General features: G+C 44.8%; 2 protein-coding genes, 1 long non-coding RNA gene and 1 pseudogene across 4 annotated transcripts; 1 reads left to right on the top strand and 3 right to left on the bottom strand.

Moving 5' to 3' along the window:
• Positions 1-13,594: 13,594 nt before the first annotated feature.
• On the top strand, positions 13,595-28,805 carry pcolcea (procollagen C-endopeptidase enhancer a). Its single transcript, XM_084140224.1, has 9 exons — positions 13,595-13,805; positions 25,420-25,528; positions 25,628-25,886; positions 26,042-26,166; positions 26,349-26,485; positions 26,954-27,333; positions 27,429-27,506; positions 28,027-28,197; positions 28,335-28,805. The coding sequence occupies exons 1-9, from the start codon at positions 13,702-13,704 to the stop codon at positions 28,463-28,465; spliced, it is 1,494 nt and encodes a 497-aa protein (XP_083996350.1). The 5' UTR covers positions 13,595-13,701; the 3' UTR covers positions 28,466-28,805.
• Positions 28,806-32,662: 3,857 nt separating this feature from the next.
• LOC311099544 lies at positions 32,663-38,108 on the bottom strand. Its single transcript, XR_014609731.1, has 3 exons — positions 37,906-38,108; positions 33,791-33,900; positions 32,663-33,542 (listed from the first exon to the last, which is right to left on the bottom strand). It is a non-coding gene; the product is annotated as an uncharacterized lncRNA (long non-coding RNA).
• A 2,751-nt stretch (positions 38,109-40,859) lies between these two features.
• LOC311099828 (transmembrane protein 88-like) lies at positions 40,860-45,130 on the bottom strand (annotated as a pseudogene). The gene is made up of 2 exons: positions 44,756-45,130; positions 40,860-41,131 (listed from the first exon to the last, which is right to left on the bottom strand). The product of its transcript is annotated as a transmembrane protein 88-like (transcript).
• Positions 45,131-54,838: 9,708 nt separating this feature from the next.
• Positions 54,839-67,031, bottom strand: kdm6bb (lysine (K)-specific demethylase 6B, b). The gene is made up of 19 exons (XM_084141086.1): positions 67,019-67,031; positions 66,429-66,552; positions 66,271-66,324; positions 65,940-66,162; positions 65,562-65,828; positions 64,748-64,903; positions 61,465-64,652; positions 59,591-59,717; positions 59,217-59,322; positions 58,870-59,075; positions 58,537-58,748; positions 58,352-58,420; positions 58,103-58,251; positions 57,895-58,009; positions 57,554-57,741; positions 57,239-57,380; positions 56,975-57,101; positions 56,653-56,829; positions 54,839-56,540 (listed from the first exon to the last, which is right to left on the bottom strand). Exons 2-19 carry the CDS (start codon positions 66,545-66,547, stop codon positions 56,517-56,519), a joined length of 5,649 nt encoding a protein of 1,882 aa, XP_083997212.1. The 5' UTR covers positions 66,548-66,552; positions 67,019-67,031; the 3' UTR covers positions 54,839-56,516.
• Positions 67,032-71,686: the final 4,655 nt, after the last annotated feature.

The following is a 71,686-nucleotide window of genomic DNA, read 5'->3' as shown; positions in this document are numbered from 1 at the left end:
GTGATTTTCTGGATTTTTTTTCCTCAATTTGTCTGTCATAGTTCACATGTACCTATGATGAAAATTACAGGCCTCTCTCATCTTTTTAAGTGGGAGAACTTGCACAATTGGTGGCTGACTAAATACTTTTTTCCCCCACTGTATGTACTTGAAAATGTATCAATTGACCAATTTGGCATATTTGGGCGGACTCAATCTGAAACTTTGCACACACACTATTGCAACCTAGTGGCCAAAATCTAAATTGCGGCTAAACTGCAATATTATATTATGGCCTTTCTCTTGCATTTCAAAGATGATGGATCAAAAAAATAAATAGAAAATGCATGTTTTTTTGTTTGTATTATATTTCACCAGATCTAATGTGTTATATTATCCTACATTAATTTCACATTTCCACAAACTTCAAAGTGTTTCCTTTCAAATGGTATCAAGCATATGCATATCCTTGCTTCAGGTCCTGAGCTACAGGCAGTTAGATTTTGGTTTCATTTTAGGCGAAAATTGAAAAAAAGGGTCCGATCCTTAAGAGGTTAAGGCACTGTATATTGTCCCATATAATAATCTCACCTCTTAATTTTTTGTTCCTATACAGTTCATTCGGAAAGTATTCAGACCCCTTCCCCTTTCCACATTTTGTTATGTTACAAGCTTCACACAATACCCCATAACGACAAAGTCGAAAACAGGTTTTTAGACATTTTTGCAATTGTAACAAAAAAATGATTTAAAAAATGTATTTACATAAGTATTCAGACCCTTTGCTATGAGACTCGAAATTGAGCTCAGGTGCATCCTGTTTCCATTGATCATCCTTGAGATGTTTCTACAACTGTCGTAAATTCAATTGATTGGACATGATTTGGAAAGGCACACACCTGTCTATAATAAGGTCCCTCAGTTGACAGTGCATGTCAGAGCAAAAACCAAGCCATGAGGTCAAAGGAATTGTCCGTATAGCTCAGAGACAGGATTGTGTCGAGGCACAGATCTGGGGAAGGGTACCAAAACATTTATGCAGCATTGAAGGTCCACAAGAACACAGTGGCCTCCATCATTCTTAAATGGAAGAAGCTTAGAACCACCAAGACTCTTCTTAGAGCTGGCCGCCCGGCCAAACTGAGCAATTGGGGGAGAAGGTCTTCCAGAAGGACAACCATCTCTGCAGCACTCCACCAATCAGGCTTTTATGGTAGAGTGGCCAGACGGAAGCCACTCCTTAGTAAAAGGCACATGACAGCCCGCTTGGAGTTTGCCAAAAGGCACCTAAAAGGCTCTCAGACGATGAGAAACAAGATTCTCTGGTCTGATGAAACCAAGATTGAACTCTTTGGCCTGAATGCCAAGCGTCACGTCTGGAGGAAACCTGGCATCATCCCTACGGTAAAGCATGGTGGTGGCAGCATCATGCTGTGGGGATGTTTTTTAGCGGCTGGGACTGGGAGACTAGTCAAGATCGAGAGAAAGATGAACGGAGCAAAGTACAGCGAGATCCTCGATAAAAACCTGCTCCAGAGCGGGGCGAAGATTCACCTTCCAACAGGACAATGACACTAAGCACACAGCCAAGGCAACACAGGAGTGGCTTCAGGACAAGTCTCTGAATGTCCTTGAGTGTCCCAGCCAGAGTCCGGACTTGAACCCCATCGAACATCTCTGGAGAGACCTGATAATAGCTGTGCAGCGACGCTCCCAATCCAACCTGACAGAGCTTGAGAGGATCTGCAGAGAAGAATGGGAGAAACTCCCCAAATACAGGTGTGCCAAGGTTGTAGCGTCATACCCAAGAAGACTCAAAGCTGTAATCGCTGCCAAAGGTGCTTCAACAACGTACATTTACATTTACATTTACGTCTTATAGCAGACGCTCTTATCCAGAGCGACTTACAAATAGGTGCATTCACCTTATAGCCAGTGGGATAACCACTTTACAATGTTTATTTTTATTTATTTTTTATTTTATTTATTTTTTTGGGTGGGTTGGGTTGGGGTAAGGGGGGGGTAGAAGGATTACTTTATATTATCCCAGGTATTCCTTAAAGAGGTGGGGTTTCAAATGTCTCCGGAAGGTGGTGAGTGACTCCGCTGTCCTGGCGTCGTGAGGGAGCTTGTTCCACCATTGGGGTGCCAGAGCAGCAAACAGTTTTGACTGGGCTGAGCGGGAACTATGCTTCCGCAGAGGCAGGGGAGCCAGCAGGCCAGAGGTGGATGAACGCAATGCCCTCGTTTGGGTGTAGGGACTGATCAGAGCCTGAAGGCGGAGGTGCCGTTCCCCTCACAGCTCCGTAGGCAAGCACCATGGTCTTGTAGCAGATGCGAGCTTCAACTGGAAGCCAGTGGAGTGTGCGGAGGAGTGGGGTGATGTGAGAGAACTTGGGAAGGTTGAACACCAGACGGGCTGCGGCATTCTGGATGAGTTGTAGGGGTTTAATGGCACAGGCAGGGAGCCCAGCCAACAGCGAGTTGCAGTAATCCAGACGGGAGATGACAAGTGCCTGGATTAGGACCTGTGCCGCTTCCTGTGTAAGGCAGGGTCGTACTCTCCGAATGTTGTAGAGCATGAACCTACAGGATCGGGTCCCCGCCTTGATGTTAGCGGAGAACGACAGGGTGTTGTCCAGGGTCACGCCAAGGCTCTTCGCACTCTGGGAGGAGGACACAACGGAGTTGTCAACCGTGAATAGCGAGATCATGGAACAGGCAATCCTTCCCCGGGAGGAAGAGCAGCTCCGTCTTGCCAAGGTTCAGCTTGAGGTGGTGATCCGTCATCCATACTGATATGTCTGCCAGACATGCAGAGATGCGATTCGCCACCTGGTTATCAGAAGGGGGAAAGGAGAAGATTAGTTGTGTGTCGTCTGCGTAGCAATGATAGGAGAGGCCATGTGAGGATATGACAGAGCCAAGTGACTTGGTGTATAGCGAGAATAGGAGAGGGCCTAGAACTGAGCCCTGGGGGACACCAGTGGTGAGAGCACGTGGTGCGGAGACAGCTTCTCGCCACACCACTTAGTAGGAGCGACCGGTCAGGTAGGACGCAATCCAAGAGTGAGCTGCGCCGGAGATGCCCAGCTCGGAGAGGGTGGAGAGGAGGATCTGATGGTTCACAGTATCAAAGGCAGCAGACAGGTCTAGAAGGACAAGAGCAGAGGAGAGAGAGTTAGCTTTAGCAGTGCGGAGAGCCTCCGTGACACAGAGAAGAGCAGTCTCAGTTGAATGACCAGTCTTGAAACCTGACTGGTTTGGATCAAGAAGGTCATTCTGAGAGAGATAGCAAGAGAGTTGGCTAAAGACGGCACGCTCAATAGTTTTGGAGAGAAAAGAAAGAAGGGATACTGGTCTGTAGTTGTTGACATCAGAGGGATCGAGTGTTGGTTTTTTGAGAAGGGGTGCAACTCTCGCTCTCTTGAAGACGGAAGGGACATAGCCAGCAGTCAAGGATGAGTTGATCAGCGAGGTGAGGTAAGGGAGAAGGTCACCGGAGATGGTCTGGAGAAGAGAGGAGGGGATAGGGTCAAGCGGGCAGGTTGTTGGGCGGCCTGCCGTCACAAGTCGCAAGATTTTATCTGGAGAGAGAGGGGAGAAAGAAGTCAAAGCATAGGGTAGGGCAGTGTGAGCAGGACCAGCAGTGTCATTTGACTTAACAAACGAGGATCGGATGTCGTCAACCTTCTTTTCAAAATGGTTGACGAAGTCATCCACAGAGAGGGGGGAGGGGGGGGGGGGAGCTTCCTAGGTTTAGAGGCAGATGCTTGGAATTTAGAGTGGTAGAAAGTGGCCTTAGCAGCAGAAACAGATGAAGAAAATGTAGAGAGGAGGGAGTGAAAAGATGCCAGGTCCGCAGGGAGTCTAGTTTTCTTCCATTTCCGCTCAGCTGCCCGGAGCTCTGTTCTGTGAGCTCGCAATGAGTCATCAAGCCACGGAGCTGGAGGGGAGGACCGAGCCGGCCGGGAGGATAGGGGACATAGAGAGTCAAAGGATGCAGAAAGGGAGGAGAGGAGGGTTGAGGAGGCAGAATCAGGAGATTGGAGGGAGAAGGATTGAGCAGAGGGAAGAGATGATAGGATGGAAGAGGAGAGAGTAGCGGGAGAGAGAGAGCAAAGGTTGCGACGGCGCATTACCATCTGTGTAGGGGCAGAGTGAGTAGTGTTGGAGGAGAGGGAGAGAGAAAAGGATACAAAGTAGTGGTCGGAGACATGGAGGGGAGTTGCAGTGAGATTAGTAGAAGAACAGCATCTAGTAAAGATGAGGTCAAGCGTATTGCCTGCCTTGTGAGTAGGGGGGGACGGTGAGAGGGTGAGGTCAAAAGAGGAGAGGAGTGGAAAGAAGGAGGCAGAGAGAAATTAGTCAAATGTAGACATAGGGAGGTTGAAATCCCCCAGAACTGTGAGGGGTGAGCCATCCTCAGGAAAGGAACTTATCAAGGCGTCAAGCTCATTGATGAACTCTCCAAGGGAACCTGGAGGGCGATAGATGACAAGGATATTAAGCTTAAATGGGCTAGTGACTGTGACAGCATGGAATTCAAATGAGGAGATAGACAGATGGGTCAGGGGAAAAATTGAGAATGTCCACTTGGGAGAGATGCGTCTGATAAATGGCATATTATTATTATTATTATTAAAATGTGGGAAAAGTCAAGGAATCTGAATACTTTCCGAATGCAATGTAAAAAAAAAAGACATATATATTTTACATTTTGAGGGTCGCCACCCCGGCTTTGAATACCACTGCAGTAGAGTATGGATTTCCCCAAGAGACCTGAGTTGGCTGGAAACAAAATAATGTGGTGAAGAATGTTGGGCCGAATGGTTGCTGGTTTGAATCCCCCCAACAACTAGGTGAAAAATCTGTCAATGTGCCCTTGAGCAAGGCACTTAACCCTAATTGCTTCTGGATACGCGTGTCTGCTAATATGTAAATGTTATCTAACCATTTTGGAGAAAGAAAATTCTGTGTCTCAAGTTCATACCTCCCTCAGTGTCTATGATCCAAATCTAAACACAATACTTCCCAGAGGACGTGTGGTGACCTGGCCTATTGGCTGTTTATATCCATAATGTTCATCCTCATTCTCATAATTATGGACACCACACTGTCTACTTCAGTGTCTGTTTACTGTTTCTCTGTGCCTTGGACATTTCTCTGAATAACCTGACGCACCCATTACTCCATATGCTTTGGATATTTTTATGTCTTTATCGCAAGAGTAAATATTTGTGAGGGAGTTTATATTCTTTGTGTGTGTGTGCATGTGGTGGACACTGGTATTTTTTAAGCAGGAATGAATGCTTTTGAGTGAAAACACAATGAGAGAGACGAGATTATATTGTAGTTCACTCTATGCGGAGTCGTCGGGTGAGGTTGTGTCTCTTTCTGGCGGGAGGTAAGCTTGGCTTATATGGCTTATATGGTGTCGAGTAAAGCTTAAACCATGTATTTAGATTGTAGTTAGGTATTGTAGGTAGTTATCGTAGGTTATTGTAGTTATTGTAGGTAATTATTGTAGGTAAGTATTGTATTCGGCTGAGCCCCGTGAAGCACGAGGCTAGCTAACCCACTACCTGGACTAGCTAGCGGGTAGCTACTGGTAACTATTAGCAACTGTGGATAGTTGTTTCACGCTTGAGAGTACCTGTAATTATGCCAGCTAGCTGCCTACCATTCAGCTGTTTTTCTAACCTCATTGTCTGAAGCGTTGGCGTTAGGTAGTTAGTAGCTACTGTGCTCGAAATGTAGCTAGCTTGTTGCTACCTGGATAGCTAACTAAACAATAGCTGGAATGACCTAGCGAACAGATGCGAACTGGCTGAGTCGATTCAGTGGCTAGCTTTGCACTTGGCTGGCTAACAGTAGCTGCTAGGGGTAAGTTATAACCTACATTTGTGTTTTGTTTTTACATACGGGTAACCAGAGTCGTTCAAGGGAATTCGGGACATGGGTGACTAGTTAATGTTAGCTTGCTCTCTCTGTGTGTTCGTGCCGTGGGAGGAGTTTTTTTTTTAGTTGGCAGAGAGCAATGGCTAGCTAGTATGCAAACTATTCTAGCTAACTAACTGGCTGAATAAGTTGACGACGGACTCGCTCAAGCTGTCGAGACTAACCCAGAACTTTACACAACATTAGACACGGACACGAATGATCTGCTTGGCGTGTTGACACACTGGTGGTTTGTTGTGGCCGAGTATTGGTGCTAAACCGTGTTGTTGGAAGCTGGCATGCTAATTGGCTGTGGCGTCATAGGATTCGGTGCCCTGGACGGTTTTCACGGAAGAATACTGTACCAAGTTAGCTAGCTGAATAAACTAAGTTAGTCTATTCCTAGAAAAACATTGAACCGCTGTAATTTACAACAATTATAGTTTCTGAGGTGGAAGTTGGGAGAGTTATATTTGGGTGTTTCAGTGAAACGTAAGTGAGGGAGGCCCCACTCTCTCGCTTTCCCAGATATTTAGTTCATTTAATTCCGATCTCCTTTGCATTATTGTAGCCATTTTCTGTAGCCTGTCAACTATATGTCTGTCTATCCCTGTTCTCTCCTCTCCGCACAGGCTATACAAACGCCTCACACCGCGTGGCTGCTGTCACTCTAACCTGGTGGTCCCTGCACGCACGACCCACGTGGAGTTCCAGGTCTCCGGCAGCCTCTGGAACTGCCGTTCTGCGGCCAACAAGGCAGAGTTCAACTTCTTGGTGCTGACGGAAACATGGATTACCACAGAAAACACTGCTACTCCTACTGCTCTCTCCTCGTCTGACCATGTGTTCTCGCATACCCCGAGAGCATCTGGTCAGCGGGGTGGTGGCACAGGAATCCTCATCTCTCCCAAGTGGACATTCTCTCTTTCTCCTCTGACCCATCTGTCTATCTCCTCATTTGAATTCCATGCTGTCACAGTCACTAGCCCATTCAAGCTTAACATCCTTATCATTTATCGCCCTCCAGGTTCCCTTGGAGAGTTCATCAATGAGCTTGACGCCTTGATAAGTTCCATTCCTGAGGATGGCTCACCCCTCACAGTTCTGGGTGACTTTAACCTCCCTACGTCTACCTTTGACTCATTTCTCTCTGCCTCCTTCTTTCCACTCCTCTCCTCTTTTGACCTAACCCTCTCACTGTCCCCCCCCTACTCACAAGGCAGGCAATACGCTTGACCTCATCTTTACTAGATGCTGTTCTTCTACTAATCTCACTGCAACTCCCCTCCAAGTCTCCGAACACTACTTTGTATCCTTTTCTCTCTCGCTCTCCTCCAACACTACTCACTCTGCCCCTACTCAGATGGTAATGCGCCGTCGCAACCGTCACTCTCTCTCTCCCGCTACTCTCTCCTCTTCCATCCTATCATCTCTTCCCTCTGCTCAATCCTTCTCCCTCCAATCTCCTGATTCTGCCTCCTCAACCCTCCTCTCCTCCCTTTCTGCATCCTTTGACTCTCTATGTCCCCTATCCTCCCGGCCGGCTCGGTCCTCCCCTCCTGCTCCGTGGCTTGACGACTCATTGCGAGCTCACAGAACAGGGCTCCGGGCAGCTGAGCGGAAATGGAGGAAAACTAGACTCCCTGCGGACCTGGCATCTTTTCACTCCCTCCTCTCTACATTTTCTTCCTCTGTTTCTGCTGCTAAAGCCACTTTCTACCACTCTAAATTCCAAGCATCTGCCTCAAACCCTAGGAAGCTCTTTGCCACCGGTTGACGACATCCGATCCTCGTTTGTTAAGTCAAATGACACCGCTGGTCCTGCTCACACTGCCCTACCCTATGCTTTGACTTCTTTCTCCCCTCTCTCTCCAGATTAAATCTTGCGACTTGTGACAGCCGGCCGCCCAACAACCTGCCCGCTTGACCCTATCCCCTCCTCTCTTCTCCAGACCATTTCAAGAGAGCGAGAGTTGCACCCCTCATCAAAAAACCTACACTCGATCCCTCCGATGTCAACAACTACAGACCAGTATCCCTTCTTTCTTTTCTCTCCAAAACTCTTGAGCATGCCGTCTTTAGCCAACTCTCTTGCTATCTCTCTCAAAATGACCTTCTTGATCCAAACCAGTCAGGTTTCAAGACTGGTCATTCAACTGAGACTGCTCTTCTCTGTGTCACGGAGGCTCTCCGCACTGCTAAAGCTAACTCTCTCTCCTCTGCTCTCGTACTTCTATACCTATCTGCTGCCTTTGATACTGTGAACCATCAGATCCTCCTCTCCACCCTCTCCGAGTTGGGCATCTCCGGCGCGGCTCACTCTTGGATTGCGTCCTACCTGACAGGTCGCTCCTACCAGGTGGCGTGGCGAGAATCTGTCTCCGCATCACGTGCTCTCACCACTGGTGTCCCCCAGGGCTCAGTTCTAGGCCCGCTCCTATTCTCGCTATACACCAAGTCACTTGGCTCTGTCATCATTGCTACGCAGACGACACACAACTAATCTTCTCCTTTCCCCCTTCTGATAACCAGGTGGCGAATCGCATCTCTGCATGTCTGGCAGACATATTAGTGTGGATGACGGATCACCACCTCAAGCTGAACCTCGGCAAGACGGAGCTGCTCTTCCTCCCGGGGAAGGACTGCCCGTTCCATGATCTCGCCATCACGGTTGACAACTCCGTTGTGTCCTCCTCCCAGAGTGCAAAGAGCCTTGGCGTGACCCTGGACAACACCCTGTCGTTCTCCGCTAACATCAAGGCGGTGACCCGATCCTGTAGGTTCATGCTCTACAACATTCGCAGAGTACGACCCTGCTTTACACAGGAAGTGGCACAGGTCCTAATCCAGGCATTTGTCATCTCCCGTCTGGATTACTGCAACTCGCTGTTGGCTGGGCTCCCTGCCTGTGCCATTAAACCCCTACAACTCATCCAGAACGCTGCAGCCCGTCTGGTGTTCAACCTTCTCAAGTTCTCTCACGTCACCCCGCTCCTCTGCACACTCCACTGGCTTCCAGTTGAAGCTCGCATCTGCTACAAGACCATGGTGCTTGCCTACGGAGCTGTGAGGGGAATGGCACCTCCGTACCTTCAGGCTCTGATCAGTCCCTACACCCAAACGAGGGCATTGCGTTCATCCACCTCTGGCCTGCTGGCCCCCCTACCTCTGCGGAAGCATAGTTCCCGCTCAGCCCAGTCAAAACTGTTCGCTGCTCTGGCACCCCAATGGTGGAACAAGCTCCCTCACGACGCCAGGACAGCGGAGTCACTCACCACCTTCCGGAGACACTTGAAACCCCACCTCTTTAAGGAATACCTGGGATAGGATAAAGTAATCCTTCTACCCCCCCTTACCCCAACCCCCCACCCAAAAAAAGAAAAAAAAAATGGTAAAGTGGTTGTCCCACTGGCTATCATAAGGTGAATGTACCAATTTGTAAGTCGCTCTGGATAAGAGCGTCTGCTAAATGACGAAAATGTAAATGAAAATGAGATTATGATTTCTTAATTTCTTGCTTTTTGTACTTCTTGGATTATGTGTGCATTGTTATTGTATTGCTAGATATTACTGCACTGTTAGAGCTAGAAACACAAGCATTTCGCTGCACTTGCGATAACATCTGTATATCTGTGAACGTGACCAGTAAACTTTGATTTGATGGTTTATGATTCTTCTGGGAACAGCAGTTGCAGCTTGTCACCCTCCACACACATTCTTTGAGGAAGGCTGTCACTCCATTTCATTCCTCTCTCTCTATCAATCCTGGACACATCTCTTATTGAATACCTTTTTTCCCCAAATACAGTGGGGAAAAAAAGTATTTAGTCAGCCACCAATTGTGCAAGTTCTCCCACTTAAAAAGATGAGAGAGGCCTGTAATTTTCATCATAGGTACACGTCAACTATGACAGACAAAAGGATTTAAAAAAATCCAGAAAATCACATTATAGGATTTTTTATGAATTTATTTGCAAATTATGGTGGAAAATAAGTATTTGGTCAATAACAACAGTTTCTCAATACTTTGTTATATACCCTTTGTTGGCAATGACACAGGTCAAACGTTTTTTGTAAGTCTTCACAAGGTTTTCACACACTGTTGCTGGTATTTTGGCCCATTCCTCCATGCAGATCTCCTCTAGAGCAGTGATGTTTTGGGGCTGTCGCTGGGCAACACGGACTTTCAACTCCCTCCAAAGATTTTCTATGGGGTTGAGATCTGGAGACTGGCTAGGCCACTCCAGGACTTCTTACGAAGCCACTCCTTCATTGCCCGGGCGGTGTGTTTGGGATCATTGTCATGCTGAAAGACCCAGCCACGTTTCATCTTCAATGCCCTTGCTGATGGAAGGAGGTTTTCACTCAAAATCTCACGATACATGGCCCCATTCATTCTTTCCTTTACACGGATCAGTCGTCCTGGTCCCTTTGCAGAAAAACAGCCCCAAAGCATGATGTTTCCACCCCCATGCTTCACAGTAGGTATGGATGCAACTCAGCATTATTTGTCCTCCAAACACGACGAGTTGAGTTTTTACCAAAAAGTTCTATTTTGGTTTCATCTGACCATATGACTTTCTCCCAATCCTCTTCTGGATCATCCAAATGCACTCTAGCAAACTTCAGACGGGCCTGGACATGTACTGGCTTAAGCAGGGGGACACGTCTCGCACTGCAGGATTTGAGTCCCTGGCGGCGTAGTGTGTTACTGATGGTAGGCTTTGTTACTTTGGTCCCAGCTCTCTGCAGGTCATTCACTAGGTCCCCCTGTGTGGTTCTGGGATTTTTGCTCACCGTTCTTGTGATCATTTTGACCCCACGGGTGAGATCTTGCGTGGAGCCCCAGATCGAGGGAGATTATCAGTGGTCTTGTATGTCTTCCATTTCCTAATAATTGCTCCCACAGTTGATTTCTTCAAACCAAGCTGCTTACCTATTGCAGATTCAGTCTTCCCAGCCTGGTGCAGGTCTACAATTTTGTTTCTGGTGTCCTTTGACAGCTCTTTGGTCTTGGCCATAGTGGAGTTTGGAGTGTGACTGTTTGAGGTTGTGGACAGGTGTCTTTTATACAGATAACAAGTTCAAACAGGTGCCATTAATACAGGTAATGAGTGGAGGACAGAGGAGCCTCTTAAAGAAGAAGTTACAGGTCTGTGAGAGCCAGAAATCTTGCTTGTTTGTAGGTGACCAAATACTTATTTTCCACCATAATTTGCAAATAAATTCATAAAAAATCCTACAATGTGATTTTCTGGATTTTTTTCCCTCAATTTGTCTGTCATAGTTGACGTGTACCTATGATGAAAATTACAGGCCTCTCTCATCTTTTTAAGTGGGAGAACTTGCACAATTGGTGGCTGACTAAATACTTTTTTTCCCCACTGTAGTTCCAGAGATGTTTTGCATATGTGAGTGTGAGTGTGCAGGGGGGATTGAAATAAACATGACTCAAGCTACATCATAAATACTTGCCACTGTTGAGTAACCGTTGTTTGCAGTGGCACTTAAACTATCTCATTCTCCCACCCCCTTTGTTCCATCGCCTCAGTTCATTTCTTGTTCTCTGCTCCTAGAACCTTCCTTTCCATCCATCCACCCCCCCCCCCCCCACTGACCCATACTACCACATTGCAGGGATGTGTCTATCGTGATGGATTGTTCTGGATTCCTGGCAGAAACAGAGGTCTACACCCTTGGACTCCAGCCAGGTGTTAGGGTTACTCATACTCTCACAGTCCAGCATCCCTTACAGACAGACGTCATCCGCCCCCCAAGCAGACTCACTCTGCAAGGCACCACATTCCTGCGCTCTCTGCCTCTCAGAGGAGGCTGGTGGGAGGAACTATAGGAGGACAGGCTCATTATAATGGCTTAAATTGAATGGAGTTTGAGACTGTTCCATTTATTTCATTACAGCCACTTGCCTCCACTGCTGCCTCACATGCAGTTGTAGTATCTTAATTTGAGCCAGTTTGCTACAGCAGGAAAATAATCCTGCGGCAACAGGAAATGTGAATTTTTATGTGGATTACAATGAATGGACATTTTTTGTAGTGGTTGATACATTTTTCAGTATGGCAAATGAAGTCTGACATTTTAAAGTGGATATTACAAACTTTAAAAGCCTTTTTAAACCTTGAATACACTACACATTTGCATTTCCTGCCGTGCAGGAAAATTCTCAGCAACAAAAGAGTGATCAAATTAAGCTCCTACATATGTACAGCAGTCAGCAGACACTGACTGGGGAGTCCAAGGCAAGCTAATGAGCAGCCGTTCCATAGCATTGTTGATAAGAGGGCAAATCATAACATTATCATTACAGAACCATAACAACATTTCAAGCAGACCCCTGGCTCTAGCTAGCTTATATAAATCAATCAGTAAGTCATGAATCCATGTTAAAGTGAGAGACCATCTGTCTATGACTAGGTGATGTGAATATATAGACATATGTCAATGCCCCTCCTCTGGGCTCCCCTGGGCTTTGATCATGGTACTACTGCTCTGTCCCCCTGAATGAGGCTGTTTCTATGGTCTGTATGAAACGGCATTCCCTCTACAGGCCCCAGCCCAGAGATGTGGGTTAAAGGCCCATCATGGAAAACACTCCCCCAGCCCTCTCTGGAGTGTTGTGCCCTATCTCATTGCATTGTGGGGGCAGATAAAGCCCCTATGACTGGGAGTCTGTCTGTCTGTGGAGCTCTAGGGGGCTGGGGGAATATGGTCAAAACAAATAGAGGGCTCCAGATACTGGGTATACCTATATATTCTTCCGACTTTGGAATGTTGCTTAGATAAAGCCGTTCTAATAGTCCACGAAAATGTCATGAATTTGGTCCTCTGTAGCTCAGCTGGTAGAGCACGGCGCTTGTAACGCCAAGGTAGTGGGTTCGATCCCCGGGACCACCCATACACAAAAATGTATGCACGCATGACTGTAAGTCGCTTTGGATAAAAGCGTCTGCTAAATGGCATAAAAAAAAAAAATAATTTTTTTTTTGATAAAGAACCATTGATCTAAATACATCAGTCAAGATACACCATAACAAGAACCTAAAAGGGTTATTTGGCTGTCCCCATAGGAGAACCCTTTGAAGAACCCTTTTTGGTTCCAGATAGAACCCTTTTGGTTCCAGGTAGAACCCTTTCCACAGAGGGTGCTACATGGAATCCAAAATGGTTCTACCTGGAACCAAAAAGGCTTCTACCTGGAACCGAAAAGGGTTCTCCTATGGGGACAGCCGAAGAACCCTTTTGCAACCCTTTTTTCTAAGAGTGTAGTGGTCACTGGTCAGACGGCCGTACTGGAATGTAAAGAGAAGCGACCTTGGTTGTAAATGTCCAGTTCTTTATGCCTTTGAATCAGTCTATTGCACAACGTTTTGTCCAGCCATTGTGGGAAGTTAGTCTCTGTTGCTCTCTTTTTGTTCTCTCTTTTCCTTTGTTCCCCCCTCTGTTTCATTGAGGCAAATGTTAACATTGAGACAGCATCTGGTTCTAATTAAACACTCCCCTCCCACTCGCGTCGTCTCCCCTGTCATGACTCCTTCTAGCTCCTTCTACCCTCTTAGCATCTCTCTCTCTCTCTCTCTCTCTCTCTCTCTCTCTCTCTCTCTCTCTCTCTCTCTCTCTCTCTCTCTCTCTCTCTCTCTCTCTCTCCCTCTCTCTGCCTGTGGCTCCCTCCACCCGTCCTCCACCCGTCCTCCACCTCTTCCCACTCTTTGCTCCTGTCTCTCTCTTCTGGTTCACCCTCTTACTGTGTCTGCTTTCTGCATCATGAAGTGTGAGGATTGTATCTGGGGTCTTTCTGTGCTCCTGGCTCTCTGTTTAGGATCGGCACAGGGCCAGAGCCAGAGCCAACCAGGGACTAACTACACCAGGTAGGAAATAGGGGTGTTTGGGGCTTGTTGGTGTGTATGTAATGTATGTTTGCAAGAGGCTTTACGGTGATGGCTCCATTTGGGTGAATGCACAGTTTATTCACTTGTGGCAATATCCACAAGGATGCACTTTACATTATTTATATGGTTCACAATATACCATAACCGTTTATAGAGTGTGTATGCTTTTGAGAGTGTGCCATGTTCAGATTTCACGCAGTGTGCTCGGAACTCCCTATCTGAGCTTCCTGCATGTGTATATTCGCTTGGGGGTATGGCAGTGATGTTGTGGTTGTGACTGACTGGTCCATCATTTTGATGTGGTTGAGCTCCCCCAGATGTTAATGCTTTGAGGGTCTGTCTGTATGTGCCTGTGTGGGGTTGGATCAGGACGGATCTGACTGGACATCTTGGCTCTCATCAGCTGGCCTCTCTCTCTGCTGGGGTTCTGCATGTCTGAGCTCCTATAATGTGAACTTTCTCAATGAGTTCAAGATTTGAACTCGATGGTATTGGCTAGAGTACTGTAAAAGTTATTTTGTCCTCAGGTTGGAATAATGGTAATTGACTGGTTTTCTAAACAAGCGGCCAATGAGAACAATGTTTATTTCGTTTCTTGTTGTCTTTGTTTAGCTTTTTTGACACTCCATAAAGGGGATGAGTTATTTTGCCTCAGCCCAGTTGACAAGACCCAGCTGTTAGAAGTGCACTCAGCAGCTCTGTCTCCTGTACAGACAGTCTCCAATGTGTCTGTGTAACCAACTTCACATATCCCCCCAGAAGAAATGCACACGGACACCCACACTTCAGGTTGACTCGGTTTTTATCTGCAGTAAAATATATCAAACAGTGATGACAGGCATTGACAGGACGGTCACAGCCACACGTTCACTGCTCTCAGAATATCTCTCTTAGACTGAATCCACAAAGTGATCGTATAGTATACATGCGTTGTGTTTAGAAAATAAAAAAAATACAGAAAAGCATACCTGCAGTAAAAGATATCAAACAGTGATGACAGGCATTGACAGGACGGTCACAGCCACACGTTCACTGGTTAGGTAGGACACAATATATATTTTAGATAGGAGCAACAGTAGTGATACATACCCTCAATGTGAAGTAATATTAATCCATAAATACAGAGCACAAGTACAACCCTTTTATATAAACCTTTTAAGGTAGTATGAAAATAAACATTCACTTAATTTCAATAAGTCACCTGCTAGCAAATCACATGCTGGAAATAGCTAGCGTGACGTTGTAGTGCAGTGACCATCGGTGCTAGTTAGCTCATCATTAACATGGCTAGCTAAGCCAGCAAAAACTTGGTTAACTTGCTGAAATAGGTCTTCAATACATTAACGGCAAAATAAATACATACATAGCCACATTTGCTATTGACTTTAGGATATATGAACCAGTTTTCCAAAAACACTTATGTTATACAGTTTTAAACAGTTTTTATATACAGAGGAAGTAGACACGAACCTGCTCTCTCAGACTGAGGAGCAGGCAGACCAACTTCCCAAATAGGGAAGTAGTTGTTCTTTCAAAAGAAAATAGTACAAAAAATGGTAAGCCCGAAGACCTCTCGTATTACCAAATATATTTATGAATTCAGTAACACAAAATTAAAGGAAACTTTATTTATATCACCCCCTTTCCTGAAGTGAATGGTTTCACCCTACCGTGAACTGCGGCGTACTTTGATGTCTACATTGCGCACGAGGTTGATGGAAACTCTACATTTTCACTTTGTTACACTCACCCCTGCAGAATTCCATCAACCCATACAGACCTTAGACACATTACTAGGGCAGGCACTTTAAACCTGTTAAAGAAATACCTGAAGGGTAAACCTTAGCCATGGGCTATCCATAGGACAGTACAAAACATTGTACAATGTAATAACGTGTCTTTTACACATCACATTCACCCTTTCTGTCCCGTAACCTAAACTGTCACTTGCACTCAACACTGAATACATATAGCCTACTTAATACTCTGCATCACTGATATCCAAGACATTCAACAGGACATTTAGGAGTGTTGTTATGGTCTCTGACATGTTAGGTTCTCTGACAAGCATTGTCATGGCTTCAACAAGTCTCTTTACTGGTCTAACAACCCTTCTGTACCTTGTACGTGTCACACTACCCTCCTCTAAATTATTGTTAGAGCTTTGTGAAATGACTGTATCGTGGGACTTGTCCTCAACAATGTCTTTTAGGGGAGATAGTCTGCTGCTTTGGGCCTGCTCACTTGGGCCAACTTCACTGACCCTGATACTATTCCGGGTGGCCGATTTGCTTGTTTGAATTTGATCATTTGGTGCAAAGTCACTGACCCTTATACTGCTTTTGGAGGACGTTTCTAATTCATCAGCCAAGGGTTGCAAGCTATCATCCTCAGAGTGGTAAGGGTCTCCTTCTGGGTCTCTGTCACTATTGCTTTGAAATTCGGAATGCTCCATGTGACCAGAGTTACTAGTTCTAGATTCCTGCTTGCTTTCAGAATCTCCCATTGACTCGGTTTCTCCATTACACTCTTATCCCATCAACGAGGACTCGGAGGCATCCATAGCCTCATCAACTACTTTTGGACTTAGACTACGGAGGATCCAGATTGCAGTTCTCTGGCCATCACTGCCCCCATCCACATCTGGTAGTGGATTTCGTTTCATAGCTCTGTCATCTGCAAAACTCTCATCTGAAAGGATGGAGGGAACATTTGTATCATCAGCCTCTCCAATTGGAAGAAAGTTCACAGGAAGTAAGAAGTTGCGGTGTACAACCTTGCTCTTGTCTGTGGAAGGGTTGACTACTCTGTAGATGTGCAGATCTGGGTTGCTCCAGCTGATGACAGACGGTAGATTCCCACACATCTGCCAATTTCCGTTTGCCCTGTTCTTTCTTGTTGGCTAAGATAACTTTGTCACCGACCTCCAGGGTACATCCTTTCACCTTCTTGTCATATTCTCTTGCCTGCTTTTTCTGTGCCTTTGATGTGTTCTTCTGTGTGATACGCACGGCCTCCTGAAGATCTCTTTGAAAGGAGCCTACAAATTCATTTTAACCCAAAACGGTCTCATCTCTCAGAACACTTCCAAACATGGCGTCGACCGGTAGCTGTGGGGTCCGCCCAAACATTAAGTAAAAAGGGGCGAACCCTGTCGTCTCATGCACGGTACAGTTATATGCAAACGTGAGAGTTTGTAACATCTGAGGCCATTTCTCTTTCGTCCGTGGAGGCAAGGCTCGGATCATATTCCCCAAAGTACGATTAAACTTTCGGTTTGCCCATTGCACATTGGGTGATATGGAGTTGTGTGAGATTTCTTCACTCCTGCCAGGTCCATTAGCTCTGATATCAGCTTGCTCTCAAAGTTGGCCCCTTGGTCACTTAAAAGACGCTGAGGAAAACCGTAAATACAGAAAAAGCTGTTCCACAGTTTTTTGGCAACTTGTTTTGCTGTCTGATTTGTACAAGGGAAGGCGTGAGCTACTTTGGTAAAATGGTCTGTTACTACTAGTACTTCAACACTCTCTCCATCCTTTCCTTCAGCCACCCAGAAATCGATACAGACCAACTCTAGTGGTGCACTTGTCTTAATCGATTGAAGAGGAGCTCTTGCCTCAAGTCTTCTTGACTTGCTCACAACACAGCGTCTACATCTCACGACATAGTCTTTCACCTGTTCATCCATACCAACCCAACATAACCTCTGTCTGATGAGGTGTACGTTTCTTGATTGACCTTGGTGTGCAGCATCATCATGTGTTCCCTTCAACACATCCGCCTTCAGGGACAAAGGTACAATGAACTGATATCTCTTATTTCCGGTTTTGTCCTTTGATGTCCTGTACAGTATTCCATCCTTGTATTCCAACTTCTCCCAATGTTTCAAAAGTTTCTGCACGTCCACTGTTTCATGTTCTCTTTCACGATGTGATGGTCTCCGTTTCCTCTCCACATAATAGGTAGCACGAGCCAATGTCTCATCTGCTTGCTGCTTCTCTTTGAGATCTCCTAGTGAAAAAACGGGGAGTGCTGGATAACCTCCCTGCAGATGTTGGGATAGCAGCATCAGAGGGACAGTGCACATAGATATGATCCCCTTTTGGTACAAGCTGTTGTCTAGGAGTGCCTTCACTTCACCACTAGAGACCTCAGCAGCCTTTGTACCATGATTGGACCCTGTTATGCCACTGTTTGGCGGGGCTTGGCAATTCACAGACAGCCGGAGCATCTCTTGTACGTTCTCTGCTGTGACATGTTGTGTGGTACCATCCCTGACGAACGGTACACGGCTGAGTAAGTCAGTGGATATGTTCTGTGGCCCAGGTACAGTGGGGAAAAAAAGTATTTAGTCAGCCACCAATTGTGCAAGTTCTCCCACTTAAATAGATGAGAGAGGCCTGTCATTTTCATCATAGGTACACGTCAACTATGACAGACAAATAGAGAAAAAAAATTCCAGAAAATCACATTGTAGGATTTTTAATGAATTTATTTGCAAATTATGGTGGAAAATAAGTATTTGGTCACCTACAAACAAGCAAGATTTCTGGCTCTCACAGACCTGTAACTTCTTCTTTAAGAGGCTCCTCTGTCCTCCACTCGTTACCTGTATTAATGGCACCTGTTTGAACGTGTTATCAGTATAAAAGACACCTGTCCACAACCTCAAACAGTCACACTCCAAACTCCACTATGGTCAAGACCAAAGAGCTGTCAAAGGACACCAGAAACAAAATTGTAGACCTGCACCAGGCTGGGAAGACTGAATCTGCAATAGGTAAGCAGCTTGGTTTGAAGAAATCAACTGTGGGAGCAATTATTAGGAAATGGAAGACATACAAGACCACTGATAATCTCCCTCGATCTGGGGCTCCACGCAAGATCTCACCCCGTGGGGTCAAAATGATCACAAGAACGGTGAGCAAAAATCCCAGAACCACACGGGGGGACCTAGTGAATGACCTGCAGAGAGCTGGGACCAAAGTAACAAAGCCTACCATCAGTAACACACTACTCCGCCAGGGACTCAAATCCTGCATTGCCAGACGTGTCCCCCTGCTTAAGCCAGTACATGTCCAGGCCCGTCTGAAGTTTGCTAGAGTGCATTTGGATGATCCAGAAGAGGATTGGGAGAATGTCATATGGTCAGATGAAACCAAAATATAACTTTTTGGTAAAAACTCAACTCATCGTGTTTGGAGGACAAAGAATGCTGAGTTGCATCCAAAGAACACCATACCTACTGTGAAGCATGGGGGTGGAAACTTCATGCTTTGGGGCTGTTTTTCTGCAACGGGACCAGGACGACTGATCCGTGTAAAGGAAAGAATGAATGGGGCCATGTATCGTGAGATTTTTAGTGAAAACCTCCTTCCATCAGCAAGGGCATTGAAGATGAAACATGGCTGGGTCTTTTAGCATGACAATGATCCCAAACACACCTCCCGGGCAACGAAGGAGTGGCTTCGTAAGAAGCATTTCAAGGTCCTGGAGTGGCCAAGCCAGTCTCCAGATCTCAACCCCATAGAAAATCTTTGGAGGGAGTTGAAAGTCCGTGTTGCCCAGCGACAGCCCCAAAACATCACTGCTCTAGAGGAGATCTGCATGGAGGAATGGGCCAAAATACCAGCAACAGTGTGTGAAAACCTTGTGAAGACTTACAGAAAACGTTTGACCTGTGTCATTGCCAACAAGGGGTATATAACAAAGTATTGAGAAACTTTTGTTATTGACCAAATACTTATTTTCCACCATAATTTGCAAATAAATTCATAACAAATCCTACAATGTGATTTTCTGGATTATTTTTTCTCAATTTGTCTGTCATAGTTGACGTGTACCTATGATGAAAATTACAGGCCTCTCTCATCTTTTTAAGTGGGAGAACTTGCACAATTGTTGGCTGACTAAATACTTTTTTCCCCACTGTATGTATTTCAGATCAAAGTCATACGGGGCTAGCTTCGCCACCCACCTCTGCTCACAGGCATCAAGTTTAGGCTTTGTCAGTATGTGAGTGAGTGGGTTATTATCTGTCAGGACAGTAAATCTGGCACCTTTTAGCCAGTGACAGAAATTTTCACATACGGCCCATTTCAATACAAGAAACTCTAGACGATGGGCTGGATATCTTGCTTGGGATTTGTTGAGGGATTTACTAGCAAACGCAATGGGTCTACTTTTACTCTCGCCCTCTGGGATCTGGCTCAGAACAGTGCCTAGGCCGTCAATTGAAGCATCAGTTGAAAGTATGAAGGGTTTACTCAAGTCTGGGTGCGCTAAAACTACAGCATTTATCACAGCTGCTTTTAACTCATCAAAGGCATGTTGACACTCACTCGTCCAGTCTTCAGGTGTCAGCCTCCGGGACGGGCTACTCTGAGTCTTGCCATTTGTATCTTTTCGTTTGGTTTTCTGTCCCGCTGTTAAACAGTACAGTGGCTTGGCGATTTTTGAAAACCCGTTGATAAAATGGGAGTAATAGTTCATCATTCCGAGAAATGACTGGACCCTCTTCAGTCCAGGGGTTTTCCCATCCATCTCCATGAGATCAGTGGATGTCATCTCACTGATTGCCGTCACTTTTCCCTTGTCAGTCTGGATCCCTTCTTGAGATATCACATGGCCCAAGAATTTCACAGAACGCCTAAGGAAGAGGCACTTTTTTGGGGCAAGCTTCAAGTTGTTGTTTGAGAGTCTACTGAAAACCAACTCCAACCGTTCAAGTGCTTCTTGTTCACTTTTACCAAAGACCAATAAGTCATCTAGATAGCACAAAAGGGAGAGATAGTTCTGATCCCCAAAGATTGACATCATCATCCTGGCAAACGTAGCTGGGCTGTTGCAGAGGCCCTGAACCATTCTGTTATAATCGAAAAGGCCAACTGGTGTGGTAACGGCTGTGTATTTACGATCTTCTTCGTGTATGGGAAATATTGTAAAATCCCGATGTCAGATCCATTGTGCTGAAAAGGCAGTTTCCGCCCAATGACACCAGGGCATCGGCTTGATTTGGTAGGGGATAAGCATCCTTCTCAGTTCTTGTGTTGAGCCATCGGAAATCTGTACCGATTCTGAGTTCACCATTTGGTTTCCAGACAAGAACGAGGGGGGATGCCCACTCACTATTTGATTTCCTGAGGATGTCACGTTCTTCCATTTCCTCCAAAGTTTGTTTCCGTTTTTGGAAGTCACATGGTGGCACTCTGCTGTAAGGAAGTCTGAAAGGCCTCTCATCTTTCAGTCTTATTCTATGCACAAAGTCTCTTGCCACAGTCCAATTTCCCTCTGGAAAATATGCTGTCATATTTCACAACCAGGTGGGCCATCTTGTTTTTCCATTCATCTGATACTTCACAGGAGGCAATGTCAACATCAGTCAGACCCATGTCTTTCAACACATCAGCATATGAACGTTTTTCTGCCTGTTCAGTCGTGGTTCCAGTGACATTAGAAGGATTACTTTATCCTATCCCAGGTGTTCCTTAAAGAGGTGGGGTTTCAAATGTATCCGGAAGGTGGTGAGTGACTCCGCTGTCCTGGCGTCGTGAGGGAGCTTGTTCCACCATTGGGGTGCCAGAGCAGCGAACAGTTTTGACTGGGCTGAGCGGGAACTGTGCTTCAGCAGAGGTAGGGGAGCCAGCAGGCCAGAGGTGGATGAACGCAATGCCCTCGTTTGGGTGTAGGGACTGATCAGAGCCTGAAGGTACGGAGGTGCCATTCCCCTCACAGCTCCGTAGGCAAGCACCATGGTCTTGTAGCAGATGCGAGCTTCAACTGGAAGCCAGTGTAGTGTGCGGAGGAGCGGGGTGACGTGAGAGAACTTGGGAAGGTTGAACACCAGACGGGCTGCGTCATTCTGGATGAGTTGTAGGGGTTTAATGGCAAAGGCAGGGAGCCCAGCCAACAGCGAGTTGCAGTAATCCAGACGGGAGATGACAAGTGCCTGGATTAGGACCTGTGCCGCTTCCTGTGTAAGGCAGGGTCGTACTCTCCGAATATTGTAGAGCATGAACCTACAGGATCGGGTCACTGCCTTGATGTTAGGGGAGAACGACAGGGTGTTGTCCAGGGTCACGCCAAGGCTCTTCGCACTCTGGGAGGAGGACACAACGGAGTTGTCAACCGTGATGGCAAGATCATGGAACGGGCAGTCCTTCCCCGGGAGGAAGAGCAGCTCCGTCTTGCCAAGGTTCAGCTTGATGTGGTGATCCGTCATCCATACTGATATGTCTGCCAGACATGCAGAGATGCGATTCGCCACCTGGTTATCAGAAGGGGGAAAGGAGAAGATTAGTTGTGTGTCGTCTGCGTAGCAATGATAGGAGAGGCCATGTGAGGATATGACAGAGCCAAGTGACTTGGTGTATAGCGAGAATAGGAGAGGGCCTAGAACTGAGCCCTGGGGGACACCAGTGGTGAGAGCACGTGGTGCGGAGACAGCTTCTCGCCACGCCACTTGGTAGGAGCGACCGGTCAGGTAGGACGCAATCCAAGAGTGAGCCGCGCCGGAGATGCCCAGCTCGGAGAGGAGGATCTGATGGTTCACAGTATCAAAGGCAGCAGACAGGTCTAGAAGGACAAGAGCAGAGGAGAGAGAGTTAGCTTTAGCAGTGCGGAGAGCCTCCGTGACACAGAGAAGAGCAGTCTCAGTTGAATGACCAGTCTTGAAACCTGACTGGTTTGGATCAAGAAGGTCATTCTGAGAGAGAGAGCAAGAGAGTTGGCTAAAGACGGCACGCTCAATAGTTTTGGAGAGAAAAGAAAGAAGGGATACTGGTCTGTAGTTGTTGACATCAAAGGGATCGAGTGTTGGTTTTTTGAGAAGGGGTGCAACTCTCGCTCTCTTGAAGACGGAAGGGACATAGGCAGCGGTCAAGGATGAGTTGATCAGCGAGGTGAGGTAAGGGAGAAGGTCACCGGAGATGGTCTGGATAAGAGATGAGGGGATAGGGTCAAGCGGGCAGGTTGTTGGGCGGCCGGCCGTCACAAGTCGCAAGATTTTATCTGAAGAGAGAGGGGAGAAAGAAGTCAAAGCATAGGGTAGGGCAGTGTGAGCAGGACCAGCAGTATCATTTGACTTAACAAACGAGGATTGGATGTCGTCAACCTTCTTTTCAAAAGTCATCCACAGAGAGGGAGGAGGGGGGGGAGGGGGAGGAGGATTCAGCAGGGAGGAGAAGGTGGCAAAGAGCAAGGTAATGAAATCATGGAAAGGTTAATGGGGAGGGCCAAGGATTTAGTCAAGATAGGAATCCGCAGCAACCCCCTTGTAAACATCAGCAGAGACCCTGAGGTTATTTTCAGTATTTTGAAACAGCATTTTGGTGAGGCTGTCTCCTCTACTACACCGCTTCAAGACTTTTAGGAAATGCTGGAAACCAAACCTTATCAGGGGGAGAGTAGCTTAGACTACTGGGTGCGCCTTAACCGAGTAGCAGATCTAGCTACTCGGTTAAGGCGCACCCAGTAGTCTAAGCTACTCTCCCCCTGATAAGGTTTGGTTTCCTAAAATTCTTGAAGCGGTGTAGTAGAGGAGACAGCCTCACCAAAATGCTGTTTCAAAATACTGAAAATAACCTCAGGGTCTCTGCTGATGTTTACAAGGGGGTTGCTGCGGATTCCTATCTTGACTAAATCCTTGGCCCTCCCCATTAACCTTTCCATGATTTCATTACCTTGCTCTGGCGTTTTGTAACCTTTCTTTACCAAGTAAGTCTTCATCATTTCCTGCCACTCATACACAGTACATTTATCTGTTCCATCACCTCTGAAAGTTTACCTTGGACCAGTCTGGCATGCACACTGGGACAGTGTCGGTGGCTACCTTGGATGGAGTGATATTACTTGCTGACAGACTTGAAACAATACTGTTACCAATCTCTTGACCCATCTGTTTGACTAAATCAAGCATAACACTCTGCTGCTTATGGTATTCATCATCATTGGAGTGATTATCATCTCCATCACTCTGACCTGTTGTTTGATCAATAACATCCTCTTGTTTCATTTACTGACCTTACACCAGCACTCCTGGTAAAGCTATGCTCTACCATTCTAGCTATCTGAGCCCCCCTACCAATACTGGGGGTTACAATATCACAGTTAACTCCCCTAGGTTGTAAGTCCTCACTCACCAGTAAAAGTGGTGGATCACCATTGGGCTTAACCAGTGTACCTAGATTTTTTGGTGTGGACATGTTATTCATGACGAGTATTCAAATTAACTTTCTCTTGAAGTTGACGGCAGGTGTAGTCCTCTTCTCTGGAGCACTGCTGTATTCCCCCGGTGATCGGCGATGGCTGATCTTGTAGATCCGGGTCACGGCACCAATTTTGTAACCAACTTCACATATCCCCCCAGAAGAAATGCACACGGACACCCACACTTCAGGTTGACTCGGTTTTTATCTGCAGTAAAATATATCAAACAGTGATGACAGGACGGTCACAGCCACACGTTCACTGGTTAGGTAGGACACACTATATCTTCTAGATAGGAGAAACAGTAATAATAATATGCCATTTAGCAGGCGCTTTTATCCAAAGCGACTTACAGTCATGCGTGCATACATTTTTACGCATGGGTGGTCCCGGGGATTGAACCCACTACCCTGGCGTTACAAGCGCCATGCTCTACCAATTGAGCTACAGAGGACCACAGCAGTGATACATACCCTCAATGTGAAGTAATATTAATCCATAAATACAGAGCACAAGTACAACCCTTTTATATAAACCTTTTAAGGTAGTAAGAAAATAAACATTCACTTAATTTCAATAAGTCACCTGCTAGCAAATCACCTGCTGGAAATAGCTAGCGTGACGTTGTAGTGCAGTGACCATCGGTGCTAGTTAGCTCATAATTAACATGGCTAGCTAAGCCAGCAAAAACTTGGTTAACTTGCTGAAATAGGTCTTCAATACATTAACGGCAGACCAACTTCCCAAATAGGGGAGAAGCACTCAAAACCCACTAGTTGTTCTTTCAAAATAAAATAGTACAAAAAATGGTAAGTCTGAAGACCTCTCGTATTACCAACCTTACTACAATGGCAGCAAATATTTTTATGAATTCAGTAAAACAAAATTAAAGGAAACTAATGGTTTCACCCACTACTCTACCGCGAACTGCGGCGTTCTTTGATGTCTACATTGCGCGCGAGGTTGATGGAAACTCTACAATTTCACTTTGTTACATCTGTCCCCATGACTGTTTGTGAGGCCACTGGCATAATATTATATATTTATCCATGAAAGTATTCTGGCAATAGGCTAGCTTTGGGATTTTTCCGTTGTATAAAGCAAGCTTTGTGTTATTTTGAAAAAGGAGTTTGGATTCTATATTGGAGCAGAGGTGGACGTGCCTGGGTTAGAAACTGGAACAAGCAGAGGGGAGAAATGATAACAAACATTTAGGGGGAGGTCTTCTTGAGGAAGCTCCAGTCAAGGACACCATAACCCCCACTAACTTTGTCCAGTCCCCATCCTGTCTACAACTCAAGGTTATTATAATGTATTATATACAGTATGTGATAAATGCTGGCTAATGCTTACCACATCACTGGGTTCCCACCCTGCTCTCTCTCAGGCCTGTGTTTCACTGTGGAGGAGAAATGGTTGCAGACTCAGGCTTTGTGGGCAGTGAAGGATTTCCAAGCTACTACAAACCCAACAGCAAATGTACCTGGCGCATTACAGTGAGTCACTGGCCCTGCACTACATATCACTCCTCCATTACTCTGAATGTTGCCTACAGACTGACCTAAAGCCTTTTCTGCCCTCTGTCTGAACTCCAGGTCCCAGAAGGCAATGTGGTCATGCTCTCCTTCCGCATCTTCGACCTGGAGGCCGATGCCATGTGTCGCTATGACTACCTGGATGTGTACAACGGCCACTCCAACATGGTGCAGAAACTGGGGAGGTTCTGTGGAACGTTCAGGCCTGGTACTCTCATCTCCACCACCAATACCATGATGCTGGAGATGGGGTCCGACTCTGAGACTGGAGGGAGGGGCTTCCTTGCTTACTTCAATGGAGGAAAACCACATGTGGATGGTGAGCTTTACAGTATAACTTGGGCTCTTTTCTAAGGAACAACACCTTTCTGATTTCCCATGTCTATTAGCTCACATACGGTTACGAAGGCTAATACCAATGTCAAATCCTGTATTCACTTGATTATTTATTGATCTGTATATTAATCATTTCAGATCACCAATTCTGTGGAGGCAAGATGACAAAGGCCCAGGGTGAAGTTAAAACACCCAACTGGCCTGAGAAGAATTACCCAGCAGGCATCAGCTGCTCCTGGCTCGTCACAGTAGAGCCTGACCAGGTCATTACCCATGATGCTCAGATTTTCATGTTCTTTATTCTGCAAATGATGCTGTCATTGTGTTGCACAAACCACAGAACCGAATGTGTACCTAAATGCATAAATATATTGGAGATTCAAGCAACGTTCATCGTGAGTAACGTTGTATTTTGTCATTTTTTTTATTTCTGTCTTTGGGCTAGGTGATTGAGGTGAAGTTTGATAAGTTTGACTTGGAATCAGACAGTTACTGCCGCTTTGACTATGTGGCCTTCTTCAACGGTGGAGAGAAAGATGACTCTCGACGCATTGGAAAATACTGTGGAGACGTCAGCCCCCAGTGAGTGGTGCAAGAATGTACTCTGTTTGTGTGTTAGCCTGACTTCCTGTGTTTATGCTTATGTTTGTCTGTGGTCTAAGTCTATGATGATATACAGATGTTGGATCTTAATTTGATCATCCTGTTGCAGGAGAACTTTCCTTCAATGTAGGAAATGTAAAACTTGCAGTGTATTTGAGGTTTAAAAAGGCTTCTGAAGTTTATAATTTACCTTTGAAATTTCAGACTTGATTTTCTCTTAAGAAAAATGTATCAAACCCTACAAAAAATGTATACTAATTTTAATCATAATAATTGATAATAATTCACATTTCCTGTTGTTGCAGGATTCTTTTCCTGCTGTAGCAAACTGGCTCAAATTAAGATCCTACACCTGTATGTCTGTTTGTTTTTGGCACTTCCTTTAGCTGCTAGCATCTCACTGTACTCCACTCTGCTCCAATCCTCTGTATCACTCTCCGCCCACAGAACCATTGTGACCAATGGGAACGTGCTCCTTGTGCAGTTTGTGTCTGACCTCAGCGTGACATCCGATGGCTTCATGGCCAGTTACACCAGCGTCCCCCGCGGATCCAGAACACCCACAGCAGACAACACAGGATCAGGACCCCGTATAGAGTCAGTCCCCGGGAGGCCTGCAGTCAAACCCATCCTGCCTGGGAGAACAGTCATCACAACCACCACCACCACCAAGCCACCCACTACAGACAGATACCAGGTCCCCACAACCCCGCAGCCCAAGGAGCCCACTGTTAAACCCAAACCAGTCAAACCAGTCAGGACCCGCCCACCAAATAAGCCAGGCTCAGACAGGACCAGAGTGACTAGACCAGACGGCAAGAGGCCAGGTAAGAGAAGCTGAAGCACTGGTGTAGCAAGAGCTGAGTTTATATATACATATGTCTGTGTGACTGTGTGTGTTAACAATGTTTGTATTTTCTAGTTCCCCTGAACCCACTGTGTGCAAAGGCATGTAAGAGGGATGGAAACATCAAGAGCAGTTTCTGTGCCAGCGAATTTGGTGAGTTCCACTTGACAGCAGCATCATTGGATAGCCAAAAAAAAAAAAATATTTTTTATGATTATTGGATAGAGAGAGGTGAAAGACTGCTGGATAGCCAAATTAATCAAGCTTAACATCTGTACAATCATTACACAGAGATTTTGAGTTCACAGCAAGTTCACAGCATTGCTCAGGCAATTAAACACAGCAGTCACACCACATACAGTACATAAACACAGCTAAACCAGTGCACATCTATCTATCTATATCTATCTATCTATCTATCTATCTATCTATCTATCTATCTATCTATCTATCTATCTATCTATCTATCTATCTATCTATCTATCTATCTATCTATCTATCTATCTATCTATCTATCTATCTATCTATCTATCTATCTATCTATCTATCTATCTATCTATCTATCTATCTATCTATCTATCTATCTATCTATCTATCTATCTATCTATCTATCTATCTATCTATCTATCTATCTATCTATCTATCTATCTATCTATCTATCTCCCTCTTTCAGTGATCACGGGTAAGGTGACAGCACTGACTCCTGGTCCTCAGGGCAGTGTCTATATCGGTGTGTCTCTCATCAAGGCCTACAAGGCTGGCCGGTTGACCATCACCCAGGCTGGAGTGAACATGTCTGTCAAACTGGTGTCAGCCTGCAAGAAGTGCCCTATCATCCGCAGAGGTACTCTATTTTTCTTCCCAGTCAATCTGACTAGCATGTACAAATGCACACACACTGCTGATTTATCAGTTATGTTGTGTCATCATACACAGTATTGCCAGATTGCCTTATAAATGTATTTTTAATCTCTTTCTCAGGAATGCCCTACATCTTGATGGGCCATGTGGATGAGGATGGGCGTGGCACAATGGCTCCTGGGGCTTTCACTGCCCCATACAAGGCCCCATATCACAAACTGCTGACCAATATCAACAACCAACCATGCTAACCTCACACACCAATAAGGGGCCAGGAAATCCAGTCTCATGCATGGATACCTTGACAACCAAGGTTATGGTGCCAAAAAATGATCTTTATTCCTGAGGAGTCCTTATCGAAACTGAATGGTCTTGTTTTTTCACTTAATGTTTGATGACACTAACTTAATTTCTGAAATCTCCTTTCATGGGTTCCTCACAGGTTCAGATTAAATGACAAGCATCACATAGCAACAGTTTTACCCACCTCATAATAGGGCTATATATGGTATTATTTTTGTAGTTTTATACACATGCAAATGTCAGGCCTTATATTTGTAATTTATGTTTCTAAATAAAGGATTTACAGCACATGGTGTTGGTTGTATATATTTATTACATTGACTTTATATTATTTACTGACACACAATGATGGTATGCCACCTAGTGGTCAGATTTACAATAGCGTAGACCTTCCAATGACACAGAACAGGTGGCACCACCCTCTCAAATAATTAGTATACACAGTTGCTTGCTGCAATTCACAGTCAAGCGTTAACTGACGATATCAGACACCTGCATAGATGCGGTAAGGAGGTCAATGGAACGCAGACCGTGGGGGATAGAAGAAGGACCCCGAATTGGCCCACATTAAACAAATCTGATCAAACAAAGTGGATATTCGTCAAATCCGTCATGATTGATGTATTGTAACAGGCCCACAATGTGGTTACTAAAGTCCGAATTGGATATACGTATTTGGCTGTTTCCGCTGCATAGCATTTAGAAGTTGTCCCTTTTCAGGTTTAGAATAATTGAATGCTAAATGCTAACTCCCGTTCGTATAAACTGGTAGCATAGCTAGCATACAGAAATCGGTAGTGGTAGTCAGTCGTTTTTAACTGTAATGCAGTTGATTGGTGACAATGACATGAACATGTATTGGGGTTGACATCCATACAAGCATTATACTCCAGTTTTGACCCCAACATAGATTGAAATACACATATAAACAATAGTCTAATGTAGGCTAATTTTGCTGGGGTGTAATGAGGAGATTCGGGATCTTTCCCCCACCCGTTTCCATGGCAATTCCATTGTTTTGGTGAGTTACATTGACCTCTTTACCGCATCTATAGCGGATGTTTTGGCGGTGTTTTTAGAGCCTTCAAATCGGTGAGCAGATGCTCTTGCGTCATTGTCATGAAGCCACACCCACCCCAACTCTTGTTAGAAGTTCAAAACGAGAAAGTGTAGGCTATATATAAATAATTAAACCAAATAATGAGGATTTCTATCATCCTAATCTAGGTGTAGGCTAGATTACATCTCACATTCCAGTGTTCAAAATTGTAAACAAGGATGCATGGGATTTCTGTTAATGCGAGTCAGTGCAGCCAATGGCAATGTCCGCTTTAGGTATAATGCCAGAAGCCTCTTGTGGATTTGACAGCTTTAAAGCAGTTCCACCTCCAACACCGCCAAAACAACCTCTATGCGGATGTCGGCTGATTGAATAGAGCCCTAAATCACGAATAAGACACAATACACAAACATGTTGAATTGAAAATAAGATAATATGCACAGGGATTTCCAGAGTGATGCTTATTTGGTATTGACTACTAAAGCTGGAGTCTCCATAGTCGACTTCTTAGGGAACTGTTTGAAATGTTTTTTTGATGCAACAGTGACACTAGGTGGCCAAACTCTGCTGTAATTGTTTTGCTTTTTCATTTCAGCTATTAAAACCCCTAGAGTCAAAGTCTGCGCCCCCACATAAATCGAATTAGCATAATAAATAAAAAACATCAAAATCCGTCTGTTTAAACTAGATATCTTAAATTTTTTGGCATCGGCTGCGTCTCAATCCATCACATCCGCCAATGGCGGCCTTCCGCATCTGAGGTGGAAGGTGGCCGAGCTACAGCATCTGAACGGTTTGGCCTAAAAACTAATATGACCACTCTATGGAAAGATGAGACTCTCACGAACACAAGGGTGTTCTCTGGTGAAGTCGGTACCACCGATCTGCCAATTTCTGTCTGTAGCATCCGAACAGTTTGGGATACACACTAATATGACCCATCTATGGAAAGCTGAGACTCTCACAAACATGTACATGTTGGTTGTTTTGCTCTGGCCTGCAATCTGGTCTCAGAGCATTTTGTATTATTCTGTACATAAATCGAGACACTCCATTTAGTATGATACTGTATGTTACGTTTCGTATGGTATGCATTAATTTGTGGATGTCCATCATCCATTTCATACAATATGTTACGAATTTGCAAAATGTACAATATGCTACGAATTTACAAAAAATATTATATGTTACGAATTCCAATTTGTTGTTGCTAACGTTAGCTAGGTGGCTAATGCTAAGGTTAGGGTTAAGGTTAGGAGTTAAGTTAAAGGGTTAATGTTAGGGTTAGTGTTAGGGGAAGGGTTAGCTAACATGCTAAATAGCTGCAATGTAGCTAAAAAGTAGTAAGTAGTTGCAAAGTTGCTAATTAGCTAACATTGTCTGTGATGAGATTCAAACACACAACCTTTGGGTTGCTAGACATTCGCATTATATGCCTACCCATCCACTCTGACCAACCACTCTCCTTTCATTTTTGTCTTAAGTAACCTTTTCTCTTATGCAACCATACCAAACATAACATATCATACTAATTTGAGTGTCACAGATTTACATTTACTATGTTAGGTCTAGTCTATGAGACCAGGCTGTGCTATAGGACACCTATAAGCCTCACAGGACTAGTCTGAAGGTAGCCCTGTACCAGTTTAGAAAATGAATGGAAGTTTACTGTATGGAAGTAGTTTAGCGCACAAAAAAAGGGGTTAAATATGAATAATAAAAAAATCCTGATCTTTCTTATAGCTCTCAGTTATAGGACCTACACTTTAAAACAAATCCTTTTGATATATTTTTTGACTCTCTGTTTATCCATGTATGAATCTGTGTTTCTATGGGCTAATAGCAGTAAGGCAAATTCAATGATTCATCCCCCAAAAATGTATACTTAAAGCGTCCTAAAATTCCAAATCAAATAGCTAAATGATCCTTGGTTGGGCCATTTTGGTTCGGAACATTTTAAGGATTAAAAACCAAGGAGACCAGTCGTATTATCCATGGCTGCAGTTACAGTATACTGCTAACATTATGCTATGATAATGTGTTAATATAATGTCTGCGTAATGACATTGCACACATCATAACTGTTATAACCACATTTGAGACAGTTCACATTTACAATTGGGTTGACCGTTTATTGTAACCACTGGTTGCTGTTGTCACGTCTACTCCCGCTACCCCGCTCGATGTCGCCGGTCTACTAACCACCGGTCCTGGCAACCCATCATTACGCACACCTGGCAACCATCATTAAGCACACCTGCGCCCCATCATTAGGCACACCTGGACTTCATCACTACTCTGATTACTTCCCCTTTATCTAGCACTCCGTTGTAATACTCATCAGGCAGTATTGTTTCTGTTTTCTTGTTCAAACGCTACTCCTGTTTTTGTATTCAAGCTATGCTCGTTACGATTAAACTCATCAACTGCTTCCTGACTCCCTGCGTCTTTGTTACAGCTGTTATAATTTGCCATGATTTTGGAACAGGTAAATGTATAAAACAGGCAACTGGATCAGAAAGTGATTTGATTTCCATGTTTGTTAAGATCTGTAGGCATTAGGACACCTCACAGCTAGTCTGGGTACCCGAGACAGCAAACAGGCTGACTCAGACACCTGCTTCATGTTAGTTATGATTATAGTGTTACCAAATATACTGAATAGATGCTTATCTGAAAAGGTTTGATACATACCATGTTACGTGTGTGCCAATTACCATTGCCTATAGTGTGTACCTGTAGTTTGTTTTATAGCATTTTGTTTTTACTGTAGTTTTTTTTTTGCTGTATTTTTTTTTTTACTGTAATATTTCTCCAGGGAAGTATCCAAGATCTCCTCTCTTTCTTCTTACCGTTATCTCTGACATGCATTACATAACCCTTTGCCATCTCGTATATAAAACATGTGTCTGTGTGCCTAGTCACGTCACTAAGTGTTAATCTTTAACCAGTGTTTACAGACTGTCTGCCATAAAGGCCTGTTTGTTGAGTACATCCCCAGTGTTACCAAAATACACAGTCTTACTCTGAAAACGTTTGAAAGGATGTGATAGGATAACAGAAATCATGGACCGAACTAGAAAGACACAGTAGCAAGGTTCCATAACCAAACGGCAAGAACATTTATTTGCAGCTATCCAAAACTATTTAAAAAGTGACTTGTCACATTATTAGTAATGTAGCATTAGGCTTTTGTTGATTTATTTCATAGCAACAATACAAATAGAATATAAAGTGTCAGTAATCGTTGACAGTTGTACAACTATTACATTCATCGTATAGCTGTGTATTAGTTATGGCTAGTCTACAACACCAGTTTCTAGATGGGATTTTACAGAAAATGGACCATTACAAAACATGCCCCAAAACAAGATGCAAAACCATTAGATGTATAGCAGACACACATACACAACTTTGACCGTAGAACAATAAATAAAGTGACAAATGATAAAACGACAGGAAAACAAGAAGAATGCACTTCAAGGTAATAGCGTAAACAAAGTTTCTCAACCCCTATCTATAAAAGTGTTTTCTCCCATCTGTCAAAGATGTTCTAATGTCTATCCGACAGTTCTCAGTAGTGCTTCTCAGCCTCCATCTTCAGTCAAGCAACTATCTCAAACCTTCAGCTGAACTAAGCTCCTCAAATACAAACAAGAACAGGTTCCCGACCATTTTATGTTTGACCATCATTTTAGGATTCTTCTGTCCAGACACGATCAGTGAAGAACTGGGATACAGTCTGTTGTGAGACACAGATGTTTCTGAGCAGACAGTCTTTGAGGGGTGTTTCTGCAGCAGGGGCTGAAGGCTGGGGGCTCAGTAGGTGGTGTCTATAACATTGCCTTCCATCTGATGTCTGTAGGCCACTCTTGCCTTGTGAGAAAAGTAGACAACTCCTCCTCCAGCACCATCACTGGCATACGTTGACGGGGCAAACTGGGGCTCTGTCTCAATGGATGGAACTGGAAGGGAGGAGAGAGGACATAATTAAAAACACATTCACTTTACATTAATACTGACATTAATCTCTCTTGGTAAGTCATATCCCGATATTGTACTACTACTGATGTTGATGAACTGTCAAAGGGTTTTCAGTACAACATTACATTCCAAGTAACATAGTGTTCCTCCTTTTTGAAAATAGTGCCTCTGAAAAAATCTAAACAAACCAGCATCCCACTCCAGCAAAAACTGTAGCTGGTGTTCCTACCCTCTTTAGGGGGGCAGTGTCTGCCCGTGCTCCTGTCTTTACACCTCTTGTACCAGGGAAAACACTGGAGAACCTTCACGCCCATTGGTGCAGCAGCTAGAGGAGCCACTCTGAAAAGAGAGAACAAGGATTTTGTTATTTACAAGAAGCATTAGCACGAGGTACTCCATAACTCAGCAGGATTTGAACAAGAACTTGAACAATCATATTGTATTAGGTACTCTGTTTCTTACAAAAGTAATGATGTGCCTTGTTCAGAGAATGTAAGAGCTACTCATCCCTCTTCTGAATTGCACCAGCAAAATTGAGTTATTATCCATTTCTAAAAATGACACACTCCAAACTTGCCCTAAATGTGTCATTCTGGTTTGGGTGTAGGACTATTATTTTTCTGTTTGAGAGAGAGCGACAGGAGCTTTAGGGTATTTTCTTCCTTGTCCTTAATGTTTGGGACCCTGGAGGCCGTGAACCATTTCAATTATTACCTCCAGCTATGATAGAAGATCAAATAGATGCATCTTAAAAACAGGCACTTCATCAAAGGGAGCTTTTAAATGATGTAAGTTACATATTCACAATCAGTGACCCAAATCTCTGTCTGGCTTTGTGCCACAGGCCCAAAAAGTCCCATCTAACAGACATAATCTATCCAGTGATTTCAATTGGTAAAGTTAGTTTGTATCCTAAGCTTCAGGTCTGCTTAGGTCAGTGTTTCTGGATGTTATGGGGAGCAGCAAATCCCAGGAGGCTTAACATGTCTCTTTAGGGAATTGTGAGAACAAGCCAACAAGCTGATCTAATCCTAGATCGCTCACCTTTACAGTATAGGACTTCTATGTCACCTGCTAGGTAAAAGGTAACCCCAGACATGTGTAACCCCAGACATGGTAACTAACTAACATGCCCAACTAAGCTGTTATTTTGTGTGTAAAAAAGGCCGACCTGCTCCTCTCCTCGTTACCTAACTTCCCCTCACAGTCCCTTCAGTTTCCCTTAAGTCCCATTAGTTTGGCTGCTCAGCCTACCTAAGTTATCCCTCTTCCATCACCACACTCCAAAAAGCAAGTTCTGCAGGCTCTAGTTTTGTCTAATCTTGATTATTGTCCAGTCGTGTGGTCCAGTGCTGCAAGGAAAGACCTAGTTAAGCTGCAGCTGACCCAAAACAGAGCAGCACGTCTTGCTCTTCATTGTAATCAGAGGGCTGATATAAATAAGTTACATTAATGTGTTGAAAATCCCAAATTGTTTGCATAGTCAACTTACACACAGCTCTGACACACACACCCCACCAGACATGCCACCAGGGGTCTTTTCACAGTCCCCAAATCCAGAACAAATTCAAGAAAGCGTACAGTATTATATAGAGCCATTATTGCGTGGAACTCCGTTCCATCTCATATTGCTCAAATAAACAGCAAATCTGGTTTCAGAAAACAGATAAAGCAACACTTCACGGCACAATGCCTCTCCCCTATTTGACCTAGATAGTTTGTGTGTATGGCTGTTACTATTCTTTAATGTCAGAGTTGCCAATACTGCTTTGCCTATTGTTTATCGTATGTAGTATTATTCCATACTGCCATAAGTGCTATTGCATTGGTTGCACAAGTACTTTTGCAGAAGTGGTTTAATTGTTGTATTGGTGAACATACTATTTTGCATGCACACGCTACCACAGCGTTTTTCATAGTGGCCTTTATTAAGGTGTTTTATTATGCTGCCATGGGCAAGCTTCTAGAGTCATCTCAGACAGTTCTTGGAGCTTGCTCATGCGCAGAGTAATTTATGACCCTGTGGCGCCAGGGCAGATCTGATAAGGTCTCAGCCTGGAAGATTCGCACACAAGGCTGGAGAGAGAGGGTGCCATAAATCTTGATCCTTTGTTAATCCATCTGTCGCAGCCGGCCGCGACCGGGAGACTCATGGGCGGCGCACAATTGGCCCAGCGTCGTCCAGGGTAGGGGAGGGAATGGCCGGCAGGGATGTAGCTCAGTTGATAGAGCATGGCGTTTGCAACGCCAGGGTTGTGGGTTCGATTCCCACGGGGGGCCAGTATAAAAATAATATGTATTCACTATCTGTAAGTCGCTCTGGATAAGAGCATCTGCTAAATGACTAAAATGTAAATGTAAATGTAATTGGTTTCTCTCTCTCTCCAAGAGGGGAATGTTTAAGTTGATGTTTATATTGATGCTGTGTTTATAGCCCTTTATGGACATGTGATAAGTATAATGCCATTTGCCATTTATTCATGTACATACAGTGCATTTGGAAAGTATTCAGACCCCTTGACTTTTTCCACATTTTGTTATGTTACAGCCTTATTCTAAAATTGATTAAATAGTTTTTTCCCCTCATCAATCTACACACAACACCCCATAATGACAAAGCAAAAACATGTTTTTAGAAATTCTTGCTAATTTACAATTAAAAACCCCCAGAAATATTACATTTACATAAGTATTCAGACCCTTTACTCAGTACTTTGTTGAAGCACCTTTGGCAGCGACTACAGCCTTGAGTCTTCTTGGCTATGACGCTACAAGCTTGGCACACCTGTATTTGGGGAGTTTCTCCCATTCTTCTCTGCAGATCCTCTCAAGCTCTGTCAGGTTGGATGGGGAGCGTTGCTGCACAGCTATTTTCAGGTCTCTCCAGAGATGTTCGATAGGGTTCAAGTCTGGGCTCTGGCTGGGCCACTCAACGACATTCAGAGACTTGTCCCGAAGCCACTCCTGCGTTGTCTTGGCTGTGTGCTTAGGGTCGTTGTCACGATTTCCGCCGAGGCTGCATCCCCTCCTTGTTCGGGCAGGTTTCGGCGTTCGTCGTCACCGACTTACTAGCTACTGCCGATCCCATTCTCATCACTTCACTTGTCATGTCTTGTCTTGTCAATCACACACACCTGGTGCTCATTCCCCTAATTAGTATGGATATAAGTGTTCCCTCTGTTCCCCTTGTCTTTGTGAGTGATTGTGTCTTTGTGAGAGCGAGTAGCTCGGTTGAGAAATGTTTTGGTACCCTTCCCCAGATCTGTGCCTCGACACAATCCTGTCTCGGAGCTCTACGGACAATTCCTTCTACCTCATGGCTTGGTTTTTGCTGTGACATGCACTGTCAACTGTGGGACCTTTTTATAGACAGTTGTGTGCCTTTCCAAATCATGTCCAATTAATTGAATTTACCATAGGTGGACTCCAATCAAGTTGTAAAAACATCTCAAGGATGATCAATGGAAACAGGATGCACATGAGCTCAATTTCGAGTCTGATAGCAAAGGGTCTAAATACTTATGTAAATAAGGTATTTCAGTTTTTTTTATTTTTAATACATTTGCTAAAATTTTCGCTTTGTCATTATGGGGTATTGTGTGTAGATAGCTGAGTTTTTTAAATTGTATTTAATCCATTTTAGAATAAGGCTATAACGTAACAAAATTAGGAAAAAGTCAAGGGGTCTGAATACTGGGTCTGAATACTTTCCAAAGGCACTGTATATATGTATATTGCATAGTTATAACCCTTAAATAATACTGTTTACATGTGTGCAGATCTTTGTTTTATAGAACCACAACAATAAGATTCCAAATCATTCGGATTACCAAAATCATACAAACATCTTCAAAGGAAACAGCTGTGTCTGTGTGTGTGTGTGGTGGTGACTATCAAGAGTACAGTGATGGGCCTCAACATCATGTTCTAACAGTAAAGCACTATAGAGGACAGAACCAAACCAATCAGTTATAAGTATATAGTGGGTGAGGGCATTCACAGCCGACCGCTCAGATGGGTGAGGGCATACCAGCCAACCGTTTTCACGTAGTCCTTCTAGTCGGATTTAGTGACCAACAGTTTTTTACATGGTCCGTCATTTCTCCGGATTTAGCGACCACTAGTTTTTACAGCGTGTGTGTTTTCCTACATCCATTTCAATTCTGACATAATGTAGGCCTAATGATGCTTAAAATAGGGTTCCATATCAATGATTTCACATAGGCCAATCAATACAAAAGGTTATAACAACACAATACTAAATGTGAAAACAAAATATTGAAAAAGCCATGGATGTCTTGGTGCTATTGAATAGCCTACATAATAAAATAGCTTATAACTCACCTGGAAATCAAAGATCTTAACGGTATGAACTTGTTATATTCTAGTGAGATGGTTTCCTTGGAGTTCTCCTAGAAATGGTATAATTTGCTTTTTTTTATGTCTGATCTTCTGGGTTGATGTATCGAGGCAGTCAGAGCTCATTCCCCTGACTAATGATGGCGTAAATGCAACCTGCCTTTTCCCTGGTAGCGCGTCTGTCACTCTCCCTTTGATACAGCAAGGGCATGGAAATTTTCCACTGTCGACTCCACGTCTTTAAATAGCTAATCCCCCAGCGCGTGGCCACAACACAAAACACGCCTCCACTGACCCCGCCCATGCATTTACTGTGTGTGTGTGTGTGTGTGTGTGTGTTGGCAACTTGGCATGGCAGTTAATACATTTCCAGTTAATTGTTGCTATGTGCCCTTACAGTGTTGGGGTATGGAAAGCCGTTTTAACATATATTCATTGAATATTTGATATCAATAATTGTATTTGTTATACCAATACTTGCATTTTCGATATCAATAATTCGAATTTTTGATATTCGTTATTCTTGCCTTCTTCACCCATATTTTATTTTATTTGAGCAAAAACGTCATGTGTAGTTCCAGTAGGCCTAGTTAGCTACACCACTACATGGCAAAAATGTAATTCACTACTGAAAACACTACCAAGATTTTAGTTTAGTTCTACTACCAACAACAAGCTACTGCAAAATGTAGTTAAAAATTGAACTACATGAGGTTCACTACTCCCCAACACTGTTCCCTTATTAACTGTTAAACAAGGACTACTACTCTACTCAGCAAATTGGATGTAGTCTATCACAGTGCCATCCGTTTTGTCACCAAAGCCCCATATACTACCCACCACTGTGACCTGTACTCTCTTGTTGGCTGGTCCTCACTACATATTCGTCGCCAAACCCACTGGCTCCAGGTCATCTATAAATCACTGCTAGGCAAATCCCCACCTTATCTTAGCTCATTGGTCACCATAGCAACACCCACCCGTAGAATGCGCTCCAGCAGGTATATCTCACTGGTCATCCCCAAAGCCAACACCTCCTTTGGCCGCTGTTCCTTCCAGTTCTCTGCTGCCAATGACTGGAACGAACTGCAAAAATCTCTGAAGCTGGAGACTCTTATCTCCCTCACTAACTTTAAGCATCAGTTGTCTGTCACGATCGTCGTAGGGAATAAACCAAGGCGCAGCGTGATGAACGAACATGGTTAACTTTATTATCTTTAGTGATAATAGACAACAATAAACAAAACACGAAACGACTCGTGAAGTCCACGGTAATAATGACCAACATGGAACAAAAACCCACAAACACAAAGGGAAAACAGACAGTTTAAATATGGCTCCCAATCAGAGACAACCAACGACAGCTGACACTCGTTGCCTCTGATTGGGAGTCACTCTAGCCAACATAGAAATAAACACAACAGAACTACCAACATAGAAATCTAACACATAGAATGAACACACCCTGGCTCAACATATAGAGTCCCAGAGCCAGGGTGTGACATTGTCAGAGCACCTTACCGATCACAGCACCTGTACACAGCCCATCTGAAATTAGCCCACCCAACTACCTCATCCCGATATTGTTATTAATTTTGCTCATTTGCACCCCAGTATCTCTATTTGCACATCATCTCTTGCACATCTATCATTCCAGTGTTAATACTAAATTGTAATTATTTTGCACTATGGCCTATTTATTGCCTTACCTCCATAACTTGCTACATTTGCACACACTGTGTGTATATATATATTTTCTGTTGTATTTTTGACTTTATGTTTTGTTTACCCCATATGTTACTCTGTGTTGTTGTTGTTTTTTATCGCACCGCTTTGCTTTATCTTGGCCAGGTCGCAGTTGTAAATGAGAACTTGTTCTCAACTGGCTTACCTGGTTAAATAAAGGTGAAAAAAAAAAAAAAAAAAAAAAATAATAATAATATTAAAAGTATTTGCAATTACATTACAACAGCTGCTATTCACAGGTCATGATTATAAACATGACAGAAGTTAATTGTTTTACCCTACATTAAATGTTTTAATTAGCAAGTTACTCATGTATTTATTACTGTATGACAACTGTTTTTGTATCCACAATAAGTTGTCAACAGTTTTCTACGAATGTCATCATTCTATCCAAGCCAGACAAGTGAAGAGAAGCAAACCCTTACAGTTACTGAGTGAAGTTATGTTATAAAAGCATTTTGATTGATTCTGTATAACATATTTCTATGATGTACTTACTTGGAATGAATATGTCATTAAAACTTGGATTAAAGAGTCTACATTTGACAGCTGCCATATGGCATCAGAGAGATAGTAGCCTTGGTAACCCACAGTTTTGTGAGGTGATGTAATGGTAGTGGGAATCTTGTGCTCCACTAGAGGGAGATGTTGTCAGTCGACAACAGAAACTGATTCACTTGTAGTTATTTCTACACGACAAAACACCTTTTCTGACATAATGGAAATATTTTATTCTAAACAAACATAATGTAATAATAGTACAGGATGATTTAATATAAAAAACAAACATAATAATGTGATAAATAATTATAGTATATTTACAGTGATATTTGATAGTACTTCATGTAGCATGCTTCTGTTTTTAGAGCTTCATCTTTGCTCTCTGTAATCTACGAACCAGTGTATTGTAATATCCACCTCCACACCACCCCCACCCCAAGACTCATAGACATATTTTAACTGTGTTCATAAACATCATCTCCACGAGTCCACACCTCAACTTTCCCTACTACCCTCATGCCCTGTTTTCTCCCTTCCTTCACATTCCTTCCCTCCTTGCTCAAGGTAGAAGTTGCCCCTATCTACAGATCTAGGATCAGATTACTTGACCCCCAATCCTAACCTTAACCTTAAGGGGGAAGAAAATTTTATCTGACCCTGCATCAGTGGTTATGGTCAACATATACCTCCCCTCACACCCACACGCTGCCTTTGCCCTCCCCCTCTGAGGCCCCCTGCTGGCTGCAGCAGCCCCCTCCACGGTGGCGCGAAGGTTCTTGTAGACGGCCCTGCAGTAGGGGATGAAACAGAGGCCCAGTTGGAGGTGTTGGGCCAGGCGGCAGTAGGCAGTCAAAGCCAGGACCAGGAGGGGGGTGACCAGGATGAAGCCCACCACCAGCAGTGCCACACAGCCACCGTCATCCAGCAGGTCTGAACAGTACAGGGATGTGCCATTGGGTTGCACCTGGAGACGACAGGGAGGAGAGGGAGGAGAAATGGTTAATGGTGTGCAACCATCACAAACACACACACATTCAAACACACACACACACACACACACACACACACACACACACACACACACACACACACACACACACACACACACACACACACACACACACACACACACACACACACACACACACACACACACACACACACACACACACATATTAAAACTACTCATCATGTGTTACACAGCAATGCTCAGGTCATGAAAAATGTATGCACTCACTAACTGTAAGTCGCTCTGGATAAGAGCGTCTGCTAAATGACCAAAATGTAAAATGTAAAATGACTCATGCTCTCTCTCCCTGTACAGTGAGGGAAAAAAGTATTTGATCCCCTGCTGATTTTGTACTTTTGTCCACTGATAAAGAAATGATCAGTCTATAATTTTAATGGTAGGTTTATTTGAACAGTGAGAGACAGAATAACAACAAAAAAATCCAGAAAAACGCATGTCAAAAATGTTATAAATTTATTTGCATATTAATGAGGGAAATAAGTATTTGACCCCTCTGCAAAACATGACTTAGTCCTTGGTGGCAAAACCCTTGTTGGCAATCACAGAGGTCAGACGTTTCTTGTAGTTGGCCACCAGGTTTGCACACATCTCAGGAGGGATTTTGTCCCACTCCTCTTTGCAGTTCTTCTCCAAGTCATTAAGGTTTCGAGGCTGACGTTTGGCAACTCGAACCTTCAGCTCCCTCCACAGATTTTCTATACGATTAAGGTCTGGAGACTGGCTAGGCCACTCCAGGACCTTAATGTTCTTCTTCTTGAGCCACTCCTTTGTTGCCTTGGCCGTGTGTTTTGGGTCATTGTCATGCTGGAATACCCATCCACGACCCATTTTCAATGCCCTGGCTGAGGGAAGGAGGTTCTCACCCAAGATTTGACGGTACATGGCCCCGTCCATCTTCCCTTAGCAGAAAAACACCCCCAAAGCATAATGTTTCCACCTCCATGTTTGACGGTGGGGATGGTGTTCTTGGGGTCATAGGCAGCATTCCTCCTCCTCCAAACACGGCGAGTTGAGTTGATGCCAAAGAGCTCAATTTTGGTCTCATCTGACCACAACACTTTCACCCAGTTCTCCTCTGAATCATTCAGATGTTAATTGGCAAACTTCAGACAGGCATGTACAGTGGGGGAAAAAAGTATTTAGTCAGCCACCAATTGTGCAAGTTCTCCCACTTAAAAAGATGAGAGAGGCCTGTAATGTTCATCATAGGTATACGTCAACTATGACAGACAAAATGAGAAAAAATATTCCAGAAAATCACATTGTAGGATTTTTAATGAATTTATTTGCAAATTATGGTGGAAAATAAGTATTTGGTCAATAACAAAAGTTTCTCAATACTTTGTTATATACCCTTTGTTGGCAATGACACAGGTCAAACGTTTTCTGTAAGTCTTCACAAGGTTTGCACACACTGTTGCTGGTATTTTGGCCCATTCCGCCATGCAGATCTCCTCTAGAGCAGTGATGTTTTGGGGCTGTCGCTGGGCAACACAGACTTTCAACTCCCTCCAAAGATTTTCTATGGGGTTGAGATCTGGAGACTGGCTAGGCCACTCCAGGACCTTGAAATGCTTCTTACGAAGCCACTCCTTCGTTGACCGGACGGTGTGTTTGGGATCATTGTCATGCTGTAAGACCCAGCCACGTTTCATCTTCAATGCCCTTGCTGATGGAAGGAGGTTTTCACTCAAAATCTCACGATACATGGCCCCATTCATTCTTTCCTTTACACGGATCAGTCGTCCTGGTCCCTTTGCAGAAAAACAGCCCCAAAGCATGATGTTTCCACCCCCATGCTTCACAGTAGGTATGGTGTTCTTTGGATGCAACTCAGCAGTCTTTGTCCTCCAAACACGACGAGTTGAGTTTTTACCAAAAAGTTATATTTTGGTGTCATCTGACCATATGACATTCTCCCAATCCTCTTCTGGATCATCCAAATGCACTCTAGCAAACTTCAGATGGGCCTGGACATGTACTGGCTTAAGCAGGGGGACACGTCTGGCACTGCAGGATTTGAGTCCCTGGCGGCGTAGTGTGTTACTGATGGTAGGCTTTGTTACTTTGGTCCCAGCTCTCTGCGGGTCATTCACTAGGTCCCCCCGTGTGGTTCTGGGATTTTTGCTCACCGTTCTTGTGATCATTTTGACTCCACGGGGTGAGATCTTGCGTGGAGCCCCAGATCGAGGGAGATTATCAGTGGTCTTGTATGTCTTCCATTTCCTAATAATTGCTCCCACAGTTGATTTCTTCAAACCAAGCTGCTTACCTATTGCAGATTCAGTCTTCCCAGCCTGGTGCAGGTCTACAATTTTGTTTCTGGTGTGCTTTGACAGCTCTTTGGTCTTGGCCATAGTGGAGTTTGGAGTGTGACTGTTTGAGGTTGTGGACAGGTGTCTTTTATACTGATAACAAGTTCAAACAGGTGCCATTAATACAGGTAACGAGTGGAGGACAGAGGAGCCTCTTAAAGAAGAAGTTACAGGTCTGTGAGAGCCAGAAATCTTGCTTGTTTGTAGGTGACCAAATACTTATTTTCCACCATAATTTGCAAATAAATTCATTAAAAATCCTACAATGTGATTTTCTGGATTTTTTTTTCTCAATTTGTCTGTCATAGTTGACGTGTACCTATGATGAAAATTACAGGCCTCTCTCATCTTTTTAAGTGGGAGAACTTGCACAATTGGTGGCTGACTAAATACTTTTTTCCCCCACTGTACATGTGCTTTCTTGAGCAGAGGGACCTTGCGGGCGCTGCAGGATTTCAGTCCTTCACGGTGTAGTGTGTAGTGTGTTACCAATTGTTTTCTTGGTGACTATGGTCCCATCTGCCTTGAGATCATTGACAAGATCCTCCCGTGTAGTTCTGGGCTGATTCCTCACCGTTCTCATGATCAATGCAACTCCACGAGGTGAGATCTTGCATGGAGCCCCAGGCCGAGGGAGATTGAAAGTTATTTTGTGTTTCTTCCATTTGCGAATAATCGCACCAACTGTTGTCACCTTCTCACCAAGCTGCTTGGCGATGGTCTTGTAGCCCATTCCAGCCTTGAGTAGGTCTACAATCTTGTCCCTGACATCCTTGGAGAGCTCTTTGGTCTTGGCCATGGTGGAGAGTTTGGAATCTGATTGATTGATTGCTTCTGTGGACAGGTGTCTTTTATACAGGTAACAAACTGAGATTAGGAGCACTCCCTTTAAGAGTGTGCTCCTAATCTCAGCTCGTTACCTGTAGAAAAGACACATGGGAGCCAGAAATCTTTCTGATTGAGAGGGGGTCAAATACTTATTTCCCTCATTAAAATGCAAATCAATTTATAACATTTTTGACATGCATTTTTCTGGATTTTGTTGTTGTTATTCTGTCTCTCACTGTTCAAATAAACCTACCATTAAAATTATAGACTGATCATTTCTTTGTCAGTGGGTAAACGTACAAAATCAGCAGGGGATCAAATACTTATTTCCCTCACTGTATGTCTCTGACTCTCCCCTCTCTGTCTCTATCTCTTTCTGACACACACAGACTTTCTTCCTGGATGGCAGTCTTACCGTAGAGTGACATAGGAAGCCAAACACGACCATGACCAGCGCTGGGGTCATGATGGTGCCGAACACGATACTGACCAGCGTGCTGTTGACCAGGGCGATGATCAGGTTCTGAGCCGTCACCAGTACTGAGCACGCTCAGCAGTCCAGAGAGCCTCTCAGCTCCAGAGGGGCATCCGTAGCCCCCGCCATGCTGCCCGCTACTGAGTACGGGGGTGGCACCACCACCCCTGACCTCCCCGTGGGCGACCCTGGCACAGAGGTCACAGAACCTGTGTGCTGGAGGTGAAATTGCAGTGATGACAAAGGTTCCCCATTGTTAATGTGATGCAGCTGGGTGATGCCATTCTCCAGGGTCCGGTTCCTCGGCAGACTCATCCTCCCTAGGCCTTCGGGAAACAAAATGATTAGTGTTGATTTATTAATTCATTCATTTATGTGTCTATCATACAATGTTATAATCATCATTACTAGTGGCAGTGCAGTTAATTATGGGCCAAGTGGTATTGGGCGGGCCTGTTACTGCTCTTCTGTTAGGGAGCCTTATAGTGCTTGCAGTTACAGTGCCTTCAGAAAGTATTCACACCCCTTGACTTTTTTTCCACATTTTGTTGTGTTACAAAGTGGCATTAAAATGGATTTAATTGTCATTTTTTTTGTCAACAATCTACACAAAATACTCTCTAATGTCAAAGTGGAAGAAAAAATCTAACATTTGTAAAAAAAAATATATGAAAAATAAAACACAAATATATCTTGATTAGATAAGTATTCAACCCCCTGAGTCAATACATGTTAGAATCACCTTTGGCAGCGATTACAGCTGTGAGTATTTCTGGTTAAGTCTCTAAGAGCTTTGCACACCTGTATTGTACAGTATTTGCACATTATTCTTTTTTAAATTCTTCAAGCTCTGTCAATTTGGTTGTTGATCATTGCTAGACAGCCATTTTCAAGTCTTGCCATAGATTTTCAAGCCAATTTAAGTCAAAACTGTAACTATGACACTAGGAACGTTCAATGTCGTTTTGGTAATCAATTCGAGTGTATATTTGGCCTTGTGTTTTAGGTTAATGTCCTGCTGAAAGGTGACTGTCTCCCAGTGTCTGTTGGAAAGCAGACTGAACCAGGTTTTCCTCTAGGATTTTGCCTTTGCCGTTCCTTTTTTTCCAAAAAAACTCCCTAGTCCTTGCCGATGACAAGCATACCCATAACATAATACAGCCACCACCATTCTTGAAAATATGAAGAGTGGTACTCAGTGATGTCTTGTGCTGGATTTGCCCCAAACATAATGCTTTGTATTCAGGACATAAAGTTCATTTATTTGCCATATTGCATGTTGCAGTTTTACTTTAGTGCCTTATTGCAAATAGGAATTTGGAATATTTTTATTCGGTACAGGCTTCCTTCTTTTCACTCTGTCATTTAGGCTAGTATTGTGGAGTAACTACAATGTTGTTGATCCATCCTCAGTTTTCTCCTATCACAGCCATTAAACTCTGTAACTCTTTTAAAGTCACCATTGGCCTCATGGTGAAATCCCTGAGCGGTTTCCTTCCTTTCTGTCACGGAGACCGCCGAGGCTGCTCCTCCTCCTTGCTCGGGCAGGCTTCGGCGTTCGTCGTCCCCGGAGTACTAGCTACTACCGCTTGATGTTTTCGATGTTTGTTTGGTTATGTCTAGTTGGTGCACCTGTCTCGTATTATGTCTTGATTATGTCTCCTATAAATTCCCCTGTGTTAGGTTTGCATTTTGTGTGTTATTGTCGCCTGTCGTGTATGTATAGGTTCTGTGACCTTGGCTTTTGTGGGTTTTACGCACTCGCGTATTTTGTTACGCCTCTTGTGTTTTTGGAGGCTGTTAATTTGTGTGTACCTTGAGAGGTATTAGTAAAGTCGTCTTGACTATTCCTCTGTGTCCTGCGCTTGACTCCACCACCGCATCCACATCAGACCTTGACACTCTCTGGCAACTGAGTTAGGAAGGACGCCTGTATCTTTGTAGTGACTGGGTGTATTGATTGTATTGATACACCATCCAAAGTTTAATTAATAACTTCACCATGCTCAAACGGATATTCAATGTCTGCTTTTTTTTGAACCCATCAACCAATAGGTGCCCTTCTTTGCGAGGCATTGGAAAACCTCCCTGGTCTTTGTGGTTGAATCTGCGTTTGAAATTCACTGCTTTACTGAGGGACCTTACAGATAATTGTACGTGTGGGGTACAGCGATGAGGTAGTCATTCAAAAATCATGTTAAACACTATTATTGCACATGCAACTTTGTCTGTGACTTGTTAAGCACATTTTTACTCCTGAACTTATTTAAGCTTGCCATAACCAAGGGGATGAATACTTATTGACTCAAGACATTTCAGCGTTACATTTTTTATTAATTTGTAAAAATGTCTAAAAACATAATTCCGCTTTCACATTCAAATCAAATCAAATCAAATTGTATTTGTCACATACACGTGTTTAGCAGATGTTATTGTGGGTGTAGTGAAAAGCTTGTGCTTCTAGCTCCGACAGTGCAGTAATATCTAACAAGTAATATCTAACAATTTCATAACATATACCCAATACACACAAATCTAAGTAAGGAATGGAATTAACAATATATACATATATGGACGAGCAATGACAGAGCGGCATGGACTAAGATAGAGTAGAATATTATAGAAAATGGGGTATTATGGGGTATTGTGTGTAGGCCAGTGACACACAATTTCAATTTAATTAATTTTAAATTCAGGCTGAAAAAGTCAAGGGGTGTGAATACTTTCTGAAGGCATTGTAGATAGACGGGGAGCCTGATAATGAATCCCCTTTACACACAGGAATCTGTTTGGCATGCCCCTATTTCAACAACAGATTGTAGCTCAGTTGGTAGAGCATGGTGCTTGCAACGCCAGGGTTGTGGGTTCGTTTCCCACGGGGGGAGCAGTATGAAAATGTATGCACTCACTAACTGTAAGTCGCTCTGGATAAGAGTGTCTACTAAATGACTAAAATGTAAATGAAAAAAAGCCTCTCAATGTCATTGCATTAACCTGAGGGTAGCTACGTTTCCTAAAATACAGTGGTGAGAGGTGTGGAAAGTAAACACAGATAACTACGCAACTCTGGGCAGGAGGAAATGGACTCCCCTTGGCCCCATCCCCAGTCTCCCGGATGATGACTACAGACCCAGAACAATGAGGCCCCTCCTCTTCAACACCCCCTTCTAAGAAACCCTCTTCCACTCATTTTAGAGGTCAACAAGCTTTTGTTGCATTGGATTTTAACTGAAAACGGATCATTGTAATGGGTTATTTCATATATTTCACCCAACTTTCATCAATGTTCAGTTGACTTTAGCAGTGGGGTGTGACCTCAGCCATCATGTGTCATGGTCACATGTCCTCAGATCACATCTGATACTATAACTGTTGGTATTAAGATGAAGGTAGCATGTACAGGTATGACCAGCATGTATGACCTCTCATAGAACATCATGGGAAAACGGGATCATGGATTGAAATAGTTACTTTTCCATTCAGTCTCTATATGAACCAAGCAAAGAAGGGGGTGGATTAAAAACCTTCCAATAAAGTTATTAAACTGTCCTGGTAATACATGGAAAATGTATGCACTCACTAACTGTAAGTGGCTCTGGATAAGAGCGTCTGCTAAATGACTCAAATGTAAATATAAAATGTAATACAAAATGCTAAACGTCTCATCACACCCAAACTTTAATTGAACATGCACTAGAAGCATAAACCCTATGAGCTGGAAGAAAGTTGACTATGATCTTTGTTAGGATGTTTAGTTTTAGTTTCCATGTCCCTCCATCCCTGGACACCCATAACGATTACAATAAGATGTGTTTACTCACTGTGTGATTGGTGGAGCAGTTCTGAGGATCGGTCTCTCTCTCTCTCCTCTCACAGCAGCAGTAAGAGAAGATGAGAATACACTCTGTTCTTTAACCTGTCTTCCTTCTCTGAGAACGCGCGTCAAGAGAAGAAGAGGTAGGTCTCCACCACATGAACATCCAGATCCTGAGGTCAGACTGATGATATTGCTCAGGTGTAAGTTTATACCCTGATGATGTGAGTTTAGACCTTTGTCATTCTCTGATATATCCTGGTGTTTTTTTTATTTTTTATATATATATACAGTGGGGAGAACAAGTATTTGATACACTGCCGATTTTGCAGGTTTTCCTACTTACAAAGCATGTAGAGGTCTGTAATTTTTATCATAGGTACACTTCAACTGTGAGAGACGGAATCTAAAACAAAAATCCAGAAAATCACATTGTATGATTTTTAAGTAATTCATTTGCATTTTATTGCATGACATAAGTATTTGATACATCAGAAAAGCAGAACTTAATATTTGGTACAGAAACCTTTGTTTGCAATTACAGAGATCATACGTTTCCTGTAGGTCTTGACCAGGTTTGCACACACTGCAGCAGGGATTTTGGCCCACTCCTCCATACAGACCTTCTCCAGATCCTTCAAGTTTCGGGGCTGTCGCTGGGCAATACGGACTTTCAGCTCCCTCCAAAGATTTTCTACTGGCTAGGCCACTCCAGGACCTTGAGATGCTTCTTACGGAGCCACTCCTTAGTTGCCCTGGCTGTGTGTTTCGGGTCGTTGTCATGCTGGAAGACCCAGCCACGACCCATCTTCAATGCTCTTACTGAGGGAAGGAGGTTGTTGGCCAAGATCTCGCGATACATGGCCCCATCCATCCTCCCCTCAATACGGTGCAGTCGACCTGTCCCCTTTGCAGAAAAGCATCCCCAAATAATGATGTTTCCACCTCCATGCTTCACTGTTGGGATGGTGTTCTTGGGGTTGTACTCATCCTTCTTCTTCCTCCAAACACAGCGAGTGGAGTTTAGACCAAAAAGCTCTATTTTTGTCTCATCACACCACATGACCTTCTCCCATTCCTCCTCTGGATCATTCAGATGGTCATTGGCAAACTTCAGACGGGCCTGGACATGCGCTGGCTTGAGCAGGGGGACCTTGCGTGCGCTGCAGGATTTTAATCCATGACGGCATAGTGTGTTACTAATGGTTTTCTTTGAGACTGTGGTCCCAGCTCTCTTCAGGTCATTGACCAGGTCCTGCCGTGTAGTTCTGGGCTGATCCCTCACCTTCCTCATGATCATTGATGCCCCACAAGGTGAGATCTTGCATGGAGCCCCAGACCGAGGGTGATTGACCGTCATCTTGAACTTCTTCCATTTTCTAATAACTGCGCCAACAGTTGTTGCCTTCTCACCAAGCTGCTTGCCTATTGTCCTGTAGCCCATCCCAGCCTTGTGCAGGTCTACAATTTTATCCCTGATGTCCTTACACAGCTCTCTGGTCTTAGCCATTGTGGAGAGGTTGGAGTCTGTTTGATTGATTGAGATTCTTACTGGTTGGTAGGTGATCAAATACTTATGTCATGCAATAAAATGCAAATGAATTACTTAAAAATCATACAATGTGATTTTCTGGATTTTTGTTTTAGATTCCGTCTCTCACAGTTGAAGTGTACCAATGATAAAAATTACAGACCTCTACATGCTTTGTAAGTAGGAAAACCTGCAAAATTGGCAGTGTATCAAATACTTGTTCTCCCCACTGTATATACACATATACACATACATACAAAATATATACACATACAGACATATATACATAAATACATATCCTTTAAAAATATATATATTTCCCTTATATCCTGGTGTTTCTGAAAGTAAACTCTGTCTCCCCTCTGTCTCCTGTCTTTCTCCTGTCTGTCTCCCCTCCTATTCCCTTCTGTCTCCTGTCTGTCTCCACTCTGTCTCCCCTCTGTCTCCTGTCTGTCTCCCCTCTGTCTCCTGTCTGTCTCCCCTCTGTCTCCTGTCTGTCTCCCCTCTGTCTCCTGTCTGTCTCCCCTCTCTCCTGTCCGTCTCCCCTCTGTCTCCTGTCTGTCTCCCCTCTGCTGGGTGTGTGTATATGGGCTGCTGTGGTGCTGGTGGGTACAGAGAGGCAGCTGGGGTGTGTTCGGGGTTGGTGATGGTATTTGGAAAGGGCGGGGGTGCACAGGAGGGATTACACTGATAACCCTTGGAACCAGTGGGGAGCGAGGGGGTAGGGAGGGGAGGGATGGGGGGAGAGAGGGGGAAAAAGTGTTTATTTGGATAGATTAGGAGACAGGGGTGAGAGTTGCCAAAACTCTTGCAGTTACTACAATCACTAACCACAACCTTCTGCTGCAGTCACTACAACCACTAACCACTACCTTCTGCTGCAGTTACTACAACCACTAACCATTACCTTCTGCGGCAGTCACTACAACCACTAACCACTACCTTCTGCTGCAGTTACTACAACCACTAACCACTACCTTCTGCGGCAGTCACTACAACCACTAGCCACTACCTTCTGCTGCAGTTACTACAACCACTAACCACTACCTTCTGCTGCAGTTACTATAACCACTACCTTCTGCTGCAGTTACTATAACCACTAACCACAACCTTCTGCGGCAGTCACTACAACCACTAACCACTACCTTCTGCTGCAGTTACTACAACCACTACCTTCTGCTGCAGTTACTATAACCACTAACCACAACCTTCTGTGGCAGTCACTACAACCACTAACCACTACCTTCTGCTGCAGTTACTACAACCTCCACCTTCTGCTGCAGTTACTACAACCACTACCTTCTGCTGCAGTTACTACAACCACTAACCACATACCTTCTGCTGCAGTTACTACAACCACTAGCGAATACCTTCTGCTACAGTTACTACAACCACTACCTTCAGCTGCAGTTACTACAACAACTACCTTCTGCTGCAGTTACTATAACCACTAACCACAACCTTCTGCGGCAGTCACTACAACCACTAACCACTACCTTCTGCTGTAGTTACTACAACCTCCACCTTCTGCTGTAGTTACGACAACCACTACCTTCTGCTGCAGTTACTACAACCACCAACCACCTACCTTCTGCTGCAGTTACTACAACCACTAGCGAATACCTTCTGCTGCAGTTACTACAACCACTACCTTCTGCTGCAGTTACTACAACCACTACCTTCTGCTGCAGTTACTACAACCACTAACCACTACCTTCTGCTGCAGTTACTACAACCACTAACTACTACCTTATGCATTCTAATAAAAATAAATAATAATGTGGATAATAAAATCTGTCCTAAACACAAACAAACATAGAGTGGAACATTCTGAACGTAAATGTTGGTAAATGTAAGCATTTAAAACAATATATTTGTAATATAGTGAGATGGTGATAAGATGGAATAAACTGTCAAAAGGTTTTGTACTGTGTCTCCATTACAAGGTAAACCGATACAGAACATGTGTATTTTACACTTGCTATACATGTTCAGAACATGCATCCATTTTTGCTGGGCTAGCTTCTTACAGAAGACAGATCCGTATCTGATAATGAGTGAGATCTAGATGATGGGGAGTAAACACGCTGACTGCACAAAGATACTACAGCATATAGACCCCAAGACAGAACAGAACTGAACAAATGAACAGAGAGCTGTGTAGAAGTTAGGGGCAGTGGCTGGGTCATATAAGACATTATTGTTTTAAAGGTCGAGAAGGAAATGGAACTGGCTCTTGCCCTCTTGATGAAAAACAGAACACCAGGTTCAGAAAACAAAGTGGAAATGTGGATGAGGGAAGAACAGAGTAATGTGGCGGGAGAAGGAGAGGATCGTCAGACTGATAAGAGACCGGTGGGGGTTTAGTTCAAAGGGTGAAAATTAGGGTTTTTCCCAGTTTTTTATCACAGTCAGGGCAGGTGCGTCTATTTACTTATTTCTTCAGAGGGCAGATAGTGATTGGATGAAGGAGGGAGTTGAGAAGAAGAAGTAGAAAGAGCGGTGATAAAAAAAAACTTTAGCATTGTGGAAGACCAGCCAGTCCAGGAATGTAGGGGGAAATCCTGAGAGGATTCAGAGAATAATGGAGATGTATGTTTTTCCCTCTGATCGATGTGCAGCTGCTATTACCTCAGTGCTGCGGTCATCCTTGAGGAGTGTGTGTGTGTGTGTGTGTGTGAGTGTGTCTGTGTCAGAGAGAGAGAGAGACATACAGTGGGGCCGAAATTATTGACACCCTTAATAAAGATGAGCAATAATAACTGAATAAAATAAATAATTTAAATACTGAGCTATATTGTATGCTATAAAAAATAGCATACAAGGGCCCCAGTACCAGTGGAAGCAAATAGCCCCATAACATCAAAGATCCACCACCATATTTTTACAGTGCGTGGCCAAAGAGTACTATTTTCATGTCATCCAACAAATGTAAATGCCTGGAGTTTGCTAAAATGCATTGGCACTTGGATTGGAACCTGTGCTTTGGTCAGATTACATGAAAATAGAGCTCTTTGGCCACACACACCAGTGGTGGGTTTGGTGTTGAAATGAGAACGCATAAACAAAGAAGAACCCAATATACCTACTGTAAAATATGGGGCTCTTGTTAAGGTCATGAACTTTACCAAGTACCAGGACATTTTAGCCAAAAACCTGGTTGCTTCTCCCAGGAGGCTGAAGTTTGGCCTCAAGTGGATCTTCCAGCAAGACAATAACCCCAAGCACACATCAAAATCCACAAAAAAAAATGTCAATGGCCACAAAATCAAAATGTTACAATGGGAATCTCAGTCTCCGGACTTGAAACCCATTAAAAACACATGGCTTGATTTTAAGAAGGCAGTCCATAAACACAGACAAAGGATATCAAGGACCTGGAAAGATTCTGTATGGAGTAATGGTCTAAGATCCCTCCCAATGTGTTCTCCAAAAGGTTCAGTGCTGTTATGCTCACAAGGTGAGGTATTGAAAGGTATTGAAAACAGGGGTGTCAATAATTTTGACCCCTATATTGTTTTGAAAAAATTATATTACTTGTTAAACAAAATCCATTTTCTCAGAGTATAAAATCATATAATTTCCTAATTTGTGTGAGCATATAATATAGCTTAGTATTTTAATGATTTTTTTTATACGGTCATTTTTGCTCATCTTTATCAAGGGTATGTGTATGTAGAGAAGTCTAGAGCAGGAGTGTCAAACTCATTCCATGGAGGGCCTAGTGTCTGCAGGTTTTTGGCTTTTCATTTCAATTAAGCCCTAGACAACCAGGTGTGGGGAGTTCCTACCTAATTAGTGACCTTAATTCATCAGTCAAGTACAAGGGAGGAATGAAAACCAGCAGACATTCGGCCCTCCATTGACTGAGTTTGACACCTGTGGTCTAGAGGGTTGCTAGCAGAGGAGGAAGGCCAGTCTTCCTATCCTTGGAACCAGGATATCTGCTGCTCTATCCGTAGGTCTAGGATGAGGTGTCCCTGCATCCTCTTTAAACTAACATCACCAGTAATCCAAACACTAACACATTCTGTGTGCACTGAAGGTCAATCTGGTTGATGTACTTTATTAAAGCGAGCAAAGAGCAGGAAGTGAAGAATGATATGACAAAAGAAATGGATGCTGCTAGGCATTAACATCAGCAGGGAATGAAGAGTGGGTAGATTCTAGGGATTAAATAAATCTCCCTCCATTGAAATGTTTCTCCAAGGGCCTCCCGAGTAGCGCAGCAGTCTAAGGCACTGCATCGCAGTGTTGCGGCGTCACTACAGCCTGGGGTTCGATCCCAGGCTGTGTCATTACCAGCCGTGACCGGGAGTCCCATAGGGCGCACAATTGGCCCAGCGTCTTCCGGGTTAGAGGAGGGTTTGGGCAGGGGGGGCTTTACTTGGCTCATCGCGCTCTGGTGACTCCTTGTGGCGGGCCGGGTGCCTGCTGGCTGACATCAGTCGTCAGTTGAACGGTGTTTCCTCCGACACATTGGTGTGGCTGGCTTCTGGTTTAAACAAGCGGGTGTTAAGAAGTGCGGTTTGGCGGGTCATGTTTCGGAGGACGCATGACTCGACCTTCGCTTCTCCTGAGCCCTTTGGGGAGTTGCAGCGATGAGACAATCACGAAATTGGGAGAAAAAAGGGGGTAAAAAAATTCAATGACAATAAGAATTTCTCAAAACATTTTATTGTATCAATAATACTCACAATAATGTCACAGAAAAATCACAGAGTGTTTAAGACAGGTCTGGCTCATGTTCTCTTCTATGTGAGATATATTTTATTTTGTTTTAAAACAGCACAGCTTAAATAAAAAGAGTCAGTGGATGAGGAGCAGACAACAACCTTGAAATGATCCTCATGAGGACAGAACACTGAAGGAACCCAAACCTCACTACACATCAGTCTCTTTTAAATGTGGCTAAAACTACAACTACTGCTAATCACAAATGCTTCACAATTTTATGAATTTCGTACAATGCAAAAAAGTTGAAAAAGGTATTGTGTTTATCAGTTAGATACAGTACAAAGACATCATTCTATTTGTTTACCGGTAATTGTAATGAAGCGGTTCTAAGCACCAACCTGTCGGTTTAAGTTATATTCATTGACTTATATTCATAGATCATTTATACACAGTTAATGAGGAGGTGGCGAGGTAAGAGGGGGTTGAGCACCATGAAAATCCAACCTCCCCCTGTTTGCTCTTCCCCGTCCACACACAATAGGAAACCTTAAAAATATCTGGTGTCCCCAGAGAAGCACCATCAATATGCAATAAATACATTTAAGAAAACAAACATATACAAGTATAAATAAAGTCACAATTTACAATTCTTCATTTTCTCTGTAATCCAGAAAATAAGGAGATATCAACCAAAAAAGAGGTATAAAACAGGGAGAAGGATCCCATTATCAAAAGAAAAAGGTAAAGGAAGAGGATCTTCTTTAGGGCGTATTGTAGCAATCACATCTCTCTCTACCAAACATTATTTAGGCTTTTTATGCAAAAATTAAAATCACAATAAAACACACTAGATTTCCAACAAAGAGTGAAAGCAGATTAGTCCTCTAGTTCTAGTTAACCCGTATTTCAGAGAAATTTAAACAATTTCTTAAATTAATATTCCTAATGCTTTAGAAAGTTGTGTCTGCATGTTTGATTTTCTAATTTCCTTTCATCTAAATACAGTTCACAAGGCCAATGTGGTGTACTTCTAGGCTGGTAAAACTTTTGAAATATCTAGGTCAGAGTAATGGAAATACAATGGAAATAGCCCCCAAAGAGTATACAGACAGGAATGACAAATGTCAGAGTTCACCTGAATAGAAAACCAAACCAAAACAATGGGATTTCATTGAGACTATCAGCTACTTTGCTTGTGAAGCAATTCCCCTGCTGCTACCGTAGCAACACGGTAAATTCATGGACATAGAATAACTAGATTGGTGTAAAAAAGTTCCATTGGATTTGCATAAAAGTACCTGAATTAATGCACCATATACCGGCTACTTGACGCTTTTGAATCACAGCAGTGTCCGTTTTAAATAAGACCTGATTTCCAGTGCTAACAATGTTCACATTTTCTGTAGTTGTCTGACATGTTTTTAACAAGTAGTAGTACCAGTCTAGTCATTCTATCTCAAGACTCAAGTCCAATCAGCAGCTGGTAGGAGGGGAAGACAACAGTGAGTTGGAATTCAATTGACTGATGGCCGATATCTTATTGTGATGTAAACAATACTGAGTAAACATGGTTGGCTGTTCACCAAGTGTTAGCAGTAGTAATATTCCTTGAAGACAACGTCTGTGCTGCCACTGAGTAGGAGCTTTGGTTATGGCTGCTAGACAACAGGGAGGATGCCTCACTTGGAGCAGGGTGATGGAGTCTGGAGAGAGAAAGAGGAAGAGAAAGATAGACAGAAAGAAAGAAAGGGGGGTAAATATGATGGACATAACTTCACAGCACGCAGAAAAATGGTGTGTGTGTGTATGTCTCACCACACAGATGCTGTCATAGGTTCTCATCAGCTCCTCCATGCAGTACTGCTCCAGCACCACTACTCCTGCCAGCGAGGGGCTCTTGGACACAGTCCGGGCACAGTCCTCACAGTGCACCATGTAGGTCTTCCTGCTGCCAGACTCACTAGTTACAAACAGCAGGTCAAACACCTCCACCTGCACACAGACACAACACAATCACTCACTGCAGAAATAACCAAAGCCATACACCAACACTCTGTTGGATAAGATGCTCGGGACATGGTAGTTCATAGCAGGTCTGATTCAGGCATACATCCACAGGCTGTTGGGAGGGACTTACGTCACACTCGTTGCAGTAGTAGGCTGGTTCGTCCTTCACACGACTCTGATAAGAGATTTTCTTCCCTGCAGCAACCAGCTGGTCTCTCAGAATCTGAATGTGCTTAATGGACTGCAGGAGACAATGTCTGAGAGAAGGAGGGGGTTTGAGGGAGGGAGAGAAAAGAGAGAGAGAGAGAGGTAAGGTGTAGCAAGAAACAAACATTCATACTAGATAGATGACGAGGGACACTTACACACACACCACACACACACACACACACACTTGACCATCTTGTAGGTTTCTTGGTCGGTGATCTTGATAGTGCGGGCTACGTTCCAGGAGACATGGATCATGGGAACGATGGACTTGACCTTCTTGATCTCATTCCACTCAAAGCGCTCCAGAGCCAGCTGATACTGGTATGCTGCAAGGGCAAAGACGACACAGACATACTTTACAGTAGAAAAGCACACAAAGGGATTTTGATTTAATTTGACTGAGGTAAAGGATTGTGTAGATACAATAGCTGCACTGTGTATGACCCAGCTCCCATTTCCTATCTATGGCTTGCCCTGCTGGACACTATTAATAACTCACAGTTGAGAGGTCCCACGTTCCAGGCGATGTTGTTGCACCAGCCCACAGCCTGCACCCAGTGGACGGACCCTGCGTTGATCCACACCAGGTCCCCTGGTCTCTGGATGAAGCGGTACACTGGGATGTTGGAGCGATACAGGTCCTCCAGAACAGGCCACCAGGACCCAGTCAGGTAGTCTACTCCATGCCTGAAGGAGGGAGGAGAGATGATAGCAAAGTAGTGGTTTCTGGTTCAAATCCCCTTTGGATCACTGTTGTTATGCATTTCAATGAGCAGAACAGCTCAAATGCTTAACTAAATTGAAGACAGACCCTCACACGAAAGCAGACCCATGACTCACTTCTCACAGAAATTGTTGATGTGCTCCCAGTAGTGTTCATGGACTGCGAACCACTCACAATCCCCCGGCCCAATGTTGATGTTCACAGAGCAGAAGTTATTATTCTCCTGGTGGCCTGAAAACAGACATACAGAGATATTTAAGCCCATGATGGACAGATGCATGTAATATGCATTTAAACACACACCAATATAACTCAGACACTGACCAGGTGTACGGCTGCCGGGGACCTTCATGTAGAGCTGGACGGTGTTCATGCCCAGGATGGTGTGTCCCACATGGCTCAGCATGTTCCCATTGGACTCCACACGCATAAAGGCTGGTAGCTTCAGCAGCTCCTGCAGCTGGGGCTTCCACCTGGTAACACACATCAAACATATGTTAACACTCTACTTCCTCTCTATGGGTGTCCTTAGCCCTGTCTAAAAGAACCAACCACATATAAAGCTAATCTCACCTCTTAGGATCAGAGATGTCGATGTTGGTGCCGAATTTGATAATCTTTCCAGTTGATTTCGCCTCCGGCCTATAGGAAAGAGGAAGTGTCTAAAAAAACGTCAGAATATTGTTTTGATTAAAGGTATTGTATTTGATTTCATAAGGAGTTGACTGCACAGTATGCTGTGGATACTATGAGGTGACCTGAGTGTGTTAGCAATAGGGGTAGGGCCAACTTTGCCAGCAACTGTGGTAGAGTTGGCTTTACTAGCAACTGTTGTAGGAGTTGCTTTGCTAGTAACCACAGTAGGGCTGGGTTTGCTGGTGCCAGATGCAGGGTTGGTTGATGGGTCAGAGGGCAGAGTCTGTTTCTCTTCTTGTTCTTCCTCATCCTCATCCTCACTGTCCTTCTCTTCCTGTAGACACATATAGGCACATGAACGTAGCTGGGCAAAGAGAGGAAGTGGGGGGAGGAATAGTATGGAAGCATTATGTGTTTGTGTGTGTGATATTTGTGTGTGTGTGTTCATCTCCAACCTGGAGGCTCTCCTGGAAGCTGGAGGCCTGGTATGCGGCGTACTTGGCGATGGTGGTGTGTGAGCGGCTGCTCTCGCAGGGCCAGGTCTGAGCTGAACCAGTGGCGTCCCAGTTCTCATCAGCAGGCTGCTGCACCTGGGTCCTCACCTCCACAGCGTGCTCTGCATTGGCCTCCACCAGAGACTTAGTGGAGAACAGACCCAGGTCTGACAGAGAGGGAGGGAGAGGGGGAGGGAGAGAGGGAGGGAGAGGACAGAGGAATGAGATAAAAGTATAGTAAGTAAATCAGAAATTATGTTGCTGTTTTAACCTTTAGCCCAGAGACAAATCGAAATGTGCAAACTCACTGAGTCGTAGGGATCCAGCCAGGCCTCTGATGACAGTGACAGGGTTCTTGGGGTCGGTACAGAATTGGAGGAGGACTGGGGAGAAGGCATCTCTCTTACTCTCCAACTGGACACAGACACACAGGACAACACAGGAATACATCAACTAGGCACACATCCAGAACTGATATGTGAGTGATGGGTATGAGAATGAAGAAGAAAAGAGGGGGGAAAAAGAAGAAGAAGATTACTTTATGGTCTATTGTCATTGGACACAGAGCTGCATGTTTTCTTTTGCTTTATCCCCCCCCCCCCCCCCCCAAGACACCCACACGCACAGACTGGTTGGTGCATAGGGTCAGCCGCCGTGCAGCGCCCCTAGAGTGTGGACTCACATAGATGCTTGGTGTGGGGGGGTTGAGCTTCTCTCGTGGGATTGGTGTGTCGGTGCTAAGGACAGGCTTGACAGAGAAAGCAGGGAGCAGATAGGACTCCCGAAACTTCCCCTTCACCTTCGCCCCCCTAAAACAGACAGAGAAAGAGACAGATGAAGAGGGAGAATTCAATAAGATTGAATTTAACCCACTTTCAATGTTTTGTGCCCCAACCTCTCTTCCTCCATTGAAATGTCTTGGTAGTAAATGTACAGTGGGGAAAAAAAGTGTTTAGTCAGCCACCAATTGTGCAAGTTCTCCGACTTAAAAAGATGAGAAAGGCCTGTAATTTTCATCATAGGTACACGTCAACTATGACAGACAAAATGAGAAAATAAAATCCAGAAAATCACATTGTAGGATTTTTAATGAATTTATTTGCAAATTATGGTGGAAAATAAGTATTTGGTCAACAACAAAAGTTTTTCAATACTTTGTTATATACCCTTTGTTGGCAATGACACAGGTCAAACGTTTTCTGTAAGTCTTCACAAGGTTTTCACACACTGTTGCTGGTATTTTGGCCCATTCCTCCATGCAGATCTCCTCTAGAGCAGTGATGTTTTGGGGCTGTCGCTGGGCAACACGGACTTTCAACTCCCTCCAAAGATTTTCTATGGGGTTGAGATCTGGAGACTGGCTAGGCCACTCCAGGACCTTGAAATGCTTCTTACGAAGCCACTCCTTCGTTGCCCGGGCGGTGTGTTTGGGATCATTGTCATGCTGAAAGACCCAGCCACGTTTCATCTTCAATGCCCTTGCTGATGGAAGGAGGTTTTCACTCAAAATCTCACGATACATGGCCCCATTCATTCTTTCCTTTACACGGATCAGTCGTCCTGGTCCCTTTGCAGAAAAACAGCCCCAAAGCATGATGTTTCCACCCCCATGCTTCACAGTAGGTATGGTGTTCTTTGGATGCAACTCAGCATTCTTTGTCCTCCAAACACGACGAGTTTTTACCAAAAAGTTATATTTTGGTTTCATCTGACCACATGACATTCTCCCAATCCTCTTCTGGATCATCCAAATGCACTCTAGCAAACTTCAGACGGGCCTGGACATGTACTGGCTTAAGCAGGGGGACACGTCTGGCACTGCAGGATTTGAGTCCCTGGCGGCGTAGTGTGTTACTGATGGTAGGCTTTGTTACTTTGGTCCCAGCTCTCTGCAGGTCATTCACTAAGTCCCCCCGTGTGGTTCTGGGATTTTTGCTCACCGTTCTTGTGATCATTTTGACCCCACGGGGTGAGAACTTGCGTGGAGCCCCAGATAGAGGGAGATTATCAGTGGTCTTGTATGTCTTCCATTTCCTAATAATTGCTCCCACAGTTGATTTCTTCAAACCAAGCTGCTTACCTATTGCAGATTCAGTCTTCCCAGCCTGGTGCAGGTCTACAATTTTGTTTCTGGTGTCCTTTGACAGCTCTTTGGTCTTGGCCATAGTGGAGTTTGGAGTGTGACTGTTTGAGGTTGTGGACAGGTGTCTTTTATACTGATAACAAGTTCAAACAGGTGCCATTAATACAGGTAATGAGTGGAGGACAGAGGAGCCTCTTAAAGAAGAAGTTACAGGTCTGTGAGAGCCAGAAATCTTGCTTGTTTGTAGGTGACCAAATACTTATTTTCCACCATAATTTGCAAATAAATTCATTAAAAATCCTACAATGTGATTTTCTGGATTATTTTTTCTCAATTTGTCTGTCATAGTTGACGTGTACCTATGATGAAAATTACAGGCCTCTCTCATCTTTTTAAGTGGGAGAACTTGCACAATTGGTGGCTGACTAAATACTTTTTTCCCCCACTGTACATCACATGTACCATGTACTCACTTGCAGGACCTGACGACCTCGCTGGCTGTGTGTCTGATGCTGACCTCTCCTAGAGGGATCCTGCGCTCCTCCACCTCGGAGGCGATGAACGTCTCTCGGACTCCACTCTCCACCTTGATCAGACGGATCTTCAGCTCCTTGGGAGGGCCAATGGACAGAGCCTTCAGCTTGAGGAAGTCAGCAGCAGCCAGGGGACAGAGGGTCCTCATCACTGCGGCAGCAGAGGGGGCCGGGGTGGGAGAAGGGGAGGTGGTAGCAGTGGAGGAGGTGTTGATAATGCTGGTGGTGGGTGCTGTTGCCACTGTGTCTGTGTTGCTGCCTGGTGTGGACGTCTTGGTTTCAGGCTCACTGCCTCTCTCCTCCTTCGTCTCTTTTGATTGTGCCCCCTGCTCAGTGTTTCCTGTGTGCGTCTTGTCTTTCTGTCCCTGGATGTCTTTGCTCTGGAGACCAAGGTTCCCCTGAATGGGACGGCTCTTCTTAGTGTCTTTGAGCTGCTTGGCTGGGTGACTGGGGTGAGGTGTAGATGAGAACAACGTAATGGAGGAGGCTGATTTTCTGTCACTCTTTTCTTCCACCTTCTTCTTTTCATTGCCTCCACTCCTCTGATGACTGCTGATGCTGTTATCTTGTTTTCTTCTCTTGCTCTTCCCTTCCCCGTCCCTGTTTCCATCCGCACTGCTTTGTTCCCTCTTTCTGTCTGTCTGCCTGCGTACCTCCCTCTGTCCCCGCTCCTCCTTGGTGGTGGCAGGCAGCCGATGTGTGGTGGTCAGTCTAAGTTCAGCGCTCAGAGACCCGGCCGTCTCCCCACTGTCTACACGCTTAGTCTTCCCTTTCTTTCTCTCATTCAGAATCTCCTCCAATCTCGCGTGCTTCTGTTTCGTGCGCTCCCCCACGGAGAGCTGTGGTTGGTCGAGGTTTAAGGGAGGGCGGGGTTTGGAAGGCGGATCTGAGGTAATGTGAGTGGGTGATTGGCTAGTGCGTCTTGGAGGCGTGGTGGAGTTGGATGTGGGGGAGGGGTTTTGCTGGTCCTGACAATTGGTTTCCGGGTCCATGGCGAGGGATGAAGAGTACTTCACTCCTCCCATGGAGCTAGGAGGAGGACGCCCAAACGGACCGCCCCGATATGTGTACCTCTGGCCCCCCAGGAATGAGGCCAACGATTTGAAGACATCAGCCACTCCTGTCTGGTGGAGGTGTGGCCGACGGGGAGGCAGAGAGCTGGACGATGTGTCTCCACCACTATCCTCCTCTTCTTCCTCCTCCTCTTCCTCCACTCCATTGGGAGTATCAGGCAAGCCATAGAGCTTGGCCAGGTCACTATGGCGAAGGTCATCAGCACCCCTCCCCTCACTGACCCCCTCAGCCTTCTCATTGAGCCCCTCTGAGTTCCCATGAGGGGGTGAGAGGGGCGGGCCGTGGGTGGGGCTGGGCTGCAGGACAGGTCTCCTCATCACTCCTCCCTCCTCTTCCTCTTCCTCACTCAGGGCTGATGCTGGGGAGCCTTGCCAGCTGAGAACAGGGGGACTGGCGGGGGGGTTGTCTCCCAGCTCCTCCACACTGCCCACCCCTGCCGCAGGTTGGAGATCTGGGGCCCGCAGGACCCCGCCTTCTGGACTAACACCCAATGTCTCTGTCTGGCTCTGGATGGACCCCCCTGACCCAGCCACAGTGGGAGCTGCTGGGGTTTTGGATGAGAGTGTGGAGGGGGTCAAATCAGCATTCCTCCCTGGGCTGCATTTAGAAGGTGTTGGAGGACTGGTGGGCTGGGGACTGGTATTACTGGCCTTATTGGTCATGTTGGTGCTGACGTTGTTGTTGGTGGTGGTATTGTGGGTGGTGGTGGGTGGAAGACAGGCTGGCAGTGGTGAGTCCTTGACAGGGAATTTGGGTTGAGTTGGGTTTGACTTGTTCAGGGTCCCTCCCCTCTCTGACTTTTTGTGTTTGGATGGATGTGGTGAGGGTGTGGGTCGGCTGGGACGGGCTGCAGGCGGGCCAGCAAGTGGGATTGTCTCTGAGGTATTTGGAGAGCTGTGGTCATGGGGCTTTCCACCTCTTTCTTGGGCATTCTCCCTGTGTATGTGTTTACCAGGGGTGGATGGTGTCTGGGAGGGTTGGCCTGGCTTTCCTGGCTTCCCTGGAACCTTAGATCCAGACTTAGGGGAGGAAGGCCATACTGACGGAGCGAGGGATGAACTATGTGGGGACTTTGAGGATCCCCTCTCTGCTTTTTCCAGCTTTTTATCCCTTTTCTCTGTCTTCCTCTCTTCTTCTTGCTTTTTTCTTTCCACTTTGTCCCTCACCTCTTCTCCTTTATGGGTTTTATTCTTCACCCCATCCCCACTTTTCTCTTCTTTCTCCTTTCTCCTTTTCCTCTCCTCCATCTTACTCTCCGTCTTCCTCTTCTGTTCCCTCTTTCCCTCCTTGCCTCTTTCTGCTCTCCTTTCCTTATGTTTCCTCTCTGTCTGTTTGTGTCCGTGAGGCTGCAGCTCTGGCTTGTTGCCAGTAGGTCTGTTGTTGTTGACAGTAGGAGAGCTGGGTTGGGTCTGAGGCTCTGAGGCCCTGCTGGGCTTCATCTCTGACCTCTGAGTGCCTGAGCCTAGCCCTGTGGAGGAGGCAGAGAGAGGGGGAGTTGTGGGACTGGGCGAGGGGGTCCTTGGTCCCCGTTTATGGGGTGTGCCTGTGCCAATGTCAGGGCTCCTCTGATTGGGAGGTGGATCTTTCTTCCCACTGGCCTTACTAGGAGTGGTGGAGCTGGAGAGGCCAGAGGGGCTGGAGGAGCTCAGGGTGGTGCAGCCTCCATCTCTGTGGTTGCTGTTGCGGTGGGGTGGCTCTGTAGCATAGGGCTGGGAGGGGGTCTGATCCCTCTGCTGTCTGTGGGAGCGTGGGGCTGGGGGGCTGTGCTGAGGTACTGAGGGGGGTGATGGGGGACGCTGGTGGTGGAGGTGCTGGCTGTAAGGCACGCCGGTGGGATCTGCTGGTGAGGAGGGGTGCTGGGACTGGCCATCCACCTCCACTCTGGATCCATGGTGGGGGGGTCTGCTGCTGCCACAGGGCTGGGCTGGAGAGGGGTGGCGGGGGTAGGAGGAAGGAGGGGGGCCTTGACCATTGAAGGGGACCTGGGGAACTGGAGAATGGGTAGAATGATGTGTTCTGTATTTGATACTCCCTAATCCTGACTTGGTGGATTCCTGAAATAACAAGAGAGAGAGAGGATGGTTCATCAATGAGTAGTCTTTAATAGCGCATTGCTCTCTTGAAGTTCATTGGCTATTTACTGACTTACTTGTAACTCTGTAGATGAGCTCCTCCTGTCAGCATGGGTGCGAGGACCAGGTCTGTCATATGATTGTTTCCAGAAGCCTTGTTTGGAAGGAGGGTAGTAGGGTGGTGATTGGTGCTTGTCTGGGACGGATAAATGCATTGATCCACGGTGAGAGGGCTGGTGAGAGAGAACAGTAATAAACAGTCGGTATCCTGGTGTGGTCTTGCCAGAAGGTGGTGCTATTGTATAAATATCATGGCTACACACAGAGTTGCTTCAAACCACTGTTCCAGGATCAGATAGATATTACCCTAATGGTTAAGGTTGGTAGTAAAGCCATTTGATCCAAGATCAAGTTAGGGAAAACATATTTCTCAAGCACTAATAGCAGAACTAGCTGGTGGTGGTGGGGGACCTTCCACTCCTGGCAAACACAGACACATGGAGAATGGCCAAGGAAGAGGTGGAAGGTCACGATCACTAGCTCAGGTGGTGACTAATCACTGAAGAATCTGTCGGGACTGAATGGGATGGGTGAGATAACGAGCTGCAGTAGTTTCGGTCTTTGGGTTTTCGTTACTGGTTATATGGACATATCAGGTTTGGGCCAAGGCGGTGCTTATTAAACTGCTTCAATTCGAGTGCTTTGCGCGTGTGCCCACATGGATCGGAAGGGGGGGGGTGGGGGTTCCTTTTGTGAGGGTGGAGACTTCGCAAACCGCCAGAACTCTCGATTTCTAATACGTATAGACCAAGAAGTTAATCACACAGCTGACCAAATTAACGTTACCCAAGATTTTACTTCTGGGTTAACAGAGATTAGGTGGTGACTGACCTGCTCAGGACCAGAGCTCCTGCTCTTCTTGGCAAGGCAGTCTTCCCTGGGAGGCGGGGGGTGCTGTGAGGGTGGGGAGCAGTGTGTAAGTTGGTCACGGTGGTGGTTGTGATGGTGGGAGGCTGGGCGTTTCCATGGTCCTAGTCCTTGGTCCATCATCCTGCCTTGGAAGGCTCTGGAGCGGTCTGAGGGGGCCCACCTCTCTGCTGGGGAGCCCAGGTCTCTGGGGGGGTCTCTGGGCAGATGGTGCTGGTGGGGACCCCCATACTGGGAGAGACAATTATCATAATTAAAGTCATGCAATCAATCATAAAAACGATGTAATATATAAATAATTATGTACAGTATTTATAGAGCACTACCCTCTTCCCATCTCACCCTGGGAGGCTGGTTTTTGTAGGAGTCCCAGCGGGTGAAGGGTTCCCCAGGTCCTGCTTGGTAGCCCCCCTGGTTGCGGCCATGGTTGTGAAATGACCGTGGGGAGTCCTGGTGCCAGCCATGGGTCTCATAAGCCTGGTCCTTCTGGTCCCAGGGTCGTGGTGCTAGTCTCTGGTCCCGCTGAGGACCCCTTCCCAGGGCATGGGAGGGTGGCCTGTCCCCCCTATGTTCCAGAGAGAAAGTGGAGATCACTAAGGGATCACTACATTAAGGTGACTGTGGACTTTCTACACACAATGTAAGATCTGAACGATTGAGATGTTTCATTCACCTGTCGGTATATATCTTGTTTGGGTGCTGGGATTGGTTGATTCCTCCATTGAACCTACAGTAGAGAAAGGAGGGTTACCATTGGCTCAGCACAGACTACAGAACAGGAAGAAGGGTTGTGATTGGGTCAGTAGGCAGTGGTATAAGAAGAGGGGTCACCTATTTGGAGGGCCCCAGGGGCGACTGTTGACGGGGGCCCATGTTCCTCTGGAAGGTCCTCCAGCATGGTAGGAGTCCCTGGTGTTACGGCCAGAACACTGCTCTGCTGGGTGATACATCCAGCCTGGGAACGGACAAGCACACACTTAACACACACCATGCACACATAATATACACTCACACAACTGCTTTAGGAACTTCAGGGTACAGATTTGCAGAAGTTAATAATTGGAAATAATGTATCTACAAATACAGCAATGCATCTACATTATAATGAATTAGGATAGAACTTGAGCAAACATACATGAACACACACTTTAGTTTACAAGCAAGGTGAATGGTTGCCATGGACACAAAGTAAAAAAAACTACTGTAAAATAAACAAAAACTTACACTTGTCTTTTCCTACTGGCACTGACTTTGCTGATAAATACTTTATTGAGAAAAAATGTACTTACCATCTATGATATGTGGTTGTCTCACCTAGTTGTCTTAAGATGAATGCACTAACTGGAAGTTGCTCTGGATAAGAGCATCTGCTAAATGACTAAAATGTAAAATGTACTGTTCACAGAGGTAGAAATACTCACCACACTTGGTCTGTGTCTGTAAAGCCCTCCACTATAAACCTGAGGGCTACACAACAACACGTGTCTGTCTTTCTTTCACTAACTCTAATCCACAACAGAGAGAGAGAGAGAGAGAGAGAGAGAGAGACTGTTCAGTGTTCAGTTGCTAAACTACAAAATAATGTTCAGTTCCTAAACCACAAAAACAACATGTAGAAATCAACCACTAGCCACATCATGCTTGATGTTCACAGTCTCTGTCCAGAGTCTCTATAGTCTACACGGTCAGTGGTGGGAAAAGTAACCAATTGTCATACTTGAGTAAAAGCAAAGATACCTTAATAGAAAGACTAAAGTAAAAGTAACCCTATGAAAAAAGTAGCCCTATAAAATACTACTTGAATAAAAGTCTAAAAGTATTTGGTTTGAAACATACTTAAGTATCAAAAGTAAAAGTATAAATCATTTCAAATTCCTTATACTAAGCAAACCAGACGGTACGATTTTCTTGTTTTTTAAATTTACGGATAGCCAGCGGCAAACTCCAACACGCATCATTTACAAACAAATAATTTGTGTTTATTGAGAGATTCAGAGGCAGTAGGGATGTCCAAGGATGTTCTGGTGATAAGTGTGTGAATTGGACCATTTTCCTGTCCTGCTAAGCATTCAAAATGTAACGCGTACTTTTGCGTGTCAGGGAAAATATATGGAGTAAAAAGTCTATAATTGTCTTTAGGAATTAAAAGTAAAAGTTGTCAAAAATATAAATAGTAAAGTACAGATACCCAAAGAAAACGACTTAAGTAGTACTTTAAAGTATTTTTACTGAAGTACTTTACGCCACTGTACATGTTAATGCACCTCCAACACTGCACTACAACTCCCTACAATGGCACACAATTATAACTGCTACCGCCCACACACTAGATTACCATTAGGCACTGGTCCAAGATCAGCTTTACTTTAATAACAACAAATAAATGCGCTGCAGCTACACACACAACACTATCCTCTCCTCTCTCCTTTTCTGTTTCACTTTCTCTCTCTCAATGTCTGCCTCCTAATTTGCTGGAACAGTAGTTTGTTTGTGGTGAGCAGGCAGGCAGTTTATCACCAGTCAGCCAGAGCTGCACCCTGCATCCAGCCCCTCTCTGATCACCAGCTCCCAGCAGCAACTGCAGCCTGTGGCCAGCCACTGATAAAGGCCTGCCTGCCTGGCTCTCTGAAGAGGACGTATCATAGCAACCGCTCTAGTCTCCAACCATTCTAGTCTGGGCATGAAGAGGGCCACAGAGATAGCAGGGAGGGAGAGTGAAAAGGAGGGCAGAGCTGATTTGCAATTAGATATATGGAATATGGATGTGTGTGAAATCAACAGAGATGGAGAATGTTTGTGTGAATGAATGTACTTTATGTGACAGTGAAAGAGGACTTTCCCATTATGCTGTTTATAATACTGATATAATACTATTTTGTACTAAAGCACAATGCAAACACATATATACATAAGGAAAGTGTCTCTTACACAGCACCAATCAAAAGTTTGGACACACCTACTCATTCAAGGGTTTTTCTTTATTTTTTACAATTTTCTACATTGTAGAATAATAGTGAAGACATCACAATTGTGAAATAACACATATGGAATAATGTAATAACCCAAAAAGTGTTAAACAAATCAAAATATATTTTATATTTGAGATTATTCAAATAGCCACCCTTTGCCTTGACGAAAGCTTTGCACACTCTTGGCATTCTCTCAACCAGCTGCACCTGGAATGCTTTTCCAACAGTCTTTAAGGAGTTCCCACATATGCTGAGCACTTGTTGGCTGCTTTTCCTTCACTCTGCCATCTGACTCATCCCAAACCATCTCAATTGGATTGAATTCGGGGGATTGTGGAGGCCATGCAGAATGCTGGAGGTAGCCATGCTGGTTAAGTGTGCCTTGAATTCTAAATAAATCACTGATAGTGTCACCAGCACAGCACCCCCACTGTCATGGATCCCCCCGGTACTGCTGCTCATTCCGTTCACCAGCTCCAGAGGTCTACGTCACTGGTCTTCTAGGCGTCACTGACCTGGATCATTACCACCAACCCCAGACTGTCTTGTCTCATTACGCACACCTGGTTCCCATTCCCCCTGAATAGTATGTGTGTATATATGTGCCCTCTGTTCCCCATTGTCCTTGTCGATTATTGTCCCATGTCCGTTGGTCTCGTGAGTACCGTGTACTGTGCTCCTGTTATTACGGTTCTCGTCCCGTGTATTGTTTAGAGGTCTACACCTCGCTCTTTTGTTTGTGTTACATCCCTGTGATATATATATATACATGTTTGTTTTGGGCTTCGTCCCCGTCGTTTTTCATGACGTACGTTGTGTTGGGTGGAATACCCCTGTCCCTCCCGGAGCGCTTCGATGGCGCGCCAGCGAGATGCAAGGGATTCCTTCTGCAATGCGACCTGTAACTCGCTCGCTACACCGAGGCTGTCTCCGGGAAAGACAGGGTTGCCACAGTCATCTCGGCACTGACCGGAAGGGCCCTGGACTGGGGTGCCGCGGTCTGGGAAACGGGCGGCCCCGAGGCCGAGTCCTACGAGCGCTTCACCCTCCTCTTCCGCTCGGTGTTTGATCATCCTGTGGAGGGCCGAGAGGGGGGTGAGCGTCTACTCCGACTATGCCAGGGATCTAGGACCGCCTCAGAGTTTGCCCTGGAGTTCCGGACCATCGCGGCCTCCACCGGATGGAACGAGTCGGCTCTGGTCACCGTTTTCCGCAGCGGACTGCAGGAGGAGGTACAGAAGGAGTTAGCCTGCCGTGATGACAACCTGTCACTCAACCAGCTCATCAGCATGGCGATCCGGTTGGACAACCTCCTGCGGTCCCGACGAAGACATGCGCGGAATCCGGAGCCCATGGCTACACCTCCTCCGTGGCCAGACCCGATGGAGGTGGGCTCTGCACATTTGCCCGAGGCAGAGCGTAGGAGAGGAAGGAATCTGGGACTCTGCTCCTATTGTGGAGAAAGGGGTAATTTCTCCCCGACCTGCCCTTTATCCACTAATAGGTGAGGAGGTGACAAGCCAGGGAATTCCCCTGCTTTAACCCAGGTAGGATGCAAGATCTCCTCTCCTTTTCTGTCAACTCAACCAGTGTGTTTTTCCATTAAATGCCCTGAATACCCTAGCCCCTCACTCCCGTTAGCGCTGATTGATTTCGGAGCTGCCGGGAATCTTTTAGATAGCGCACTGGCCACTGCATTACGCATTCCTTTGGTTCCCCTACAGTCACCCATTCCCCTACCTGGATAATCGTCCAATAGGGACAGGGCTCGTACATCACCGCTGTTCCCGTTTCTCTGCTGACCCATGACAATCATTTAGAACAGATCACCTTTTTGATTATAGACACCTCCATGCACCCAATTGTTTTAGCAAGCAAGAAAGTTTATTTATATAGCACAATTCATACATCAAAGCAATTCAATGTGCTTTACAAAGATGTTTATCAAAAATAATGAAAACATCATAATAATAAAAATACAATATATATATATATATATTTTTTTTTTTTAATGGGATGAAAACATAGGAAGCTATAAGGCTAAACAGTGTGGTTAAGTTTAAGTGCTCAGTCGTAGGCACATGAAAAGAGAAGTGTTTTTAACCTGGATTTAAAAATGGATACGTTTGGGGCACATCTAAGATTTTCTGGTAGTTTATTCCAGTTGTGTACAGCATAAGTGCTAAACGCAGCTTCTCCATGTTTAGTTTGGGCTCTAGGCTCTACTAGCTGACCTGTGTTCATGGATCTAAGAGCCCTGCTCGGTTTATATTCTTCAAACATATCAGACATGTACTCGGGTCCTAAACCATTCAAAGATTTATAAACTAAAAGCACCACTTTGAAATCAATTATGTAACTGACTGGAAGCCAATGTAAAGATTTAAGAACCGGAGTGATGTGCTCCGTTCTCTTGGTCCTGGTTAACATTCTAGCATTCTGAATGAACTTTAGGTCTCCCCTGGTTGAGTTGGCATAACCCTATTATTTCCTGGTCTGAGAGGAGACTGCTGGGCTGGTCGCAGGAGTGTCAGGGGAGGTGTCTCGAGGTGTCTGTCAACACCACTACAGTGGAAAGTCCGGACCACGCCACTCAAGTGGATTTACTGGAGGAATACCAGGATCTGCACTGGGTTTTCTCTAAGAGCGAGTTTACACGCCTGCCTCCTTATCGCCCCTGGGACTGTGCCATTGACTTGCTGTCTGACGCAGCCCTCCCGAGAGGACACGTCTATCCAATCTCCTATGCGGAGACCGAGGCCATGGAGACCTACGTACAGGAGAGCCTCCAGCAGGGGTTTATCCACCCCGCTACATCACCAGCCTCCTCAAGCTTTTTTTTTGTTAAGAAGAAAGATTCAACCATGAAGGCCTGATTCACACAGTCCCCTCTGAACAGTTGATGTTGAGATGTGTCTGTGAACTCTGTGAAGCATTAATTTGGGCTGCAATTTCGGAGGCTGGTAACTCTAATGAATTTATCCTCTCTAGCAGAGGCAACTCTGGGTCTTCCATTCCTGTGGCGGTCCTCATGAGAGCCAGTTTCATCATAACGCTTGATGGTTTTTGTGACTGCACTTGAAGAAACTTTCAAAGTTCTTGAAATGTTCCGTATTGACC

This window comes from Coregonus lavaretus, assembly GCF_964263955.1.
Source record: "Coregonus lavaretus genome assembly, chromosome: 24".
Classification (NCBI taxonomy): domain Eukaryota; kingdom Metazoa; phylum Chordata; class Actinopteri; order Salmoniformes; family Salmonidae; genus Coregonus; species Coregonus lavaretus.
The sequence above is the reverse complement of the archived record's forward strand: the minus strand, read 5'-3'. Positions and strand labels throughout refer to the sequence as shown.

What these genes read in the sequence shown, in the direction of transcription:
- pcolcea (XM_084140224.1), top strand. Translation starts at nt 13,702, where the DNA reads ATGAAGTGTGAGGATTGTATCTGGGGTCTTTCTGTGCTCCTGGCTCTC. An exon ending in ACCAGACGGCAAGAGGCCAG is followed by an intron (nt 27,334 to 27,428) that starts GTAAGAGAAGCT and finishes TGTATTTTCTAG; the next exon opens with TTCCCCTGAACCCACTGTGT. An exon ending in GTGCCCTATCATCCGCAGAG is followed by an intron (nt 28,198 to 28,334) that starts GTACTCTATTTT and finishes TCTCTTTCTCAG; the next exon opens with GAATGCCCTACATCTTGATG.
- kdm6bb (XM_084141086.1), bottom strand. Translation starts at nt 66,547, where the DNA reads ATGTATCACCCAGCAGAGCAGTGTTCTGGCCGTAACACCAGGGACTCC. An exon ending in ACAAAAACCAGCCTCCCAGG is followed by an intron (nt 65,829 to 65,939) that starts GTGAGATGGGAA and finishes TGTCTCTCCCAG; the next exon opens with TATGGGGGTCCCCACCAGCA. An exon ending in GAGGTCGTCAGGTCCTGCAA is followed by an intron (nt 59,718 to 61,464) that starts GTGAGTACATGG and finishes TGTCTGTTTTAG; the next exon opens with GGGGGCGAAGGTGAAGGGGA.